The 72089-nt window shown below is 37.7% G+C and overlaps 2 long non-coding RNA genes and 1 pseudogene across 2 annotated transcripts; all 3 read right to left on the bottom strand.

Annotated features, from left to right (window-relative positions):
* Positions 1-6593: 6593 nt before the first annotated feature.
* LOC138819763 (uncharacterized) lies at positions 6594-57383 on the bottom strand. The gene is made up of 3 exons (XR_011369614.1): positions 57119-57383; positions 7306-7576; positions 6594-6657 (listed from the first exon to the last, which is right to left on the bottom strand). It is a non-coding gene; the product is annotated as an uncharacterized lncRNA (long non-coding RNA).
* Positions 8543-16600, bottom strand: LOC138819764 (uncharacterized). Its single transcript, XR_011369615.1, has 2 exons — positions 16371-16600; positions 8543-8685 (listed from the first exon to the last, which is right to left on the bottom strand). It is a non-coding gene; the product is annotated as an uncharacterized lncRNA (long non-coding RNA).
* On the bottom strand, positions 39564-39663 carry LOC138819765 (U6 spliceosomal RNA; annotated as a pseudogene).
* Positions 57384-72089: the final 14706 nt, after the last annotated feature.

Raw genomic sequence — 72089 nt, forward strand, 5'->3', positions numbered from 1 at the left:
CTTCAAATTAACCACCAGAAAACCAGAAGTAGCACTGTAGCTCAAGTGGTAACATGCTAGCCTTGATCTGAAGAGCCAGGGACAGCGCCCAGACCCAGAATTCAAGCCCCTTGACCAAGAAAATTAAAAAGGTAAAAAGGGGGAAAAATAATATTTTAACGCTAATGTGCATATATACACAAAATTTGTCTAGAAATAAAACTATAACAGCCCCTGGACTGGCAAAAAAAGAGATTAAAGTGAAATTGCCTTCAATAATTCATTTAGACAATCTAAACTGAGGGCAGGCTACTGGAACTCACATCACTAATTGAAGAGGTAGAATTTGAGAGGATCACAGATCAGAATCAGTGTGCAAGGAAAGTAATAAGAGTCTCATATCATCCTAAAGGTTCGCATGTTGGAATGCATTTGTGATCTCCGCTACTTGGCAGACAGAGGTGAGGAACTTAGCCTGTGTTCAGCCCTCAGCAAAATGGATAACCTATGAACAAAGTAAATAAATCAAAAAAGGATTATTCTAATGGTAGAATACTTGTTCAGCAAACAAAATATTTAAATTCATACTCATTTCCTAAAAGAGGAAAGAAAAGGGAAGAAAGAAAGAAAGAAAGAAAGAAAGAAAGAAAGAAAGAAAGAAAGAAAGAAAGAAAGAAAGAAAAGAAAAGAAAAGAAAAGAAAGATAGAGAGGAAGAAAGAAAGGGAGGAAGAATGAAAGGGAGGAAGAATGAAAGGGAAAAGGAGAGGTATAAAGAAAAACCTCATCATGCGTTAGATGTTAACAATGACCCTAAATCATTTTAGCTATAAATGCCTTCATTTATTTCTGTGCAGAGACATTTTGTATCAAGCCTGAAAAAAACCATAGCATACCGCATACAAAACTTGGGTTAAATACAGGTCTGCCCTACACTGTTGGACCAATAGGAATGTATGTCTAGTGCTGTTGCAGGTATGTTAAGGTGTGTGGGAGTTTATCATCCTGATGATCTTGCAATGATGAAATTGACTAACTACACAATTACCTTGACAGATCCCTGCTGAGACCTATATTATGTCACAGGTTAAAAAGGAACAATATATACAATGAAATATATTGAACAACCAGGCATTGTGTCCAAAATTATTTTTACCTGATTAAGTGTATTTTTATATTCTATATCACATGTACAAGTTTCTCATTCCCTTCTGTCTCATTATGTTGTCTTTCCTTGGTTTTGTTTTGTTTTCAGAACCGTGGTATAGGAGGGCATTTCTTATATTTTTGTCTTCTAGTCTTCATAATGTCTTCAGTTAAATATGCTTAAGTTCCTTTCATTAGAAAATTTAAACCACATTGGGTAGGGTCTTTTTCATGATTTTGTTATGATCTCAAATACGTTTTTATTTCTGGCATTCTACCTGTATAATCTCACTTCAATCTTTTCCAAAGGGCACTTTAGTGGAAGTAGGAAATTCAAAGGGGATTCTGGTAGAGAATTTCTGTTACTAAAAACTCTGGTACATAGTAAAGTAAATAAGTTCAAAATTATTCATTAGAGAGATGATTTGAAAGTCATCTTTTTACATCTTAATACTATTTCCTCAACCAAACCAGAGGATTTAAAATAACTTATATTTATAAGTTAATGGACACAAATGTGGATGAAAATTCTAGAAATAAAATGATCACTCATGAAACCTTACTGATACTACAAGGAATGCTTTCCAGTTAGAGGAATCATCTTCACACATTTTCACACAATGTGAATCTGCCTGTTAACAGAACCCCAAAATAGACTAAGGCATCTAATAGCTATCTAATTTTTGTTGTCTTTTGTCAATACTGCTTTCTTACCATATTGACTAGTATGAATTCTGTGACCATTATAAAATCACATTTGTAATAAAAGTTCCTAAGTGGGAACTTCAAGGATGAGGTGGTGTGGGGTTTCTGGTGGAGCCCTGTCTGGTTCAAGGGAGGAGTTGGTATTGGCACAGCCTCTGTGGTAAAGCAGGGCGGGGCTTTGAGGGTGAAAGCCAGTCTGTGTAAGGCTTTGAGACAGCAGGGAGGGGACAGGAAAGACTAGACTTGTTAGGAGCAGGGTCTCTTGTGGAGTAGGTGGGACTTTAGGATGGGTTTCCAGTGGAAGAAGGCAAGGTCACTGGGGAAGAGGCTGTTTGGGGCAGAGCTTTGAAAAGGAAGAACAAGGCTACAGAGGAGGAGGTTACTTAGAGGAGGGGTTGTGGTGTAGCACTGTGAGCCCTGGTGGGATATGTAGGGTGAGGTTTCCCGTAAGGCAGGGAAGATAATGAAGGCAAGAGGCTGACAAAAGGTGGGGATTCTGTTGCAGGAATGCAGAGCTATGAGGGAGAGGCTTTTCAAGGTCTGTGAGCGGGCAGAGTGGTGCTAGAAAGAAGTGGACTAGTAAGGGGCGGGCCTTTGGGAAGTGTGTTAGGGTGGAGGTGGGGTTTCTGGCAGAGCAGGATGTAGTAACAATGTATGGAGGAATTTTTCAGGACCAGAGCTTTGTGAGAGCAGAGATAAGATCCAGTGGACTAGACTAGTTAGGACAGGGTTTCTGGTGTAGCCAGTTACCACTTCGAAAAGAGCAGTAAGTTTGGGTGGGGATTTCAGTGTTGCAACGCAGGACATTAGACTTGGACAGGGTTTCCAGTGGGGCAAGGCAACCTTCAAAAAGGGATTATGAAGGGACAGGTATTTACAGTTGAACCTGGCAAGGCTTCCAGAGGGAGGCCAACAGATGCAGTAGTTTGCAGTGGAGCAATGTGGGTGTCGAGAGATGGGATAGTGTGGTGGGGGTTTTCTAGAGCAGGTCAGGGCTTGGAGCCATGGGGTTAATTGGAAGAGGGACTTTGAGAAGGAGTGAAAGGTCTACAAAGGTGTAGAGTAATTATGGGCATGGTTGAGTAGGGTGTGGCTCTGTGGGTGGAGCCAATAAGGGGAGGATTCATCACGGGAACAATTAAGCCATTGAGAGAGTAGATATGGGAGGTAGAGAGGCCAATGGTGGAGCAGGGCTGGCTTTCCAAGCAGGAGATGGGCTGTGTGAGAAGCTTCTGGTCAACTAAGGCGGGGCTACAAGGGCAGTTATAGAGAAGTGGAGGGTTTTTGGTGTAGCATGAAGGGAATTGTGGGAAGAGGTAGGTTCATGGCTGGGCTTGAAAAGTTCGGCTACTTAGACTAGTTATGGATCGAGTTTCTGATGAAACCAGGAGGGTTCGAGGGAGAAGTTTGGTTGGGAGTGGGGTATGAAATGGACGGGAGGATCTTGGAAGTAATAGAATATGGGAGCAATGGGACTCTGAGGGAATAGAGTAGTTAGGGACAGGGTATCTGGTGGATGAAGTTAGGATTAGAGGGAGGAGCCCAATGTAGGCGGAGTTCTTGTTACAGCAAGGTGGATCTTAGGAGGAGATATGGATGTGGCTTGGTTTCTGGTGGTGCAGAGCACGGATTCCAGAAAAGGGTGGAGTGGAAGAAGGATTTCCCTGTAGCAGAGGAGGACTTTCAGGAAGGATTCTGGTTGCAGTCAGGCCTTTGAAAGTTTATAGAAGGACTACCAGGGGGTAGGTTAGTTAAGGTTTGGCTTTTTAAGGACCAGGCTGACTGGAATTAGGTTTCCAGTGGATCCAGTCAAGTTTTATGGGAAGGGGAGATAGGAAAGGGACAAGACTTAGTGAAGAGTGGGGCTACAGAAAAATAAACAATTACTCTAATAGGAACACCATTTTCAGTCAGTGTAGAATTATATTACTTTTATGTATGCGAGAGATATTGGAGAAAGTAAGCAAGTAATAATTCCTTCCTATTGAATTTTTTTTAAATTCCTGTTGAGTGAAAATAAAACCACAGGTCACATCAGGCTCAGAGGCCCACAGTAGACTAAGAATATGAAGCACTGGACTTTATTCCCCAGCACAACCTTTAAGGACTACAAAAAAATTTAAAATATCTCACTTGGTCATAATGGACACTCTATTATCTTAAAATTGTGAATGAATAGAACTTTTACTCTGACCGTTTTAGAAATCCTAAAACTAAGTAAGTGATAATGTTTTAACTTTATATAATATGGGAAGTATATTAAAATAATTAGGAAAATATAAAATTGTACACAGAATATTTGTTGCCCAGCATCAATTTTAATCTAAAAGAATTTAAAACCAGAAAATTGCCATATAGTGAGATTGCAGCATGGTTTCTTTTCATTCATCAAAATGGTGACTTAAGGAATGTGTCTTCATCATTGGATGCATCGATATTAAAACATATTTAAAAATGTGAAGCACTATACAGACCCTGAAGAAACTCAGAGGGATCTGTGCAATGAGGTTGGAATAAAATTAATGAATAGTTACAGTAAGAATTGATCTTCACTAGGCACATAAATATTTTCCAGAAGAAAAGACTACATTGAAAAATAAACAAAACAGTGAAAAGGAAGCAGGCAGGCAGACCTTGAAATACACATTATCCATTGAAGAATATCTATTGAAGCATGATTGCAATAATCTTTTACCTAAGTTACAGTACTGATCTATGTTCTTCCCTAATGCCAAATAACAAAGCCATGAAAATGCAGTAATAATTTTCAAGACATTAGACTTTACAGAAGGAATTCAATGAATGTATTTCTAGAAAGTAAAGATAGATGTCTGAGATAAACAGTAAAGCAAATATCCCCAATTCTTAGCCCTTCGAGGTCAGAGGGGTACAAGCCGAAGCACAAGGAGAATGGACAGAAGTACAGTAATGCATACCAGTAGTTCCCAAGATGCAATGATGAATATAAGAGGGGAGAAAATCAACATGACCATCACAGGACTTAGCACTGGAGAATAGAGAAAAGAACAGTGAAAATCCATGGAGAATCACAAAGAATGACCTTGCATATTTGACAGAAGTGTGCATTGCATGGCATTGAGGTCTAAAATATGTGTAGGTATTATAGGAAACTATTTGTGCTCATATGGTGCCTCAAGTAGTGATAAACTTATGATTTACAGGACACTGAGTAATAATAAAGGTCCTGCTTCAGTAGTGTAGAGTTAAACCTTGATAAATTCTGTTTTTAAATACCTAACACCCTATCAAACCAAGACAAGAAGATTCAAATTATATATAAGTGACTTGACTGCAACAATAGAGTTCAAAAAATCAAATCACATAATATGGATGCAAAAGGATTACATTATTAAGGTAATCTTTAAACAACACACAATTTTATGTGAATAGTCCTGATTATAAATGATTTGTTTTCCATACAGATTTTGGATGCACAAAAACAAAACAAAACAAAACGAAGAAATGACACTTGTCAATAGAGCTAGATGCCAGTATCTCATCTCATGAGGCTGAGATTGTAAGACCATGGTTCACAGATGGATGGGGTAGCAATCCACGAGACATTTATGTTCAATTGTTCAATCAAACACATAGTGAAACCTTGGTTAAAATAGTACAGATTCAGTCAGTCATGAGTGAAAAAAAACAAGCAAGATTTTGAGGCTCTGAGTCAGTTTCATTACTGCACACACGCGTGCACACACACACACACACACACACACACACACACACACACACAGCGAATATTAAGAGTGTAAAAAATGAACCTATCTGCCAGGACTATCCTAAGCATATATTAATTAATAAAAATGAGGGAAACCATAGAGCCTATGTTTCTTTGAGTCTGGCTTCCTTCACACAATGATTTTTTTTTCCAAGTCTTTCCATTTTCTTAAGAAAGGGGCTATGTCATTCTTTCTCACAGAAGCATGAAATTCCATTGTGTATATATTCCACATTTTCCTGATCCATTCATCTACTGAGGGGCATTTGGACTGGTTCCATGTCTTAGATATGGTAATAATGGTGCCAAAAACATACTTGTGCTGGTAGTTTTAGTTTTTTATTTTTTGGAGTCCGGTCGTCTGTCTTGAACTATGGACATGGACGCTGTCCTTCAGCTCTTCAGCTCAAGTTTAGCACTCTACCACTTGAGCCACAGCGCCACTTCCAGGTTTTTTTCTTTTTGCTTATGTGGTATTGAAGAATTAAACCCAGGGACTCTTGCATGCAAACACTAACACTGAGCCACCTTCCCAGCCTGAGAGAAGATATTTTAACTTATTTTCTACATGTAAATTAATATTAAGCAAAGCTAATTAAAATAATTACTTATTTACTCTTCAGAGGATGAGTATATTACACTTGGATATCTTTGAGGAAAAGACTTTAGACTCATTACAACTGATGCCTTGCATTGAAATTACAGGCTAAACTTTCTTCTTCATTAAACAAAAGCTTCAGTTCTTTCGTATTAGAATTATAAAATCATAATACCTGAATGTTGATTTGTTTTCCTTTGCTATTTTCAATTCTATTTTTCATCCATTAGCTATCTAGAGATAATTTCGACAAATGCCCATGAATGGGATTGCTGGCTCTAGAGCTATGTACATTTGACCATACAAAATGATGCTAATTGAAATGGACTCCAAGACATGGAAACAACAATTACTTTTTTTTTCAGATATCAACCTTGATGTCGGTAAAGAAGTGTAACTAGATGTTATTTTATTTCATTTGTTTTTGATTTATCTCTGGACATCTCTGTCTTGATTCTGGTACCTTCCATCTTGTATATACATTATCTGATTTGGAGAAGGAAAGGGAAATAACATAATGATGAAAGAAGTGACCCATTGCAACAATGATATTCACAAGATAATATACCGGCAATGAACTTTACAACTTTGGGGTGGGGGGTATGGTTGAGGGTGGGAAAGGATAGGAGAACAACAATGGAGTGGGTAACAATACTCATCAAGGAATGTACCTTACTCATGTAACTGTAACCACTCTGTACAGTACCTTTAAATAAAATAAAATTTAAAAAAGTGACCCTACCCTAGAAAAAAATATCCCTTTCAAAATAACCCATCTGTAATAGTACTTGTGAGGGATTCTAGAGTCAAACTGTTATACCTGGAAAGGGATATATTGGGAAGCCATCTCAAACAGCAATCAAAAGGCTGAGAGCTGTGCTGTGGAAAGGTCAAACAGTTAAGGGAAGACAGGGGTATGGGTTATTACCTCAAAAGTATTTAAGTTAGAGCTGTTGGACACTAAAAGTTTAAGACTTTGGAAACAAGATGGATGTCTGTGCTATGGTTGTAATGATTATTGCTCCATTCTGCTAATTAAAAATAAGGGATTCAATTATCACTATGTATACAAACAATACCTCAGTTAATAGTTGTAACCACAAACTAGATTGATGCCTCAGTTTGTGGACATACCTGTAGCCACTCATTACCCCACCCCTATAGTAGAATGAATATAAAGCATTTTAAACAGGATTTGGGGATCCAGAAGCTGGCAATGAGGCTTTGGGTCCTCTGGTGTCTTCTTTCCTATTACTTCCTGTGATTTCTCAGTTCTTTGGCCAGGTATCCCATCATCTTTGCTGTTTCATGGTTGTGGTGAATGACAGTACTGATATTCGGAACACCTCAAAACAAACTATGGAAAACACTTCCTCAGAGAAGATTCACAAATGTATAGGAGCACCTGGAAAGAAACCAAACATCAGCAGTCATTCTGTGATCCTCTAACAAGAAAGTGTAATTCAGGTGTATCTTTGCTTCGGATATATATAAGAGATGGACAATTGTCCCTTTTGTACATTTGGTATTTGGTATTGCATAAATTTTCAGAAACACATATACATTGTGAAATAATGTTATTTATTTCATAGGTCACAAACCTTGTCACTGGAGTGATGACCCAAATGTCTTATCTCAGTTGCCTGATTCAGACTTAGATGAGTTTGAATTGCATAATTGTGAACATTTTTCCATGAAACTTTACAACACAGAATGAAGTTTGAAGGTCAGGTCACTCCATACCTCTAAAGATTTTACATATATTACAGTAATACACACCTAAACTGCTCAGCACTCACAGCACATTGGTGTGTTATAATTGTCTTCAGATCAGAAATATTCTAGAGTTTAAAGTAGAATGACGGGCTGTACATTTTCAACGGAAGAGTGATGATCACCCCCTGCAATTATTCTTAGTGGAAAATCCTTCCTATACATTTTACTGACTTATCTTCTACTCTGTGCTTTACCATTATCAGGGAGGGTCACACTGTATAGAGCTACAATACTGCAGCAACCTTAGCTGTCTTTGAATTTTACCTCTAATCTTAATACCAAGGTCAACTTCGCAACTCTAATCACATCATTAGTGGACACCTGAACTTTCCAAGCTTGGTTAAAAATTCAGCTATCATTGCTCATTGCCAGTGTTAAAGATCTCACTCTATTAGATTTATTGTGTTTCTTCTTGTATTTCCAACACTGCCTTAGATGTTGGTTTTTGATATAGAGCTTTTAGTTTGCATTTGATTTATGGAAGTGTTAGTAATGTCAGTTGAACTGCATATATTATAATGTAAGAAATTTGATGTTTTGACATATGAATTTAATTTTCGCAATTGAGGAAGTCAATGCACATCACTAACAAAAGTTTCTTTATATGTACTGGTATTGCTTTATTGTGAACTTCCTAAAAGCCAGTCATAGGAGCACATGTCCTAATCCCATCACTTCTGTCACTGAGACAAGGCTTGAAATGTCCAGACGACTTGGCACTTCATAGTGAGAAAGTTTCTACAATGAAGGGTGAGAGAATAGAAAAAAGAGCAAATGAATCTTCCAACTGTTTTGTTACATGTTCTTTACGCTTAGCCATTAAGACACCATAATAGTATTTTTATAACTTCTTACCTACTTTTTTCCTGTTCTGAGATGTTTTATTTATGGATCTCTAAGAAATCATATAAGAATCATAAAATAAATCTATAAATCATATAAGAAATCTTAAAAAAATAGTTTGTTATGGATTTATAACCTAAAAGGAATAATTGCAGGAAAGTATTAAGCACATAAAATGTAATGCACACCTAAAATTGTCTCTTTATTTAAAACTTCAGCAGTTGTAGTTTATTTATTCTAATAACAAAGATTATAATCTAAGTTACAATAGTATTCCAAATGGAACACAGAATTAGAAAAATGAAGGGGAGCACTAAAGAATGCTACTGCTACTACTAATAGTGTAAGAATATAATTTAGACAAAACTCCTTCAGACTAAAAGCCACAGGACAGCCCCAACATTACTTTGTTTCATATGAAGACAAGACCTTTTTTTGTAAAGATAAGTTTTCACAGATATTAACATCAGTTGGGTATATATTTCTTAAGGCTTTCAGGAAGGATGCTCTGACAATGCTGATGGAAGCTGACTTCTTTTGGACCTACTACACAATGTGCAGACCCCATTCCAAGCACTGCACCTGCATTAGGGTCATTTTCATGCTCAAGATAGTTCTTCCAGTTAGGAAATGAATTAAGTATTTTATTAAAAAAAGAAGTAGACAACAAGGCCAAACAAATTTCCCAAGTACCCAATACGGATAAGCTGTAGAACCATAATTCAAATCCAGGTTTCCACCAGGCATATCTGAGGATATTCTGTAAGTTTCACATTCATTACCTTTCAAGATGTATGGAGCAGATGAACCCACATTATCTTCCTAATTATGGTTAAAATGGCAATAACATTGCTACAGAATGTACATAGTTTTAAATTAAAAGGGTGTGGGTAATGACATTGTAGGTGATCTTTATACCAAATAAAGACTGAACCAAAAAGAAAAGTAAGGGGCTGGGAAGGTGGCTCAGTGATAGAGCGCTTGCCTTGAATGCATGAGGTCCTGGGATCAATTCCTCGGTACCACATAAGCAAAAAGAAAAAAGTTGAAAGTTGTACTGTGGCTCAAGTGGTAGAGCACTATCCTGGAGCTGAAGAGCTGAGGGACAGCACCCATGCCCAGAGTTCAGGCCCCACGACCGGACCCCCCCCCCCGAAAAAAAATTAAAGAACCTAGGCCGCAAATTTTAGTCATAGTACTAGCACTCATATACCATATATACATATATATACATACATATATATATATATATATATATATATACACATATATATGCTTCCTAAAATATACAGTGAGTTAATTTTTTGAAACCTGGTCATAGATTAAATATGAGGTGTGAAAAAGTATGTAAGTCTGAAATGACTCCAAGGTATTTTGAGAAGACAGCTGGAAGAGTTATCACTTAATCAAATAGTAATTGGGGATTGGTTTGTAGATAGAGATCAAAGCTCACTTTGGGATATTTTGAGTTTGTTAAAATCAGTAGTTAGGAGTTGTCAGTAGACAGGATGCTATTAAGGACTTGAATTAAAGTAAACAGAGATGGAGAAAAAATGCAGAAATAATACTGTACTCAGTGGTAAAAAATATGAGAAGGAATATTACAGAGCTAAGCCCCGGGATACACAAATATGTAAAACATGACAAATGAAGAAAAACAGTAATAAGTATGTAATGCAGACTTATATTGGTAGGTATTTTTAATGTTTAAGGGCTATGAAGTGATTGTGTGATGACCTAAAATTTAAGAAATTCGTAAGTTCAACTATCCTTTGGGCCAACCATAGCTAATAGGTTAAGTAAAACGGGGCCACAATAGTGTGTCTTCATTTACCAAAGTGAAAGTAGGCCAATATTTGGAAAGCCACTTTTTGGACATGTGGTTGGAGTGGCAATTACTGCAGTTTGTTCAACTGTCAGTAGAAAGCAACAGGTTTAGCACAATGATAGAAATCTTTCAGGGATCTGGTAGATTTTCCCTCTGTCTTCAATTTCCCTTTTATTCTGAGAGCTAAAATATCACTATTGGAAGCCTGTCCAAATTGTGCCTTTGGCAAGTTAACAGATAGTCAGTCTATCACATGCCCAAATAAAAGAGAATTGGAACAGGTTTACATTGAGCACTCACAGTAGACAGGTCTCTGGACTTTCTCAGGAAAAGCCTTCTGCCATTGTGGGATGGATAGGGCTGGATAATATGCAAAATAGACACCATAGATTGAAAGTATTCTGCTAAGTTAACACTTGAGTTATCGGAAGTTTTAACTACATTGTATTGACTTTAATGAATCAGTTAATCAGATTCTTCATGCCATATGATTTTACTAGACTGTAAAATTCATGCTTATCGCATTTCCTTTGTATAACGTATAGTATGTTTTGAAATTTAGTATAAAACATTTGTCTTTTCATTTATTTATTTTTAATATGTATTACTCTAGTTTTCATGAGTAGGGAAATGCCCTGGAACTTTGTAATTTGATGTCATATGTAATTTATTTTTTTTTAATTCTTATTTATTGTCTATTGCAGCCCCCGGCTATATGTAATTTAAACTGTAGTTTTTTTCAAGTGTATCATCCTACGCTGAAGTATTTTTCTTACAAGCTTTCTAATAAATATGTAGTCTATTCAATTTTGAAAAGTACTGCTGTACCTTCCACTTATTTGTGGCATTTCTGAAATCCAAGTTCCTCTGTGTGTCAGGGTTGATACTTTTGCTTGTAACAGTTTTGTTATTGAATACATAGCATCTGACTACTTAGGGAACAAAGGATGTGAAGTTACAGTATCCCAATAAAGAACTTCCAGGACAATTCAAGGGCAAATCATGTACTCTCTATGTAGGTGAATAGGAGCATAGAAAAGAAAGTCTTATACATAAAAGTGACTGGGAGTGTGTGCACATAGGTATTCACTTATTTATCTGTTGTTATAGTTTTACATATTCAATATTATTCATTATATATATATACATATATGATCACAATTTCCAAAATCCAGAGAACCACATCCATGGTCATTGCTTTCCTATGTTGCTCTTTGGGTAATAAGAATGAAACCTGGTATTGTCCTGTGGTAGAGAAATAACTCAGATTCAAACATTTTTCTTTCAATAGGTTGCCTGTTCCTACATCTAAAATGAGGAAGTCTGTTAATACATAATACATGTTATAATCTATTTAATATATTTATACAATGTATAATATATTCTATATTATAATATATATTATATATAATAACTGAGTTCATAAGGAAAAATACAACAAACATACCTAGGTCCATACTTTCCCAGCCATGATTAGGTTCAGTAGAGTTAGGTGCATTACATCTCAACAGGAAAAGTCTACTAAAGTTTTGATGACCTTGAGTTAGATAAGGAGAATTTCTGTAAAAAGAGCCTCTCTTCAATTATGAGAAAAGATAAGTTTGGAAGGATTTTTGTTTTATTTTTTTTTGTTTTTATTTAGGCCGGACAAGAAGCCTGAACTCTGGGCCTGAGCACTGTCCATCACCTCTTCAATTCAAGGCTAGTTCCCTACCACTCAAGCCATAACAGCACTTCTGGATTTTTTTTGCTTATGTGGCACTGAAGAATCGAACCCTAGGCATTGTCCCTGAGCTCAAGGCTCGTGCTCTACCACTTGAACCACAGCACCACTTCTGGCTTTTTCTGCCTGGGATTGCTTTGAATCATAATACTCAGATCTCAGCCTCCCGGGTAGCTAGGATTACAGGTGTGAGCCACCAGTGTCCAGCACTTTCCTCTCTTTTAGATATTATTCTAAAAGCCTCCTATCCAAGGTCACTCCTAAGATAATAAATGGACCTTTGTCAATAGTTCCTTCATACTCTTATCTCCTGTTATGGCTATGGTGTGTCTTTTCCATTGTATCCTGAACATCCTTCACAGTTCTCTTCCTAATCCATGATTCTAGATATATTACTAATAATTACCTAAATTTTGTGGCTATAAACCCTAAATCACTCAACTATTAATTTAATTTAATTTTTTTTCAATATGATCGAGGTTCTGTACAAATCTGAGCTTATATTCACCTCTTGCATCTACCTCTAGGCATGAGCAGAGCCTGGGCCTAATCTGCTTTAAATGCAAGAGGTTAGCCAAAGAACAGCCTACAGTATTCCTGCCTAGGAGTCAGTACAGGTAGTTGAGTGCCTGAAAGAAGCAATGCATTCCTAACATGAGAAGGGGTGAGAGAGACAACAGCCTACAGAGCAAACTGGCAGTCACAGCATTTAAAAACTTCTCCTTTGGGGAAACTGACTTCCTGCAAAGTGGCAGTGAGATAACTTTAATTTTCTTATATGAAGGAAGTTGTCATGTCTCACTACATAACTCCCTTGTAATCAAAGAGAGGGTCATTCTTTTGTTTCCACCTTAGGCCAAGTCTCAGTTTATGTCAGACTTTGCTCAGACTCTATTCCTACCAGAAGGTTCCTGATGAGGAGGAAAGTGTGATCTCTTGGCTTCTGACTGGCCCTTTGGGACCTGAGGCCAGTTTTAGTTTTCAACCTGTTCTTTCTGACAATGGGAAAGCTCATTCTCTTCATTGTGCCCTAGTATCGAATCTCTTCAGAGTAAGTCAAGGAATGACAGATTCTTTCTGAGTGAGTGAGTTTCTCCATTTCCAAAGAGGTCAATTAATATCTGATTCTGAGACCCAGGTGAAAGTCCTTTACCAGATCCTCCTAGCTGGAGTGGATGTTAGCTCAGACTCCAAGCCATCCTCATATTTCTCTAGCTCTTTCTCATGAACCAAAAAGTTACAGGAGTTTAGTTCAGAAACAAGGAGAAATGAGAGAAGTAGAAGAACCATTGGCAGGGTGAGGAATTTTGAGATTTTGGGTGAAAAAAAAGGGCTCAGAAAATCTAGGATCAGGGGGCTGGGAAGGTTGCTCAGTGGTAGAGCGCTTGCCTTGCATGCCTGAGGCCCTGGGTTCGATTCCTCAGCACCACATAAGCAAAAAGAAAAAAGCTGAAAGTGGCGCTGTGGCTCAAGTGGTAGAGCGCTAGCTTTGAGCTGAAGAGCTGAGGGACAGTGCCCAGGCCAGAGTTCAGGCCCCAGGACCGCACACCACCCCCCCCCAAAAAAAGAAAATCTAGGATCACTCACATCATTAGGGAATCACATCATAAAATTAGGGAATAAATGTAATAAATTACTACCTAAATTATTAACTCCACTACTCTACATTACAAGTGTTCTGTCAAAAGTTAGCTGTCCTAGCTCTATTTTGATCAGGAAAACAAAGTTCTACTGAGTATCTTTATCCATACCCCAGGTTGTTCTTACTCTCTACTTCTCTGTTACTTTCCTTTGCTGCATTCAATCAATGACACTTGAATGTGTTAGCATCTTCTAATCTATTTGTTATAAAGTAAAACAAATTATGGGGAAATGTATATCTATGGTACACTTTCTTCTATGGCATATTTATTTGATGTTATTAAGTATTATTTTAATAGTTTCATTGTTACTACTTGAGAAAAATATTTTACTATTAGCAGTAATTAGTTGCACATTTTTTTGATATTTTTCCACATCTGTGTATTTTTTAAGCTTCTAACATCGTCTTTTCCCCCAACTGTTGCCTTCTTAAAATTGCTTCAAATTATAAACTATATATGATGGTCCTCTATGTGTTCATTGATATATTTAAATTTTGATCTAATATGTACATATTATAGGAAATCTTCAACCTATTGTAATTGTTCTGAAAATCAATATGGATGTTCCTCATTAAAGCAAAAACACAATGCCACAAAACTTAGTGAAAGTAGGATTAGGTATATATTCAAAATATTTAGCAATGATACAGTAGAAACATTCACTTCTCATATACCAGAACATGTTTATAGCTATGAACAGCACATTTTCTTCATTCTCTCTTTCTGGTGCATCTAGGTTTATTACACAGGTTGGTTGCTATAGAATATTGCTGCCATGAACATGTATGTTCATGTTGATTTATATTCTTTCAATATGTATCCAATTGCAGTAAAGGTCATCAACATATCTGTCTTTTTGGTATTGTGTAAACTTCCATTAAGATATCCCTATGGTTTGCACTAGTTTACAATGCCACAAAACCAAATATAGTTCCTTATTTATTTACCTCTCCAGCAGTTTATTTATTTGAGTGGTGGTAGCTATTCTGGTGTGTAAGATAGGATCTCAGTGACTTTCCTCTTTATTTTCCTTCGTATTTGCTATGTGGATATGAATCTCAAAAATTTCATTTATTTATTAAACACTTACATTTGTACTTCATTCCTGATTAGTGTCTTTCTTTTTCTTTGGTATTTGATCAATTTTTAAGATTTATAACTTTTGATTTTTTCCCATTACAAATACTCATTTCAGTTAGTAAAAAGATTTTTTTTTCATTATAGTGGTGCACAATTAACTAAAAACAACAGATTGTACATTTATATCACTGGATGTTTTGTTTGTATTTACAGCCAGGAAATTGTTTCAATAAAGATGCTGAACTTCTTTCATTGATATACTGAAACTATAGTATCTCATATTGGCCTAAATTAATCTCAGAATTAACAGGGAGAGCCTGGGCCACCACAGTCTGGGCTAAGTAAAACCACTAACACAGTATAAACTGCATTTAAAGAGAGCAAAGGGCTTCATAAAAGATCGAAGAAAGGCATCACCTTCATGAAGCAAATGTTGAAGTTCACAAGCAGACCTTAGGAATCTGAATATCAAGAAGATCAAAGGATAAAAGTATTTAGAAGGACAACTTTAGAACTCAAAATTGGGGAGGTGGGACAAACGATAGATACCAAAACTCAGTGCTGAAGGGAAGGAGAATTTTACCTCAAACCTCAGCTGTGTCTGACTCTCTCACACAACACACACAGACACACACACACACACACACACACACAGACACACACACACACACAGACACACACACACACACACACACACACACACACACACACACCCCTAGTGAGAGATCTTTGCCAAAGCACAGGCATTCTGGACTTAGACACCGAATACTCTGAAACTATCCATTGTGAAGGCCTTTACTGAAAGTACCCATTGTAAGTAGACATTTACTGAAAGTTAGAACTCAGGTTCCTGGAAAAACCGTGAAATGTCACAATAAATTTCTGCCCATAACTCCCCTAGCAATAGCCATCAGCGGATGACAGGAAGTACCTAAAGCTACAGATTATTTTTAATTTTTAATGTTTTTTTTTACTTTTTTATTGTGAAAATACTGTACAGAGGAGCTACAGTTACATGGGCAAGATAATGTGTACATTTCTTATCAAGCATTGTAGCCTCCTCCTTTGTTTCCCCCTCCCATCCCTTCCCATTGTCCCCCCGCCCCCCATCGAATCCTCCTCCCCCCTTCCCCTCACCAAAGTTGTAAAGTTCATTTTTCTCCATAAGAACTTGTACATCTCATTGTTGCAATGGGTCCAACTGTATCCTTATTTAAATGATTTGTTTTTTTCCCCTTCTCCTCCACAAATTATTGCTTATTGCTTAGCCTGCACTCGATAGCCAATAAGATTGTTATAAAATTACCCAGTTAACAGAAGGGTCGGGGATCTCAACTCTGATCCACTGCAATGGTGACAGTTGTGAGTCCAGGCTCGACCTTGCAATAAATGACTCTAATTTGGTCACATGAGAACTGGCTCCATGGTGGTCTTTGGGGATCCTTATCTAAGCACAAGGCTAGTGTACACAGAGAACCCCAGGGGCAGCTGTATCTGGAACAATGAAGCTTTTTTCCTCTTCTTTTCAGATAATCAATCATGATGTTGCAGTTGGCTCCACAGTTGCTCCACACCTGAGCAGGAGGAAGGAAAGGATGCCTTAGACTGCAGGACGGCCTTGTGTACCCCTGGATTTGTAAGAATGCAGTTTGTGGTCCTCTAGGCAGGGGTGGCCAAGCTGAAATGGTGGTAAACTTTGCCTGGAGGGTGGCACCCTGTGAGCCCTGCATGCATGGTGAAGCAGCCTGGAAAGCCCTGTGAACATCTCCGGTATGGCTTCTCAGTGGATTGGAGAAATTGACTCCTGTAGTTGCACATGGCATGAGACAGGAGGAGAGCAGGAATCCAGAAGATGGGAGAGGCACAGAAGCAAATGCACCTCTCCATTGAGACTCCTCGGTCATTCTAAAGAGGTTCACAACCCACACGTGGCGGCCACTGCACAGGTCCCCAGAGGCCCTACTTGTCTGGGGAGCAGTTCCTGGTCCTGATCCAGAGCTGGAACTTCCCAAGTCGCCCTGAGCTTGGCTGGGCTGGAGCGGAGTCTACCAGCCATGCTTCCTCTGCCCTGCTGAGTATAGCCTCCTAGCAGCTGCCCAGGCTACAGCACCCACAACAGACCACCTACTTGGGGCAGGCTGAAGCTGTGCTGACAATTCCTGCCTGGTGCCTGCTTCAAGGCAAGAGCCAGGCCTAGCCCACAGCAGAGCTGGCCCTCACTTCCAAGGGCATCGAGAGAGGCATGACAACCACAGGCCCAGCCTTGCTGCCCTCACTGCCCCTAGAGGTTACCTATAAGTCCCTGCCTTTGTTCTTGAAATTCTTTAGCCATTGGTTGTCTGATTTTTCATTATCTGTTTGGGTGGGACTCGAGACTTCTTCTTCTCCTCACCAAGATAACATGCCCTAGCAAAGCCACCCCAACTACCAATCTACCATATATTATGTGATTTTTTTGTTTCTCTTCTATTTTCTTCCTCCATGGTATAACCTGTTTCCACTGTATTTGAGGTCTGTGAGCTCCAACTTGTATATACAAATTTCTAATGTGGGGAGGGGAAGGGAAATTAAATGCTGAAAGAAGTACACAGTATGACCCGTTGTTACAATGAGATGAACAAGACACTATGTTGAAAATGAACTTTACTAGTTGGGAATGAAAGGTGAGAGTTGGGGCGGTGGGGAGAAAAGGGATGGCAGGGAAAAACAAAAGAGGAGGTAACAATGTTCGTTAGATAATGTACTCACTAACTTACTTATGTAACTCTAATCCCTCTGTCTACCATTTTCACAATTAAAAAAACATGAAAAAAATATCCTGGAGTACATTAAGTTCAAATATCCTAAATGCTCTGTAAACTAAGACCAATTTTAAATGGGAAGTAGGTTCTCAGAAACATTTTTTTGTCAGTGTTGGTGTTGTGCATTATTACCCAAGTGTACATATATTAACAGAAGGAGAAACAATAGGAATAGGAGAAAGAGAAGTTCTGTGTTTAAGTATAATGGTTCAATAAACTATAGAAGACTCTGCAAATAAGACAACTTTGAAACAATAAAGCCAAGGCCAGTATTTAGACCTATGGGAGTGACATAGAGAAAGCATTACTCCTAAATGGAACATGAAGGATGAGGCCACTCTCTTTCTTCTACTAGCTATAAATCATGGTAGCTAATCATGCAAATTTGTAATAACTAGAATGCAAGAATAATTCTGGTTCCAAGCAAGTCATATATAAGACCATGGACTTAACTGGGGGAAAAATGCCATGTTGAGAGAGCAGAAATTATTCTAGCAATGAACTGGTGGCTAAGATCATATTTCTTTTTATTTCTTTTTATTTTTCTTTTCTTTTTCTTTTGATGGTAGTGGGGCTTGAACTCCATGCCTGGGCACTGTCCCTCTACTCTTCAGCTCAAAGCTTGTGCTCTACCTCTTGAGCCACAGCACTACTTACAGTTTTGTGGTGGTTAATTAAAGATAAGTGCCTAAGAAACTTTCCTACTCATGCTGGATTTGAACTGCAATCCTCAGATCTCAGCCTCCTGATTAGCTAGGATTACAGGTGTGAGCCACTGGCACCCTGCTTAGGATCACATGTAATTCACTTGCAATATATTATCTCCTTTTATTGAATACATTTTAGTGCTGTGGAAGTGAATTGTACCTTCATAGGTTTTCAAAGCCTAATTTTCACAAACTTGCATTTCTTCAAATAGAAATGCTATAAATTTTAGAACAGACATTAAAATAGATATAAAATTCACTTACAGGAATTTTTCCAGCATACATCCTCTATAGTGTGTCTTTTCAAAATTTGATTTTTGGGGATTTTTTCCAGGGTCTCACACATATTTTCAAGTGCACTGTCAATGAACTACAATTCTCTTTCGAAACACGGTTTTTACTTCTCTTTAATGCATTCATAGAAGTGTAATGAATATACAATTCTTTTTTACCTTTACGACTTGAAATCTTGCTTGCTAAAATGATTGCAGTATTATAAAAATCGATCATTATGAGGAGTTTATCAATTTCTCCACAAATGCATTACTTTATTTTGTGTCATCTTTTTATGTTAGGGTCATACTAGTGAGTTTTCTTTGTCTTTTTTCTTAGATACTAAAGAGTAACTTATTTCATATGCTCCTCCTATTGACTTTTAATTTACACATGTTCTTTAAAGAAATATCCTATTCAGGAAAAATTATATGGAATTGGAAGATATAAAAATACTTAAGATTCAGATTGTAGCATTAACAAATATGTTCCCTCTATCTGTTGGATATGTTTCACTTCGGTTATAGTGTCCTTTGAATTATGAGTATAGTTTCCTTTGAATTATGAAATGCTATCACTTGATATAATCCAGTATATTCTTGCCTTTCTTTAGCCACTAATGATTTCCATTAGAAAACTTTACTGATAAAATGTCATGAATTTTTACGTTAATCTCTTATAGGTTTTTACATCTCACATTTATTTTTTTATTATAAATTTTTTTATTATAAATTTTTGTATAAGGATTGAGGTAGGCCAGGCGCCTGTAAGTCACTCCTGTAATCCTAGCTAGGCAGGAGTCTGAGATCTAAGGACCACGGTTTAAAGCCAGCCTGGGCAGGAAAGTCCATGAGACTCTTACCTCTAATAAACCAATAGAAATCCAGAAGTGGTGCAGTGGCTCAAGTGGTAGGGTGCTCACATTGAGCTGAAGAGCACACGGACAGTGCCTGAGCCCAGAGTTCCAGCCCCATGAGTGACAAAAAAACAAAACAAAAGAAACAAAAAAAAGGATTGAGGTAGTAGTCTAAGATCATTCTGTAAATCCCGAAAGACAATAGTGCCAATACACCCATTTAAGATTCTATTTTTATTTCATAAAGTCATAGGATAGTTTTCAAAATCTATTGACCATACAACTGAGAAATTATTTTTAACAAATCTGTTACATTCTTCTATGTGTCTGCTCTTGTAGTAGAACTATGTTGTCTTCACTACTAAACATGATAAAAAGATTCAAAGCTAGTATGAAGGGTGAAGCTACACCATTTTACAAGATTGTTCTGACTGACCTGTATTCCTTGAATTTACATAGGAGTTTATTGAGCAGGTGGACCAATATTCTACAGAGATATCTAGATGTTTGATAGTCACTCATATTTTGTACCTTCAAAAAACACAAGACCCCAGATATTATATATAGAAAAATGTCTTCAGAGAATACTTGAAACAACTAAAATTAACTGAGGAATTAGTTAAGATTTAGATAACACTGTAGCATAACAAAGCTGAATGATAACAACTTGAGTTGTACAACAGAGGAAAGTGAGAGGAGAAAGAATGATGGACCACATAGGAGCTATATGTGATTGCTATTGTGTTTCAAAAACCAGGAAGACTTCAGAGAAGAAAAGGAGAAAAATAAAGTGTCCTGAGAGAAGTTTCTTTTTAATCCATCTAATAGCTTGTACTAAAATCAGTGGAAATGGGAAAAATTAAAATAGAAATTAAAGCGTTGTATATACATGTTGTAATAGGAATATGATAATTTTCAAAGAAATAAGAGAGAGAATAGTTAAACTCTAAAGGGAAAAGGAATGAAGAGAGAAAAGAAGCAAAGTAAAACCTTTATCAATAACAAACACAAGAGTTTGGAAGTGGAAATATTCTAAATTACAATAAAAATTGCTAGCATGGATAGAATATGGATGACATGTTATCATATATAATTTTGAAAAAGCATACTAGGAATGAAAGTCATGGTTTAAAACACTATTTGGATTATAACTAGACAGTATAGCTCAGTGGTAAACCATTGGCTTTGCATATGTGAAGCAATTGTGTGAACTCCCAAGCATTACAAAGTACACACAAAGCACACACACACAAAAACCACATAAACACACACACACACACACACACACACCACATACACACATTTGCAATATTGATATTTGTGGAGAGCTGTGGGAGCCGCGACCAAAGACGGCTGCAAAAGCAACATTGTAGCTAAAATGGCGGGGCCCGCGTGGCGCAGCTCCGACCTAAGATGGCACGGGCTCCCGCCTTCCGTCTTCCCGGTGACGAGTGCTCTCTATAAAAAACAACTCCTTATATGGCTATGACTTGGCTCCTAGTTTGCTTCTGTGTTTGCAGCCCTATCAGTATATGCCACGTGGTGCTTCAGGATTGGCCATCCAGGACGCTTATAACCGGAGCACGGGGGCAGATGGGAAGAAGAAGCAGGAAGAAGCAGGAAGAAGTGGGCAGGAGAGAAGCAGGAGAGAAGAAGCTGTAAACAAGGTCCTGAATAAACCGCCTGAAAGAAGAACCTGTTGTCGCGTCATCCTTGCGGGTCGAGGCGGTCGAGACAAGTGGCGCCCAAGGTAGGGCTCGACAGGATTCAGAACTTTCAGTGGTCAGGGTGGTGCACCGGTAAATTCCCAGGAAAAGGGGGAATCCGCGACAAGAGCAGGGGTAAGTTCCCAGGTAAGAGGGGATCTGCGATAAAAGCGGGAGGGATTTTTTTCTCGTCTCTGTAGATAAAAGAGAGAGCAGAAACCCGGGAAGAAATAAAATACAGGCCTAAAGTGAAAGTAACAAAAAAAAACAACTAAGATGGGCACCGCCACGTCACATCAAATTTTTCTGGCCCTGGAAGAGCTGCTATGCTCAAAAGGACTAAAGTTAAAAAAGGATACTTTACGGAGGTTCCTTGAGGAATGCAACATTGTAGCTCCTTAGTTCCTAGTCTCCGGGAGCCTCACAGTAGCCTCATGGGAGAAGTTGGGAGAGGAGTTAGATTTTGCTTATGAACAAGGAGCACTTAAGGGTGGGGAAAGACCAATTTGGAGGTTAGTGAGAAGTTGCCTGGAGGATCAGCACTGCAGCAAGGTAGTGGAGATTGGGCAAGCAGCTTTAGAGAGACTGCAGGAAAAAAGATCAGAGAGAGGCAGTGTTGCTAGCGGCACTGCAAAAAGGCCAAGGTCAAAATTATACCCCGATTTCACAGAGCTCGATTCCCTTGAGGAATCTGACTTCGAGGAGATTCAAGCAATCACAGAACAAATTGAAAGGACAAAGATATCAGATAAAGGAAAAGAAGAGGAAAAGGAGTTAAGGAAAGATAGAGGGTGCTGCTGTGGGAGTTCCAGATGCCCCAGAACACCGACAGTTTCTCCCCCTTATAGTGGAGGTTTCAAGGTCTCGGGCTGGTCCTTCAACCCAGGGGCATGGAGAGAGGCACGAAGTGAGTTACCCCTGACTTTTCCAGTATTTGTGGATGCTAATCAGCAGAGATACCATGAGCCTTTAGATTTCAAGGTGATTAAGTCTCTAGCTGAGTCAGTACATATGTATAGAGTAACTGCATCCTTTACTATTGGACAAGTCGAGGCATTAGAAAGGCATTGTATGACACCCGGACACTGGGCTAGTCTCGTGAAATCCTGCTTGAGCCCTGGACAATACTTGGATTGGAAAGCTTATTTAGTTGAATTTGCAAATGAAGAAGCCGCAGCAAACCAAGCTGCTGGCAATCCTGCTTGGGATAGAGACATGCTTCTAGGTATAGGAAGGTTTGCCAACCAACAGATAGGATATCCAGTAGAAGTATATCAACAGATTAACAAGATAGGGATTAAAGTATGGAAAGCCTTGCCTAATAAAGGAGAAGTAAGTGGGAACTTAACAAAAATCATACAGGGGTCTACTGAACCCTTCTCGGACTATGTAGCAAGGATGGTTGAGGCAGCAGGAAGAATCTTTGGGGACCCTGATGCGGCCATGCCCCTAATTAAACAACTAGTATTTGAGCATGCACTAAAGAGTGCAGGTCTGCCATTACCCCTTACAAAAATCAGGGATTGGAGGCTTGGATGAAAATTTGCAGAGAATTTGGAGGGCCTTTAACCAATGCCGGATTAGCCGCTGCAGTCTTGCAGTTAACACACAAAAAGGGAGGAAGGACAGGGGTGTGCTATCACTGTGGGAAAGATGGACATATGAAGCATAATTGTCCCCATAGAGGAGAGGGAGGTAGCAAGCTCCCAGGACCACAAAAGCAGCCTGGCCTCTGTCCGCGCTGCAAAAAGGGGAAGCATTGGGCAAATGAATGCAGATCCGTTAAGGATATCAATGGCCAACCCCTAGAGCAGACAAAAAACGAGAAGCGGGGCCCTCATCCCCAGGGCCCACAAATATATGGGGCAGTGGAGCAGGAACAATCAAAACTGGAACAGTGGCCGACATTACAGCACCCACAGAACCGCGGAGAGCCACTGCAGGCTCCGCAGGACTGGACCTCTGCGCTACCACCAGACTCGTACTAACCCCCCAAATGGGAGTTCAGTTAGTGGATACAGATTTCAAAGGACCCTTGGAACCAGGAACAGTAGGGTTGCTTTTGGGCAGGTCGTCTGTCACTCTACGGGGTCTTAAAATACACCCTGGAGTAATAGACCCTGATTATACTGGAACTATTAAAATCATGGTTGAGTCACCAAAAGAAATTTTTGCCATATCTCCTGGTGACCGCATTGAACAGCTGCTTATTTTACCTAGCCTCCATGAGCATTTTGAAGCGCAGCAACAGACTAGGGCAGAAAAGGGTTTCGGATCCACAGGAGTAGATCTGACATTTATATCACTTGATTTAGACCAAAGACCAGTGCTAGAACTAAAAATAGACAATAAAAAGATATTAGGTCTTCTAGATACTGGGGCAGATAAAAGTATAATTGCAAAAGAGGATTGGCCGTTTTGATGGCCTATACAGACCTCTCCTCAAGTATTACAAGGCCTAGGATATGCAAAAACTCCTCAAATGAGTGCAAGACAACTCTCCTGGAAGGACGATGAAGGCCACTCAGGCACTATTCAGCCTTACGTGCTAGAGCTGCCAGTATCACTGTGAGGAAGAGATCTGTTAAAAGAGATGGGGTTTACTCTGAGCAATGAATATTCAGCTGTTTCCCAAGAGATGATGACTCGCATGGGGTATCATCCTGGCTTTGGCCTAGGGAAATTTCTACAAGGCAATAAAGAGCCCATCCAAGTAAAACAAAAGTTAGACAAACAGGGACTGGATTTTTCATAGCGGCCACTGGGGCGGGCATTCCCATAGTTTGGAAGACGGGGGATCTGGTATGGGTGCCTCAGTGGCCACTGCCCTCGGAAAAGCTTGCTGCTGCTCAAACTCTAGTACAAGAACAGATAGAACTGGGGCACCTTAAGCCTTCTGTTTCTCCTTGGAATACTCCTATTTTTGTAATAAAAAGGAAATCCGGAAAGTGGAGATTGCTACATGACTTGCGTGCAATCAATGGACAAGTGCAAATTATGGGTCCAGTTCAGAGGGGCTTACTGCTTCTTTCTTCCCTACCTGAAAATTGGCCTGTTATAGTCATTGACATAAAGGATTGTTTCTTTTCTATTCCATTATTTGCTAGGGACACTGAACGTTTTGCTTTTACCCTCCCTTCCTGTAATCATGAGGAACCGGACAAAAGGTACGAATGGGTAGTATTTCCCCAGGGCATGGCAAACAGTCCAACCATGTGTCAGTTATTTGTGACCGAGGCTCTTAAGCCACTTAGACAAAAATATCCCAAGGTGCGCTGCATTCATTATATGGATGATATTTTGTTGGCCTCTAAATCAGAGCAATTACTACATAAAGCTTATGAGGAACTTACCAAGCTGTTAAATGCTAAAAGCTTGTTTATTGCCCCTGAGAAAGTACAACAACACTCTGTTGTTGAATATTTAGGGGCTACCATACATAAATCTCATATTGTACCCCAAAAGGTAGAATTGAGGAAGGAGACATTAATTGGATCTGATGTTATTTAAAGCTGCCAAATTATGAACTTAAGCCCTTATATAACATGCTACAAGGAGACTCTGCATTAGATTCTCCAAGACTGCTTACGGATGAGGCACGTGATTCACTACGAAAGGTAGAGCATGAGTTACAAAAGGCATGTTTAAAAAGAGTTAAGGAAGGTGAGCCAATTACTTTGTGTATTCTCCCTACATGTGTTCAACCTTCAGGGCTTTTATGGCAAGATGGCCCAGTGCTTTGGATTTACCCAAAAGTTTCTCCGGCAAAATCCATTGAGTATTACCCTGCCGCGGTAGCCACTCTGGCGTTATCGGGGGTTCAGCAGTGAATCCAACATTTTGGCAATGCTCCATGCTTCATTATTGTTCCATATACTAATCATCAAGTACAAACATTATGTGCTACTGTAGATGATTGGGCAGTCTTACAATGTAGTTTTAAAGGACAGATAGATAACCATTTTCCAAAACATCCCCTGTTAAATTTTCTAAAAGAACATCCCGTAGTTTTTCCTAAAGTTACCTCCTTAAATCCCCTTGCTAGAGCTTGCAATATTTTTACCGATGGCTCTAAAATGGGATGCGGCGTGTACATGGTGGAAGGCCATGACCCAGTCCGCCACCAGTTTCAAGCCGGTGCTCCACAATTAGTGGAACTACAAATTGTTGTAAAAGTGTTTCAAACCTGTCCTTTTCCTTTTAATTTAATTTCAGACTCTGCTTATGTTATAAATGCTTTAAGAGTCTTGGAGGCTGCAGGGCCAATAAAACAGGCCTCTTCTGTTGGATATTTGTTTTGTCGCTTACAACGATTGCTTTGGCAACGACAACACCATTTCTATCCCTTACATAGTCGCGCCCATACTGGTCTGCCTGGCCCTTTAAATGAAGGCAATGATATTGTTGATTGTTATACCCGTCAAGATTGGATTTTTTTTAGTTCAAATTTGGATAGAGCAAAAACTTTTCATAATAACTTTCATGTTAACTCAAAAGCTTTACAAAAACAATTTCGACTTTCCTGTGCGGATGCCCGACAAATAGATTTAGATTTCCCTCATTGTGTAATTTATCACCACTTACCTAGTGTTGGTGTTAATCCTCGAGGCCTTTTGCCTCTTAAAATATGGCAAATGGATGTTACCCATGTACCTGAATTTGGACGCCAGAAATTCGTGCACGTTTCTGTAGACACATGCCCTGGCATTATATATGCCTCCCATATGACTGGATAAAAGGCACATCAGGTTATTACCCACTGCCTAGAGGCGTGGGCAGCTTGGGGCAAAACAAAACAGCTCAAAACTCATAATGGTCCTGCATATGCAGGAAATCAATTTTTCTCCTTTTGCAAAGCAATGTATGTTCAACTTCTTCATGGGTTGCTCTATAACCCTCAAGGCCAAGGCATCGTAGAACGTGCACATCGCACGCTAAAGGAGACTTTACAAAAATAAAAAGGGGGAATTGGCCATGGCCGTAACCCTAAGGAAAGGCTTTCTCTTGCTTTATTCACTATTAATTTTTTAAATTTGGATGCTCAAGGCCTGTCTGTGGCGGACAGGCATAACAAGTCTCAAGGTCTAACAAAAGGAATGGTAAAATGGGAAGATATTTTGACAGGGCTCTGGCGTGGGCCTGATCCGTGCTAACATGGGCACGAGGTTCTGTTTGTGTTTTTCCACAGGACCAACAGGATCCTGAACGACTTGTTAGGAGGGTCCAACAGGGTACCTGAATGACTTGTTAGGAGGGTCCAAGGAGAAGAAGCACAAGATGCAAGGGGTGGTGATGATTCTTCTGATCGCCCTCAAAAGGACAGCCTGTAAGACAAGTGCCGAGATGGAGTATCCTGTCTGTGTTCCCAAGACCGATGCCCTTATCTTTTAGATAATTGGACTGGAGAGTTTGACAGCTGTGGATCATTTGAAGGAGTGGGCGGGAATGGGCTCCCGTATTGGTATCCTGGCATTGGTGATCTTGTTGTGCCTGTGGTGCATATACCGGATTAGGAGCTCGCAGTGCAGAAATATGGCTACGGTGGTCCAGGCCTTCACTGCCATTGAGGCCGGACAGTCCCCCTATGCGTGGCTTGCCACATTAAAGGAATAGCACAGGGTGCAAGGCAAACGCACTGCACTTGGGAATCACTCCCTGGTGTGAGCCCAAGAAGAGCATGTTGGGTTGCAAGTGGGTTGATGCCCAAGATCCCACCTCTGCAAAAAAGGCATCGGACAGGCCTGGTCATCACTGGGGAAGGCGCGCACCTCAGGCGAAGAACAGTGCAAGGTCCTCTCATTAATGTTTTAGACAGAGGCCCAACCTCTACTCTCACATGTTGCTTAATAAAACAAAAAAGGGGGAGCTTTGGAGAGCTGCGGGAGCCGCGACCAAAGACGGCTGCAAAAGCAACATTGTAGCTAAAATGGTGGGGCCGCGTGGCGCGGCTCAGACCTAAGATGGCGCAGGCTCCCGCCTTCCGTCTTCCCGGTGACGAGTGCTCTCTGTTAAAAACAACTCCTTATATGGCTATGACTTGGCTCCTAGTTTGCTTCTGTGTTTGCAGCCCTATCAGTATATGCCACGTGGCGTTTCAGGATTGGCCATCCAGGAGGCTTATAACCGGAGCGCGGGGGCAGATGGGAAGAAGAAGCAGGAAGAAGCAGGAAGAAGCGGGCAGGAGAGAAGCAGGAGAGAAGAAGCTGTAAACAAGGTCCTGAATAAACCGCCTCAAAGAAGAACCTGTTGTCACGTCATCCTTGCGGGTCCTTTTAAACGGAAGAAATTATCACAAACAGTAAAAGTATGTTAATATGTGAAATAATAATATTGCTCGTAGTATTTAAAAGTTTAGTAGAAAGAAAATAGTCACAATATACTTGGATTTTAATAGATTAAGTAAATTGAAAATTAATAGAAGACATGAGAACTTTTGCAAATAAGTTTTAAATAATAAACATTTTGAAACATGTGTTCTTTTATTTTAACAAATGATTGATATTACTGGTGTTTTAACTCAAGATTTAGAATATGATAGCGAGGTGCTGTATATAACGCTAAGGATGGCTATATCCATAATCATTTCACTCTGAATAGTTTTATACTAAGGTCTCATAGTTTCCCAGTCTCTCCCGAATTACAAACTCTATTTACACTTCCCACCATAGCTAGAAAATGGATGTCACAAATCACCATGCCGAGCTGAAAGTTTTTTTTTTTTAATTCAAGTAAAAGTACTTCCAAAAAGTGACCAAGTAATGAAGCCTTTCTTAGTAAAGTATGTGCTTCATGAAAATACTGTAAGTATTTGTTACCTGGACAAATATTTTTATACTAAAAGAAAATAAATGTATTTAGATTCACAAACCATATAAAATTAAGAAATTAATTTTTAAATAGCCACATATTAAATATTATAAAAGCAAAATATATGTGTCTGAATAATTTACATGTGTAAAAATCATGCAAAATTAAATTTACTGATCCTAAACTTTGAAAAAAGAATTACTCTAAAGAAACAAAAAGAAACATTTAAGCTCAAAATTTGAAATTTAGAAAATAAAATGAGGTAGGGGCTGGGAAGGTAGCTCAGTTGTAGAGCACTTGCCTTGCAAGCATGAGGCCCTGGGTTCGATTCCTCAGCACCACAAAAGAAAAAAGAAAAAAGCCGGAAGTGGTGCTGTGGCTCAAGTGGCTCAAGCACTAGCCTTGAGCTGAAGAGCTGAGGGACAGGGCTCAGGTCCAGACTTCAGGCCCCACAACCGGACCACCCCCCCCCCCAAAAAAAAAAGAAAAGAAAATGAAGTATACTCTTTAGTTGACTTAATTAAGTGAAAACGCTCTGTATATCAATTTTATAATAAAAAATGCTTGAACGAAAAAAGCAAAAGTACCCATTGAACAATGGCAACAGCAAAAGCATCAATAGTTCTTATTTTGAGTGTACAAAAATATCGTTGGAATATATAACAATGTTCCTTCCCGAAGAAATGTACTCATTACCTCATTTATGTAACTGTAACCCCTGTGTACATTATCATTACAATAAAATTAATTTGAAATTAAAAATAAACCAAATAATATACCAATTAAAAATTCTTAGAAGCCATTGGTTAAAAACATTGTAAAAAACTCCCCTAAATATCCAAGGAATATACTTTGATGATACTATTTAAATGCTTCAAATTCAGCAGAAAAGCAAAAAGTTTAAAAACTGTTACAAAGTAAAGTAATAAATCAGAATATATTACTATTAATAATAATCATATGACAAATTTATAGTGGTAGTAAAATATGTAAGAAATGAGGCAATTTGCCATTCATTTGCACTTAATAAGTGAGAAAGAATTTTCTAGGTCTTTTTAAATTATCATAAGTTTAATGAAGAAATTATTCTGTCACCTCATATGATAATCAGACAAAGCTGATATTAGAACAAAGAACAGATTTATTAAGGTTTTGGATGTTAATGTATATACTTATTTTGGTTGTGGAAAATGTGGCGATTTCAACTTGGGGTATATTTTTCTTGCAGGCCGGCATCATATCTGTGGTTAATTTTAGGATAGTGGTTCTCTTTCCACAAGAACTTGCACCTGATCTGTCCTTTTAGCCTTCCCATCATCAATGGCATCAGAGTTGCACATCAAATTTTCTAGCTTGCTACCTTGCCTGGCCTGGATCCTCAGTCCTTCCAATCTTAGTTTCGAGATAGTGCAGGATGGTGGAAATGATCCAATTCACCCAGCTATAGATTGAGAAATAAGTCCACTAAATTTTGGCCTGGGTTCTGTCCTCAAGCCTCCTAAGTAGTTAAGAGTAAACATGCGATACCCTGGTGCCAAGCAGTAAGAATATTTTTAAAGCAAGTAGACATATATATATATATATATATATATATATATATATACACATATATGACTTAGGCTTGTGAATACCTCAGGAAAAGAATAAAAGAGCAGTGAAGCGCAGAGGATAGGTAAAATTTTAACTAGCTACTCAGAGGCTGAATAAGCTTAGCTAGCTACTCGGGAGTCTGAGATCTGAAGACCACTATTCAATCATGAAAATGAAGCGATTATCTAAAAAAAAAAAAACACAACAGGATTGTAGCAGTGGCTGAAGTATTAGACCAATATCCTTGGGCACAGAAGGTGAGGAATAGTTCCCAGGGACTATCAAGCCTCAAGAATGATGAATGCATGCATGAGCATATGCACATGTTCGTGTGCGTACTCGTACATGCATGCACACATATACAAACACAAATGAATATTTCAATGTGAAGTTATTTATTTTATTATACCTTGCTGTACTTTATTTCCCTGTATGAGTTCACAAATTAACAAAATCAGCTAAGGACCTATTTACATAAAATTCCTCATATTTCTCTAAAATCTACTCTGTTTTTGGAAGCCTGCTTTTATTTGTCCCAAAAGTAAATTATTCAGGAAGTCAACTCATCACTCTCAAGTCTGTAGTATTAGATGATTGTTTAGGTTCCTCCTAGCAATATGATTTTTTTGAAATCCTGCTTCAAGCAATATATTTCTTTCACTAGAAGAGAAACCTCTGTCAAACAATTAATAATAGCTTATTCTCCTCCTGGCATTCATCTGTAGTTTTATTTTCTTCATATATTTCATGATCTCTCTGTGTATGCCAAAGTCTGCGCTTAGCATGTGTATACCATTCATAGATACTGAAATTGCTTTGGAATAAATAATGTTCACCCTGACTATCTTGAAAAAGAAGAATTGGTTTCTTAGCACTTTAAGTAAGAACTTGAGGGAAAGAAACAAAAGGAAAAGTGAGGAACAACTCAACACATAGATTCAAATGAAACAAAACAACCCAAGACAACAAAAATTAATTCAGTACTCAAGAACCTGTAGGAAATGAAAGATTTTAAAAAAATCAGCTATGACAAGCTTATGAAATTCGTGACTACATGGAAGTGCACTGTTGGGAGGATAGTGGCTAAAGCCCAGACTGAACAGAAAGTTCTGTACACAATGCCATTTACCTGTTATTCTAAATTCCAGGAAGAATAACATCAAGTGCACTGAGACCAAGTTCATACACAAGTAGGAAGCTAGTTTCTAGCTGAAAAATAATCAGGATAACTTAGGGCTGGGGGCATGACAAAGTGGTAAGAACATCCATTTAAGGGGCACAAAACACTCAATCAAACTCTAGTATTAGGGGTAAAAAAAGCTATGATTTAAATAATTAGAACAATTGTAATACTTGAGTATTTGAGTGGAGAAAAATCCATTAGAGAGATAGAATGAACCCACGTTCCAATGCTACTTTAGTGATAATATTTAGTGGTACTTGAGACAAAACCGAGTTATCTTGCAAATGAGCATGGATGTACACTTGGGTGATGGAAATACTCTACTTACAGAGGTGTAAATTAGATTTTTTTGGGTAGATTGTAGTTCTTGAACTAAGAGCCTGGGTGATGCTCTTGAGCTTTTTCTCTCAAGGTTACTACTCTAATACTTTGAGCCACAGTTCCAATTCTGATTTTCTGTTGGTTGTTTGGAGATAAGAGGCTCATGGACTTTCCTGCCCAGGATGGCTTCAAACCATGATCGTCAGATCTTATCCTCCTGAGTAACCAGGATTCCAGGCATGAGCTGTGGACGTTTTTAATAATTCAGTAAATTGTATAGTTACAGAAGTTATAAATTATCACTGTAACCTGTGTAATATATGTGTATGTATAGATCAATGCATACAGTTACAAATATATTGACATATATTTGAATCTACAGTAGATTTATGAAATCATCCTTCATTATAAAATAAAATGGAAGCTTTAGTGTGGTCTTGTTTGTAAACATTTGGGTAAATGCCCAAAAGTGGGATTGCTGGGTCATAGGGGAGTTCTATGTGAAGTCTTTTGAGGAATCTCCATACTGCTTTCCAAAGTGGTTGAACAAGTTTACATTCCCACCAATAATGAAGTAAAGTAACTTTCTGTCCACATTTCCTCCAGCATCTGGTGTTGTTAGAGTTCTTGATTTTTGCCGTTTTAACTGAAGTGAGGTGATATCTCAATGTTGTTTTGATTTGCATTTCTTTTATGGCTAGGGATGTTGACCATTTCTTCATGTGTCTATTGGCCATCCTTCTTTCTTCTTCAGAGAAGTTTCTCTTTAAGTCTTTCGCCAACTTATTTATTGGGCAGTTGTTTCTTTGAGGATTTGTTGTTGGGGGTTTAATTTTTTGAGTTCCAAGAATATTTTAGATATGAGACCCTTGTCCATTGTATGGCTAGTAAAGAACTTCTCCCAATCCGTGGGCTTTCTATTGATCTTGCTAGCTATGTCATTTGCCCTGCAGAAGCTCTGCAACTTCATGCAATTACATTTGTCCAACCTTTCTTTGATTTGTTGTGTTTCCGGGTCTCTATTCAGAAAATTTCGGCCTGAGCCAAGGAGACCTAGGGTTTCTCCTATTCCATCCTGTAATGTTTTCAGAGTGTCTGCTTTGACTTCAAGGTCTTTGATCCATTTTGAGTTGATTCTGGTGCAGGGTGATATATAAGGATCTAGCTTTAGTTTTCTACATGTAGTTAACCAATTTTGCCAGCACCATTTACTGAAGAGGTTGTCTTTCTTCCATTCTATTGTTTTAGCTCCCTTATCGAAGATTAGATGGCTATAGGTCTTTAGGTTCATTTCTGGGTTTTCAATTCTATTCCATTGGTCCTGAGGTAACACTAAAGCTACCAGCACAACAATGTTTATTGCAGCATTATTTACCATAGCTAAGATATTGAACCAACCCAGATGCCCCTCAATAGATGAATGGATCAAGAAAATGTGGTATATATACACAATGGAATTCTATGCCTCCATCAGAAAGAATGACATTGCCCCATTTGTTAGGAAATGGAAAAACTTGGAAAAAATTATATTAAGTGAAGTAATCCAGGCCCAAAGAAACATAGGTCCCATGGTTTCCCTTATTTGTAATATCTAGTATATGTATGAGTCAAGCGGAAAAGGTCAGATAATGTGATGTCAGGAAAACGAACCCTTAGATGTGTATTTTAATGTTTTTTTCTTTCATGCATGTGTTTCTAACGCATTTATAAGATTATCTCTTTGTTGCTTTGTATGACCCTCCCCCCAATATAACCCCTGCTTTCACTATTTTTGATGTCAGTATAACTGGTGGAGGAGATGGGGAAAAACCAGTAGTTTAAGGATACAGGTGGACCTCTTGCAACAATGAGAAGTACAAGTTGTCATGTCCAAAACGAGCTTTCCAACGTCGGTGGGGGGGAGGGGGGGAAGGAGAAGTATTGGGATGGAGGGAGGAGGGAGGCTGGGAAGGGATGTGAAGGGTAAACAAAGGAGGAGTCTGCAATGCTTGGTAAGAAATGTACGCATTATCCTGCCCATGTAATTGTAACTCCTCTGTACAGTATGTTCACAAATAAAATTAAATTAAAAAATTAGAATAAAAAAATAAAATGGAAACAATTTTAATAAGGAGCAAAACAAAGGGAATTGTTACACGTTACTACTTGTTGAATGGAAGATGAATTGTGAGAATCAGTTTGGGAAAACCATCTCTACTTTAACAAAATGGATAATTGCTATTAATTTCAATCAACTTTGGTCGGGGGGAGTATTGGATGAGGGGGCGGGGGGAGGCTGGGAACGGATGTGAAGGGTAAACAAAGGAGGAGGCTGCAATGCTTGATAAAAATGTACTCATTATCTTGCCCATGTAATTGTAACTCCTCTGTACAGTATGTTCACAAAAAAAATATAATAAAAAAGAAAAAAAAGTGTAGGGAAAAGTTATATAAAGATCCATTACACTTAAATCATGATTTATTGAATGGAAATTCCCCTGTACAACTAGTTAAGATAATAAAAATATAATTAAAAACAATGGAGACATCTGATCTTAAACTGTGTTCTCTTAAACCATGAGTCAATAAAATAGTTTCCTCCTCAGAAATTTTCTTTGCAGGTATTTTCCTCATAGTGACAGAAAAATGATCAATGCAATGAATATCAATACATGACATTGCACATCAGAAAGAGACATAATAAAAATCACAGTAAAAATGTTAGAATTCACCACATGATAAAATACCAGGTAGAATGTGCTAAATGCTAATTGATTATTTTTCCAAGTACTTTACCTATTGTATCTAATTTAATTCTCAAAATAATTTCATAAAGTGGACCTACTTACATTTTTAATTCTCAGATGATGATATTGAAGTCTTCAGATTTGTAATTACTAGTACAATATTGCACACATGGTAAGTGTTAGCCTGAGGTCCATCCCCGACTGTATCAATTAACCTCATTCTATTTTATGACTAAAATTCTAGGAAAAATTCCCAGAATTATTGTGTACACTCATAATATTTCAATTTATCGTTGTTAGAAAATAGGGAACTGTAATATGAAAACTCGAAGTTCAGAATCAATGCATACCTCCCTGGTGAAAGGAACTACTAAAGTATAACATTCTTGATTTCTAGGTCAAAATAGCAGAAATCATATTCTATCCCTTCACTCAACACTGCACTGCCTGGGGAGCCTAACTCTGTTTAACACTGTCTTACTGAAAGAATGACCTCCCCAATTCCTGATGGAAACAGACTGCAGATCTTATGGACCAATCATTTCCAAATTGTAGCTCAACTAAATTGTTTACCATTAGAAGTATTTTGATTGCTTTTTATACCCAACATTTTGAGACAAAGGTACTACTTTAAAATGCTATTAAAGCAACACTGATATAAAAATCACCTTTGACCCCATATAAATAATTTACCTTTAATGTACCCAAAAATGCAGTCTGACCTATTATTAATGTTAGGAATGAGAGGATAAAAAATCATAGACAAGAAGGCCTAAGCATGAATTAAAGCCTCTCCAACTTGTGAATACAATTGGTTTAAAAAAGCATGAATTAAAGCCTCTCCAACTTGTGAATACAATTGGTTTAAAAAGACATTAAGTGCTGGGAAGGTGGCTCATTGGTAGAGAGCTTGCCTTGCATGCATGAAGCCCTGGGTTCGATTCCTCAGCACCACATAAGCAAAAAGAAAAAACCCACAAGTGGTGCTGTGGCTCAAGTGGAAGACCACTAGCCTTAAACTGAAGAGCTGAGGGACAGCGCCCAGGCCCAGAGTTCAGGCCCCACTACCAGACTCCCCCACCCCCGAAAAAAAGAAAACAATACTACTATATTTGTTCAAAATTTCTTATGATACTGAAGATTCAATTGTAAACTGTTAACACTTGAAAATAATTCATTTTCTTGGGAGTAGGAAACAAAACACAAGATTAATCCTAATCATTTTCAAAGACATTTATTTATACTACAAATTCACTCTTATAACTACAAAGATTCTAAAAATAACTGAAGCATAGTGTCACGAAGGACATAATTTAACTTCATCATATACATTCAAAGGACTTTGCTAATAGAAAATAAAGTTATACTAATAATTAGCTCACCCAATTCACTTCCATTCTTTTATTCTATATCTTTTATTTTCGTAAAAAACTGGCTTTTCATAAAATGATGCATAAAAAGCCTATATACCCACTTACATTTTCAGATTTTAACAACGTTTATTTTGAAATGTCTTTAGCTGTATAGTCAATGAACCGAAATAACAGTAAAATATTCAAAGGGTTTTCAGAAATTGCAAGACTCGCTCTGGGATGTTATTTATATTGGAAAGGATATTCAAAAAGCCTTATGTGTTAAAGTTGTGATAGTTACTCCCACAAAAGTACTATTAATAAAGAAACCTTTGTATGTATAATACAACTTCAAATGCATCCACAATCTGGAGGTGACACATGCTTTTTTTTTGTTTTTGCAATATATATCTAACAAACATATCCACAATACTGATTTTCAGTAAATATGATGGGATATTCAAACCTAAAAAATACGGGGTTTATTATCTTAGTGTGAATAGATTCAATCTTACAAAGAAAGTTATTTTCAACAGAAATCCGGAAAGAGTTTATCCACCTTGAGTTTCACAGGAATAACTGGAGAATAATACCTGTTTGGTCAAGTTGGTCAAAATTACTCTATGAGTATATCTTAAAAGTATATCCAATTTAAGAGGTCAAATACATATTTTGTACTGACAGTCATCTTACAACAATAACTTACTACCTAATTATATGTGTATCTTCTTTCCTAGCATATACTAAGAGCTGAAAGTGATCTCTTTTATCTAAATTAATGTGTAAATGCTTTGATTATGATGATGTTATTATTTTACAAATAAAATGTACAGAAGGGTGGTTCCACTGAAATGACAGGACGGAACACTGATAAATAACAATATTGCAACATAGCTCTTTTCAGCCTCACTGTCCACATTGGCAAGCAACATTGCAACTGCACACACACACATACACACACACACACATGTGCGCACATGTACACACACATATACATGAATGCCAAATTCAGGCTTTATTGTACATAAAAGTTCAATTAAAATATTAGTGATTAGGAAAAATGATAATTTGACTTATTACAAAATAATACATAATCCAATCACCACGGTTGTTACATTTTACCTGTCCACATGTGACCACTTAATTTCTTTTTAGTTCATTCATTCATTCATCATTCATTAGTTTGGTGTCAATACTGGAGCTTGAACTCAAGGCCTGGCTCTGTCCCAGAATTTGTTATGTTTTTGTTTTTGTTTTCTCAATGCTAGCATTTTACTGCTTATACTACAGCTCCATTTCTAGCTTTTGCTGGTTACTTTCAAACCAGAATCTAATGGACTTTTTTGTCTGGTTTCAAAGCACAGTCATCAGATTTCGTCTTTCTGATTAGGTAGGATTAAAGACCTGAGACACCCGTGTGGCTCTTAATTTTTCCTGTACATATGTAATGCACATACTTAGATAGTAATTTAAAACTGAGAGCATAGAAGCAAGATGTACAGTGATGATATTGTCCTGTCAGAAATTCAAGTTAGTAATGTAAATTTCTTCTTTAGACCATATACAAAAAATACTTAAGAAGAAATCTGATGTTGTGTGTGTATATGCGTGTGTGTGTGTGTGTGTGTGTGTGTGTGTGTGTGTGTGCTGTTGCAATATGTTCCACATATAAGCACTGTGCAGCGGTGTCCAGCCATTCACAGTTATTGCATGAATATCTGCCTTGAGATACCAACTCATGGGCAATGTCTAGGTGTCCACTCTAGGCTTCGCGATGAAGAGGGGTATACTCATCCTCATCCCTAGTATTCATGTAAGTGGCCCTTTTGGAAAGTACTCTCCACACTGTAGTAAGCTGCAAGACAAGCACTCTACCACTGAGCCAACTTCCCAGCCCAAGGATTAAGATTCTTGTCTGTAATTTGGTCAAAGCTATGTCTCTTTACGTAGGTGACTAAAAATGTATTTACTAATTTCAAGTAAGTACATAAATTCTATTTCCATCTCTTTTAAAAAATAAAAAAATTGTTTGCTCTGTAAATTGATTAGAAGCATGGATTTTGTGGCTAGCTAAGTCATTTCACATCTGTATCTGTTTTCCTCTTTCTCTTTCATGGTTCTCATAGACAATATGCTTGCTCCATAATTATCCTAATTTATTTTGCTTTTATATTTTTAGTTGCATCATTTCACTTTCTGCTCTGCCATTTCCCAGAACAGCACCACATAAACAGAAAAATCCAGAAGTGGTTCTGTGGCTCAAGTTGTAGAGCGCTTGCCTTGATTTGAAGAGCTAAAGGACAGTACCCAGGCCCAGAGTTCAGGCCCACAACTAATTTTAAAAAAGAATCTAAATACTTGATAATTCTACTAACAGATCTGACTGAAATCAGTTGAATCACACTTTTCCTGTACGATGAAGGAATAGGTCTCGGCTAGGAAAGCAGCTACAGAAGGCAGGCAGATTGTATCTGTGACAAAACTTTGTGGAAAATGGAATCAAGGATTAATTACTGGTGATTCACTTGCACTTGAAGCATGATTCTGAACTATTGCTTGCTGATTCTGAACTATTGCTTTGATCATTATATTTTCCAAGAAGAAAAAGTGAAATTTAATTGATAGTAAAGGACTACTAATGCATTTTGACTTCTCATTAAGCATCTTCAATCATCAAAATCACTTGAAGGCAATAGACAGGACTATTTTTAGATGAAAACAAGTGTCTTTAAAAAAACAAGAATTTAGGTAGTCATACAAAGGACTTCTATTTTACTATTGCATTATACATTTTTTCTAATGTTGGATACCAACATTAGAAAGCTACTAGAGAGCTCTTAAAGCCCTTATCTTGAGTAGTGAGTTCTCTTACACTATAACATGATACTTCCCAAATCATTTACAAAGAAGGCATTGTTTCCTATTTTCTCATTCCTAGAATAAGCTGCACATGAAGACACCAAAGGTCCTCATGTTCAGACAAGGAACAAGATGAAAAAGTGAGGAATGGTATCAATTTCAAGAAAAAAAATGTAGTAGGATCCAAGCAAATTTCTTCTTTGGGATGCCGAAATTAATCTGCTTACTGTGGTGTGAAGACTACTTTCCAAAAAGGCCACCCAGATGAATACTAGGGATGAGGATGAGTATACCCCTCTTCATATGGAAGCCTACGGTGGACATTTAGACATTGTCCATGAGTTGGTAGCTCAAGGCAGATATTCATGCAATAATTCTGAATGGCTGACACCCCTGCACAGTGCTTATATGTGGAATAATACCAGAGTGGCAGATACCAATCCCCAAACTAAAGGCCTCTTGTTCACCTTGCATGTTGCTGCTGGGAATAGAAATCGAAAAGATACTCTGTTGAACCATTATATCAAACAAGGTTTGAAGAACAGGTTGGAAGAAACTGCATTCAATATTGCCAAAAGGATAAGTATGTATCACTACCTCTTTGAAGTTGTGGAAGGCTGTACAAATGGTTCTCATAAGTCGTAATGGTTTGGTTAGGTTTCTTAAATTTCAAAAATGCCAGTCCATCCTCTGTGGCCCTACAATTTTTTTCACAATACAAAGCAACAGCAATATCTTACTTTAGAAATTCATGGATTCCATGGTATTCTTCCAAGTGCATTGCCTGACTCTGATGTCAAAATGTATTCAAGAGATTTTTGTATACATCTATAATGATTTCTGCAGAGTTTGTGATTTTTTTAATCAGAAATAATTTTAACTTATCTGTTGAAATGAATAGTATAGAAACTAAAGATGTTCCTGGTGCTTTTGGGAAAAAAGTATATCTATGTTTGTACAATATCCATAATCTATTTCATTCGCTCCTAGATATAATACTTTGAATTCTACATTTTTATATAATGTATAGTTTCATTAATAAATATGTCCTTTCAGATTGCATTACATATAGAAGAAGTTTAAGATTCCTTTTTTCCTAGGTCCTTATATTATTTTATTTCTTTGGGATAACATGACAATGTTATCTAATTTCAAGTTTTGTAAAGGTTATGCTATGTAAAGGCCTTTCTAAGGTGAAGACTTAATACACTGATGTCAAACTAACATTTAATTCTATGAATTACATATATTGTTACACTTGTATTTTTGTAATCAACTTTTTAATAACTGTTTTTATATTTCTTGCATCAGAAGAATGAAAAATATGGAATACTTCACAAATTTTCATATCATCCTTGTGCAAGTGCCATGTTAATCTCTGTATTATTGTAATTTGGGTAGACCTGCTGCTGAAGCATGTAGTACCCTCTAAATTTAAGTACTTAATGATGCAATCTTTATACAGGCATATATCCACAGTTGCCTATTTGTAACAAGGAGCTGTTATTGTTCCTTAAAATGAGAATGATCTTATGTCTCTAAAATTCTGTGTACAGTGGAAATGCTTATATCATTTGGTCGATTGCTCATATTTACAATTTTTTTGTCAATGACTATTTTGTCGTTTTCATTTTAAATTTGATCATACTTTGAAGCCTTTAAAGCTAAGTCGAAAGGTGATGGCTTTTCAAGTACTTATTTATCAACTGAGTTAGCTTTGTAGAGCTAATGGATTCAAAGTAAGACTTGCTTGAGAGCTACTTCTAAACTTCTGCAGCTTAAAATTTCCCAAATAAGGTCTTGCTGGCACAAATGTCTACCTGAACCTTTACCCTTCTTCCTTGTAGGAACAGACCAACTAGAATATCTTACCCTGACAGCATAGATTGTCTTACTGGAAAAAAACTAATCTTAGTTACAAGGGATCATAGAGAGATGAACAGTTCAGAAAGAATTGTTCAGAATGGAAGGTATTTTATCAAAATATATTTGTTTATTATACTTATCATTTCAAAAGTAGCTAAAGCCAAGAAGGTAAAAAAAATTTCATATGCATGATTACCTACTGTCCTGGCCTGTCTATCATCCAACCAGGCAGGAACTTACACTACTGACGCTCTATCACCAAATATTTCCATAGCTCCTGGAAAAGTCCAAATGTTTCTCCTCGATATTAGGCCTTAAATTGGTAATGTTTTAATCACAGTGTTTCCTCTTGCCTCTAGGCTGTAAATCTACAAATAGTAAAGATTTAAGTCTAACTCTACCAAACACTGAGGTAGAGATAATGGAATAATACTTTAAAACAGAGTTGCCTTTGATTCCCTAACCACAACACAACAATGCAAAACAATTTTTATATTATATATACTTATATATTTTATATTTATAAATATAAAATATGTGCTGATTTTAAATTTCACACAGTGAATCTTACTAGAATTGATAATTTGACAAATATATTGACATTTATTCTGATAAATAGAATGGAATATAAATAATTAGATTTAGGATATATATTAGAATATAAAAAGTATCAATGCAATATCTTCGGTATAAACTTGTGATACGTTCTAAGTGTTCGTGATCTTCTGAATTCACATGGTAAAATAACAGTATTGTTTTCTGCTAATCTATAACGGATTTTACTCTGATGCTCTGGTTTATTGTTTTAAATCGCTGGTCCCAAAGTGTTTTTCTCCATATTTCTGAAGCATTCTTACTGATTATACCCAAATTTTGCTGATATGATGTCTAAAAGCTATTATTCTTCTGAAGGACCAACGGATCCGAAGATACCAGTTCCCAGTTATCTGTATCATCAGATAACAAGTGCAAGACTTTTCACATAGGCCCATGCAATATGCCAACAGAAAATAATTGAAGTTCAATTTCTCATTTCCTATAATATTTCAGGACCCCAATTCCTTACAAGAATTAGCAGAATTCAATTGTGACATGCAAGGCAAATTAAAATGAAAGATGAGATCACAAAATCTGAGAGAAAGTACTGTAATTCAAACTTTCAATTTACAGATGACCAGGCCATATGAGTGAACAAAATTACAAATGAACAAGATTATTTTTAATACCCCTCTCCTAATGATTAATGAAAGATTTCAGTGCAGCCAAAAAATAGTTTCTGTAATGATAGATCCATAAGTGGCCTAGCAAGGCTAGGAATACTTGATTTAGAGGTGAAATATAATTTAGAAAAACATTAATTGAGAAGATACTTAGTGCTTCAAAACACTGGTACTTCAGTAAAACTAGGTTCTGTAGTATAAAAAAATGTTGTCATTCTCAAACCAAAGATAACATATATTTAATCTCCTGAAAGTATATTCATTTTCAAATAAACTATTTAAAATCACATTTGCCAAAATAACACTTGACAAGTAGATGATAGTGACATTACAAGGTTTTCAAGTGTAAGGAGCTAGTTACAATAGAGTTGATTTACGTACCCAGCACCAATAGCAAACAAGTTCAACCATTCATCCAAGTGTAGAAATAGTACTCCCCACCATTTGTGTTGTTCAGTAGGTGCCTTCCAGAAATGTGTTAAATAGATCAGCCTCCCATATTTCAAACCCAAATATTAGCTAATAAAGTAAATTTTAAAATTTTATCACATAAGAAGGTACATTTTAAAAAGTCACTAATAGTTGCCTTATCATGTGTTGTTTTATATTTTCCCTATCTGTCTAACATAGTAAGAAATATGACTTTAAGTTTTGAATATGGGTACTGATGAGAGATGTGACGAAAATAAAATCTGTCTTTTATTTCTGTCATATTCCTCTAAGTAGTAAATTTTAGTTTTCTTCTTTTTCCAAAACTTATAGGTAGTAAAAACATTATCCTATGTAAAATAAAATAATCATACACCATTGTACAAAGCCATTTATGAAAACTGGTAGTTAGAAATAAATTCTAAGCCATTTTTAAATTTTCTTGTTGACTAAAGATTAATCTTCAAATGAACGAGAATAAAATCATGTCTAAGTGCTTCACATCTCCAGTCTTGCAAATTGTTATTGCAGATGAATGAATTATGGAAATATAAGCTGACATCAGTTCAAGTATATGTGGGAGTAAAACTCCATGGAATGTATATAAACGTTTCAAAGTATTAACAGGCAGTTTAACAGAATGACTATCATGAAATTGAAACCAGAGAGGAACAATAGTAAAGAAATCGAATGAATGAAAAATGGAACAAGGGGCAAGTACAGCTAGAATACTCAATGTTCATATGTAATGAAGGAAGTGCTAAATCTGAACTCAATCTTGGAGAAAGAGTTGGTTGACACTGATAGAAGGAGTGACTCTGATCCAGGAGCATTAGACAATTAGATGGACATATTTAAATGTAAAACACTTGCAAAACCTTTTGAAATTCAGTTAAAAAAAACAACAAACAAAAACACACAAAAATGACAACCAAACAGCAATCTCTAGAGTATGAATATGACCTCTCAAAATTTTAAGCAGTTAATGAAGGGCAGTCTTTGGAAAAGCAAACAAACTGTTCACAGAAGGCAGTTTAGGGTAGGGGAGAATTTTGACCAGATTTAAAAACATTGTCTAAGGTTAAAAATCACCTATATCTTCGGCAAATATTTTCTTCTGCGAGTGCTCTTTGTCTGAAATGGATACTCCAGTCCTGAGTCACACTTAATAGCTTGTGAAGACAGAATGGAAGAAACAAGATCAAGTACGTATTACTCCACTGGAGAGAAAACAGTCCTCTCTGTTTTCTCTCAATCTCCTCACTACTCCATTTTCATACTTTTAATAACGTCAAGTGATTTTGAATTATATCTTTCCTTCTTTGTTCTCACAAAGTAATTGTTCAAAATAATTCATTAAATATTATTTGCCATTATTTTCTATCATGCTGTTTACTTGTTCAAGCGAGTCCATTAAACTTCCCCTTTTCATTTGGTTGCCACGAAAAACCAACAACTATGTTAATGAGGACCAACGCTAATGCAAAACTTTGTCTCCAAAAATCCATTCCAAGAACCTATAATCACAAATATTTAGCTATACTTTTTTCTTTTTTCTTTTACCTTGTAATCTTCTTGTGTCTAAAGTGCCCACAAAAATAAGTATTCCACCACTATTTGGTTCAATCACTTCTAACCTCAAAGATATTTTGCTAACAAGATGCTTAGAGGAAACCTAAGAATACTCCACTTTTATCTTCTCTCTTAAAACTTTTATCTTCTCTCTTAAGAATCTCCTTAGATACCATATCAGGAACAGTGAAGTTATTCTTTGCAAAATTATTCCAATAGGTTATTTTCCTCTTGGTATTGTATTTGCTCAACAAGATGTATGGAGAAGAATAGAGTTAAATCAAAAATTCCTTGGATGATATTGTCTTTTACAAAGGACAGTACTTCTATGTCCTCCTTCTATGTCCTCTTCTTAGCTCTTGCCTGATTTCCAATTAATCACAGGTTCTTGGCTTCAATTCTAGTGAAGCTGAAGGACTATAAGGCGTCCCCAATGCTACATCTTCATGGTTTCTCTTTGAAAACTCTTTTATTTGGAGGTGGAATTTATTTTCATGTCTTCATTCAATTTGTTCTGCATTATACTGAGCCAAATAAGCTCTGTAAAATCACTTTAGGTAGCAAAAACATTAATACAATCTATATCACTATATAAAAAGTTTTGGCCCCCACCACTGCTGGAACCAAAACGCTTAGCTAGGGCTTCTAATAACGTGTTTTCTTAACTTTTCTATTTGCTCAATTCTTTTCTGATCCCCAAACTTTTTGGCTTATGTAATAAAAGGAGTTTTCACTATCTCATGTTAATAAAGATATTATATTTTTGAGCTACTTAGAAATGTGAAATCATTGAAGTATCCAATCAGATATTTTTCTGTGTTTCAGTGCTTCACGTGCAAAGACATTGTGGAAAGTATTAAAACAGAGAAGTGTAAACTCAATACGTTCTTTCATTGTGGAGGACATTTTCTCCCTAAATATTTTGACCCAAGTAATCTTTTCAAGAGAATTACTGTGTAGTAATTAAAGGTCAATTCACAAATTTTGATGTCTTATTAAAAAAAAAAACTTTGAATTTAAATTCCACTACAATCTTGTTTCACACAGTAAGAGTATATTTCTTGGGTAAGGACAATTCTCATGGGAACCTACTGGATTTACAGCAAGGTTTGTGAGGTTTGTTTGTTTACTGTGAAAATGAGCCACCTTACCCACATTGCTCCCTCTCAGTTAAGTCTCCATGGATTTCTTTGCATGAAAGCCTATTTTCCCAGGCAATTTTAAATTTTCTTAATAGGCCAAATTAAAAGTTAGAACAATTAAAATTTACCTGTCATAATTTTAAAACACTTTTGAAACTCCTTTATTAGAATCGCAAATTTACCAATCCTAATTCCACGTTTACCATCAAAAACAGTCAAAAACAGTTAACATGTTGTTTTCATGATATAGTATCCATGAAACTATTATTTTCCAGTGGCTTTGTTATGCATATATATGAACATATAAGCTGATGCTGAGCAAAATGAACTCCAAGATATGGAAAGAGATATTTATTTGCAGTTGTTGTTTTTAATGTACTATGTGATTTCTATTTTCCTTGGGTTTTTCCCCTATGGTATAACTCCTACTGTGTTTGATTTTGGTACCCTGTGTATTGTGTATACATTTACCTTAATTAGGGAAGGGAAGAGAAACAACAAAATGGCGAGATAAAGGACAAAATGCAAACCAATGCAATAGTAATACTCCGAAGACAATATGTTGGAAATGTACATTACAACGTGTGAGGGGTTTGGGTGTGAAGGAAAAATGTGAGAAAAAATGAGAGAGGGCATAACAAGTTTGAAAAGTTATGTATTCACTGCCTTACAATTGCTAACTCACTGTACATCACTTTCACATTAAAATTAAATTTAAAAAATAAGCTGTATGAAATAAAATTTCACTGTATTGGTATAGTAAATATTATTCTTTATGTAGTAACTTTTTAAAAATTCAGTACTATTTGGCATATAATTTGAATTAATTACCCCTTCTTTATCAGAGGGCCATCAACTTGAATGTTATCAAACTAGATAATTTTTTCACAATATACTTGCCAATATTTTCAAAAAGAATAAATTAGTACTTTCTCATACTAAAACCGAAAACCATTTAATTCTATGGAAACCCATAACTTTTAAAAGTAAATAAGTTGTTAAGAGCACAGAATATGTGTGTTCTTCAAAATTCCTATGACTAATAACTACTCACTTTCAAATTCTCAACATTCCATACCTGGGAGATTCAAAATAGTACCTGTTTGCATGTTATGTAATTCTGCAATAGATGCATTTTGCAGTGGGTGTTACAGATTGAGAAGTGAAGAGAAAAATAGCCACATTCTGGTATAGGATAAAACTAGAAAGCATCGGTTATAATTAATTCTTCAAGAGTAAGCAATTGTTTATCAGATTAAGCTATTATTTCTATGATCATCAATCCCAAAATTCATGCCATAAAGTCATCCTAGACCAACAGTTTCCAACTTGTAGGGTGCGCCTCAAAATTCCCTTAATTCACATCACAAATAGCTTATTTCTATTGGGAAAAATATTACACCTTGCTAATGTGATGCCCTCCATGTTCTGGAAAGAACACCACAATATACTGGGTTGCATCATTTTTCCTCCACTGGTATTCTTGAAAATATTATTTATATTTATACTTTTTTACTATCATAGATATTCAGGATGCTAAGATTGGAAGATTACAGTTCAAAGCCCACCCAGGCAGGAAGGTTCCCTAGATTGTTATCTCCAATAAACTTCTCAGCAAAAGCCAGACACAAGTGGTACTGAGGTTGAAGTGGTACGGCACAAGCCTTGAGCTTAACAGGCTCAGGGACAGTGTCCAGGTCCAGAGTTCAAGCCCTATGACAAAGCAATAAAACAAAAACAAAAATAAAAACAAACCCAAATCCTAGCATTTTTCTCACTGTATACAGAGGCATATAATTAAGGAAATTGCTTCCTGTGTTACATACAGGTAGAAGAAAGAAGATGTCACACAATTATTCTCTTCATACCATGTTATATTAAAGCCTCAAAAATTGCTTTTTCTAAATTTATAAATTAATATCATCAATTTCTTGGCAACTCAGTCTAAATTATTCACATTATCATTTTCTACATGAACAGTTAGAATTATCTATTAACTGAGTTCTAATTATAACTCGCTTGAAACAATATGCTAGGTAAATAGAATGCAAGAAACATCTGTAAATTTGTCAATTAAACCCTCTACCTAAAAAGAATTTTGTAGTATCCTATAGAATATGAAATTACAAATGAAACCAAAATATTTTTTGAAGTCTAAACTCCTATTTAGCAAGATCTATAAAGACCTACATTAGGTGATCTTTGCTATTCCTACAGGCTTAAGCTTTTGTAATCCTTAAGCCTTTCCTTGTAATCTAACAGAATGATGATTACTTACTTTTTCAAATTTTGGATGGGAATCATGAACCACTTTGCATCTCTGAATGTTCTGTAATGAAGAGCGCATTTAAAACACAACTGAGGAGGGGATGGGAAGGTGGCTTAGTGGTAGAGCACTTGCCTCGAATGCATGAGGCCCTGGGTTCAATTCCTCAGCACAACATAAGCAAAAAGGAAAAAAAGCTGGAAGTGGTGCTGTGGCTCAAGTGGTAGAGGGCTAGCCTTGAGCTGAAGAGATAAGGGACAGTGCCCAGGCCCAGAGTTCAGGCCCCACAACCGGAACCAAAAAAAAAATTTAAAAAAAGAGTTAAAAAAAGAAAAAAATAAAATAAAACACAAGAGGATTATATACCAGTTGTATTTCAATAGAAAACTTGGCTTCTCAAAGCATAATGAAAAAATTAGCCCAAATTTCCAATTGTGTATTCATTTCTTGTTTGGTTTGTTTTATTAAGACAAAATTATACTACCTGGTCCAGGGAAGGTACCAGTAGTAATTCCAGTCTCTAATCTCCTGTCAGTTTGAGTGCTAGAATTCAAGGCTTGTATCACATTGCCCCACCATAGTTTCTTGGTTTATTTATTTATTTATCTGTTTGTTTGTTTGTTTATTTATTTTTGGGTCCGGTAATGGGGCCTGAACTTTGGGCCTGGATGCTGTCCCTCAGCTCTTCAGCTCAAGGCTAGTGCTCTACCACTTGAGCCACAGAGCCACTTCCGGCGTTTTTTTTTGCTTATGTGGTGCTGAGGAATCAAACCCAGGGCTTCATGCATGCAAGGCAAGCACTCTACCACGGAGCCACCTTCCCAGTCCCTTCTTGGTTTATTTAATCTAGATACAGACTATCAATTCTGAACTTCTCCAGTGATATTATCCACTAGACTTCTCAGACTGTTCATGCACTATTTTCAAAGATGTTCTAACATTTGACATAGGGTATGAACATTTTCAAATGCACCTGCCGGGTCTCTGATTCATTCCTCCATGGAACCTATCCCTTTAATATGGATTACTTGACTCTCTTACTATCTCTGGTCCCTACTTACGTAATATTCTCAAACTTTTTTGAAGAAAGTTCACTTTAGGATTTTCTAATTTTAAAAATTATCACTTGATTCTAGTCTCACTCAGGACATACTTTCTATTGTTTTCTAACTTTTCTACATATTCTGATAGTTGATTCATTTGTGTATATGTGTGTGTACATACAAGTGCCTCTGTGTGTATGTGTATGTTTATATGTACGTATGCAAAAGCCTCAAGCTCTTATTCATCATTCTTGCTCATGACTGTTATTCCATCACCTGAGCCAATCTTCCAATCTAGCTTTTGGCTGGTTAATTATAGATAGTGTCTCAAACACTGTTCTGCCCAGGCTGGATGCAATCTGAACTTCCCAGACTCCTTTACATACTTAGGTTTCATTTATCCAGTAGAAACAACTTTTAAACTACAAACATTTTTTTGAGTGTAAAGTCTAAATTGTAGCCCAGATTTTTTAACTCAAGAATTCATATAAAGATAGATTAACATACACATTACATATGTTGAATGTACACTGTTAGAAATGTGATCCTAAGCTGGATGATGGTGAGATCTGAGGATTTGGGGTTCAAAGCCAGCCCAGGTAGAAAAGACCAGGAGACTCTTTTCTCCAATTTACTGCAAGAAAACTGGAAGCCGCACTGTGGCTAAAGTGGTAGAGCATTAGCCTTGAGCGGAATAGGAGAGGGACAGTGCCCAGGCCCACAATTCAAGTGCCAAGACCACCAACAACAAAAAATATATAAGTAAAGGAAAGAAAAAAATGTGATCTTATCCACCAGTTGATGGCTAGTATAATCCCTGCTCTCTCAAGATGGAATTTTTTTCCTTATTAAATCCATGCTCTTATATCTGACTTGCATTGGAAACAGAATTATTCTTCCATTTTAATTTCTACAAAGTTGTGTCATTAGCAATCGTGATTAAGAAGGGAGTGGCCTCATACTTCGTGTTCCACGTAGGAGTAATGCTTTCTCTATATCAGTCTCATAAATCTACATACTGAACTTGGCTTTATTGTTTCAATGTGGTCTTATTTGTAGAGTCTTCTATAGTGTATTGAACCCTTATACTTAAACACAGAATTTCCCTTTCTCTTATTATTGCTATAGTTAACACGAGTTAACAAATTCATGTACACTTGGGAAATAATGTGCAGCACATATACTCACAAAAAAATGATCTGGGAACCTTCTTCCTCTTTAAAATTTGCCTCAATTTACAGAGAATTTACAAATTTTGAATTCAATATACTCATGAATAATGTATTTATAAGTAATATAAATTTCATGTTTTCTCTTTACTAAATTGTCTCTGAAACACGTGTTACATCAGGTCCAAATGTGTTCTTGTGTTATTTAGGTGAAGCCAGAAATCATTCATTATACCTCAAGCAGCACCATAGATTGTTTCTGGAAGTAACTGTTACTGGATATGGAAAATGATCCCAGTAGAGGAATGGAACATAGAGGATTGACAAAGTTCAAGTTAACTTGTGCTTTCCTTTTTACTGTAAAAGAAGAGAATCCGAAGGCTTGAAGGAAACTCTGTCCCTAACTTTTTCTAGTGTGTTTTTACTTATATATAATTTTTCTGTAAACTTCTAGTTGAGAGTATTACAAAAAGATATAAGGTGCCATTTGATGGCCAGCATAGAACAAAAAGAAATAACGTTGTTTTAAATATGTTCTTCTGCAGGGGCTGGGAAGTTGGCTCTGTGGTAGAGCATTTGCCTTGCATGCCTGAGGCCCTGGGTTAGGTTCCTAAGCACCACATAAGCAAAAATAAGCCAGAAGTGGTGCTGTGGCTCAAGTGCTAGAGCGCTAGCCTTGAGTTGAAGAGCTGAGGTAAAGTGTCCAGGCCCAGAGTTCAGGCCCAAGACTGGACCCAAAAAAATTCTACTGCAAAGAAACAAAGACATGGATGTTTTATAGTGTTTTGTGGATGGATATTTCACCCCTGAGATGATTCTTTTGTTGCAGAAGTCAGTTATCAATTACTTTAGTTTGGTCCTGAGTTCTCCAGAGCAATAAGGATTCCAAAAAAGCATCCAGTGCGTATGATCAGCAAAAGGAGCCACTTCTCAGACCAATACTCCTTTAAGGAGGGTCCCAATGAAATATCTGTTTTTTTGTTTGCTTTTGTGTTTAGCTTTTGTTGGTTCTGGGGCTTGAACCCAGAGGCTGAACCCTGTCCCTGAACAGTTTTCTTTCCTGCTCACCTACCCCCAAAGCTAGTACTCTATTGCTTGAACCAAAACTCCACTTCTGGCTTTTTTGCTGTGTAATTACAAATAAGAGTTTGACAGACTCTCCTGCTTGGTTTGGCTTTAAACTAAGATAGTAATTAAGCAAAGTGACATCAACTGTATAGACTTCTCTTTTCAAACGAGAAATATTAGATGAAGTTTATTGTAAAGCTAATATTTTACAAATTTTCTCTTTCTTTATTATTGTGAGCATACCGTACAGAGGAGTTACAATTACATGGGCAAGATAATGAGTACATTTCTTATCAATCGTTGTTGCCTCCTCTTTGTTTCCCCTTCCCATCCCTTCCCATATTCCCCCCTCCCCATACCCGATCCTCCCCCCCACCAACTTTGTAAAGTTCGGTTTTCGACATAACGACTTGTACATCTCATTGTTGAAATGGGTCCACCTGTATCCCTAGTTAAATGATTTGTTTTTAGAGCATATGTCCAGAAAAGAATCCATAACATAACTCAGCAAAAGTGCACTGAATCATTTTGGAATTTTTTTGTTTGGGAAGGTTATTGAACTTGTCATTCCTTTTGGGGAAACTTAAAGTCATATTTCACCTTTTTTGTTGGTTGTGGGGCTTGAACTCTGATCCTGGGTGCTAAGCTAGAGCACCACCTCCGGGTTTCTGGTGGTTAATTGAAGGTTAGGGTCTCGTGGACTTTCCTGACCAGGCTGGCTTTGAACCACAATCATTTGGTCTCAACCTCCTGAGTAGCTAGGATTACAGGAGTAAACCACCAACACCTGGCTCATATTTGCATTTATGTGCACTGAATGACACTGTGTAGACAAAGAATGGAAATTTTAACCAAATGATATTGCAGCATTTCAGAAAAATTGAAGTAGCAATAAATATGTCCTCCTTTCCATTTTGTTACATTAATGACTGATGAGCTATGGGACCCTTACATTAGCATCCTCTGCCATCTGTATAGGTGTATTTAGTATCAGAAAATGTTCATAGAGAAATATAGAAAGAATAAGATTTTTAGAAAGCAAAGGAGATAAGGTGTGAAAGAATAGCATAGAAGGAGATACATTTATCACACAGAGATTAAGAGCTAGCCTAAGAGATTTAGAATGCTAAAGGCAATGAGGAACAGCCTAGCTGACAACTAGTTCTACAATAACCAAAAATGGTTCTCAAGAACAGTTTCTGGTATACCTTAATTACTATCATTTATTCCTTCTATCTGGAGTTATTCCTTATTTTCTTTCACAACTATTAATTAGCCTCTGCATTTTTGGTGCCATAACTGACCAAAAAGATTTCAAAATCACACATAGCCTACCATCCTCTTTGTGATTAGCAGTGATGACACAAATCCAGGAATGGTTGAATTTCCAGAATTAAACGTTACCTGACATCTAAGCACATCCCTGGCATTAATTGCTGTGACTTTTTTCAACACTGTATCCTCATATAAGTAAAGTACATGAATTAGGAACTTTTGTCAGGTGTCAGTATGGAAGGAGCAATTATATATTCCAAGTTTGGGTTATTTATTTTGCATTTACTAACTGAATGTTTTTGTTTTGTTTTGATTTGATTTGTTTTTGTTCTTTTTGCCAGTCGAGGGGCATAAACTCAGGGGTAGGGAATTTTCCTGAGCTTTTTTTTTCTTGCTCAATGCTAGCTCTCTATCATTTTTACAGCACCACTTCCAGTGGTTTTGTGTGTGTGTGTGTATGTGTGTGTGTGTGTGTGTGTGTGTGTGTGTGTGTGTGTGTTACTAAGGAATTGAACCCAGGGTTTCATGGATGCTAGGCAATCACCGTACTAGGAAGCCACATTACCAGAGCCCTAAATAACTTTCTTAAGATGGCATTACTTTCATTCTGTAACTACGTATCATAATTTTGGCCAACTGCTAGAAAATGATGTAGAAAGCAATACAATACAATAAGTCTAGTAAGGCTGGATGGACAATGAATAACTGTTATGGTCTAGCCAGGTAACAGAAGGGCTTATCTCATGGAGCTGTTTCAACAAGCTGAGGAGACAGCTCCTGACCCACAGCCAACCTCCAGAATGAGAGGGCCAACCTTGGGTTCCAGCCACATGGGGATGCTGGGCCCCCTCCTCCAGCACCCATTTGACCAGTTCTTGTGAAAGAGAGAGAGAGAAAAAAGTCAGAATTACAATTAAGTCTGGTGCCAGTGGCTCAGAATTCTAATCCTAACTACACAGGAAGCTGAGATACGAGGATCATGGTTCATAACCAGCCCAGGCAGGAACATCTGTGAGACTCTTATCTCCAAAGAACCACCAGAAAATCAGAAGTAGTGTTGTGGGTTCAAGTGGTAGAACACTAGCCTTTTGCTGAGGCTTTTGGGAACATCGCCCATGCCTAGAATTCTAGCCCCACGACTGACAAGAAGTGGACTTCCTACCACAAGAAGCGGAGTGAATAGCACCCATTGTCCTAGGGAGCATGGTAGCAAAGTCAGGCAGAGCTTCCTCTGAAGTTGAAGTCATAAGTAGGTCACCTGGCTTCTCTCTGCCTTGGTATCTCCAGCTGCAAAACTCAACACAGTGAAGGATCATCTTCCTCATGGGGATAGGGTAATGATGAGAGAGAGCCATGTTTTGTTTCATAATCCCACATCTGTTGCACAATTAATAACAGGCCTTGCCTGAGCCCTTTCTGGCTATCTTCCTGTCATTTCTTCAAAGAATTGCCGAGAACCTTATCTGAAGACTACTTCCTCTGTTCCTAGCCATGCTCCAGAGATCCCTCTGTATAAATCCCTTGTTTCCTCACAACTGTCCTGTGAGGAGAATGAGGTCTGATTGTTACGAACCTACCCAGAGCTTCACCTGTGGTCAAGAATCGTCTGCTGTGATTTTTCTGCCTGCTCAAACTGACTTAAGAAACCATTCAAGCCAGGGAAAATCAAACACAAGTAGACCAGTCTCTCCAAAAAGAGACAGGTTAAGAACACAAGGGACATACAGGACCTTCTCATACCCCACAAAAAAATCAAAGAACTCTTTTTTTGAACCTTTTATAATTTTTTTCTAAAAGTTTTTTTAATTTTTAATTTTTTACTTTAACTTTTTTCTATTAATTTTTTTCTTCCTCTCATAATTTTTATTTTAGGGGTATATGTGTGTGTACTTTTTTATCTCTTTTCAGAAACATTGAAGTAATACCTTGCATTCTCTCAGGCCACAAGGGTAAAAAATTAAAACTCAATAGGAAAAGCCAACAGAGAAAATCCTGTAACACACTGGGACAACACACTGCTGAATCACGAGTGGGTCATGGAAGAGATTAGAAAAGAAATTCAAATGTTGATGAACACATAAATTACCAGCTCCTTTGGGACACAGCAAAGGCAGTACTCACAGGCAAGTTTATAGCTCTGAGTTCATACATCAACAAATTGGAGAGATCTGAAACCAACCATTTAATGAAACATCTGAGTCTCCTTGAAAAAGAGCAGCAAGATGATCCCCAATCCAGTAGATGGTAAGAAATAATTAAAATTAAATCATAATTAAATGAATTAGAATCCAAAAAAATCATAGAAAGAATCAACAAAACAAAGATTTGTTACTTCCAAAATATTAACAAAATTGACAGACTCTTAGCAAATCTTATAAGAAAAAGAAGAGAACACACCCAAATAAATAAACTCAGAGATGAGAATGGAAACATCACCACAGAAACAACCAAGATTCAGAACATTATAAGGGAATACTTCTCAAAACTTTATGCTAATAAGTTTGAGAACTTGGCAGAAATGGACCTTTTCCTAGCAAATATTGACATGCCAAAACTAAACCAAGATGAGTTATACCATCTTAACAGGCTCATATCAAGCATTGAGATAGAAACATCAATAACACACCTCCCATCTAAGAAAAGCCCAGGACCAGATGGCTTTACAGGATAATTCTATAAGCCCTTGAAAACACAGCTCACACCAACACTCCTCCAAATCATCAATGAAATTGAAAGAGAAAGTTCACTACCGAACTCATTCTATGAAGCCATAATAACCCTCATGCCCAAACCAGGCAGGGACACATCACAGAAAGATGACTATAGACCCATTTATTTGATGAACATTGATGCAAAACATCTCAACAAAATGTTGGCCAATCAAATTCAACAATTCATTGAAAAAATTCTACACCATGATCAAACAGAATTCATTTCAGGGATGCAAAGCTGGGTCAATATACACAAATCAATTAATATAATTCATCACATCAAGAGGAGCAAAGATAAGAACCACCTGGTTATCTCAATAGATGCAGAAAAAGCATTTGACAAGATCCAACACCCCTTTATGATGATGGTTCTGGAAAAATTAGGAATCAATGGAACTTTCCTCAATACAATAAAGACTATATATGACAAACCTACAGTCAGCATTATACTTAATGGTGAAAAACTAAAGCCATTTCCTCTTAACTCAGGAACGAGACAAGAAGGTCCACTTTCTCCACTTCTCTTCAATCTAGTATTAGAATGCCTAGCTACAGGAATACGACAAGATGCAAACGTAAAGTGGATCCAAATAGGGAAAGAAGAAGTAAAACTCTCCGTGTTTGCAGATGTCATGATCTTGTATTTAAAGAATCCAATAGACTCCACTCCCAAATTACTCAAGCTGATTCAAAACTTTGGCAAAGAAGCAGGGTATAAATTTAACCCCTCAAAATCAATGGCTTTTACAGAAAAGCCAACAATGAGAAAAGTGTGGCTGAAATTAGGAAAGCATCTCCATTCATAATAGCCCCACAAAAAATAAAATACCTAGGAATTAACTTAACGAAAGAAGTGAAGGATCTCTATGATGAAAATTTTAAAAACCTGAAAAAGGAAATCAAAAGAGATCTTAGAAAGTGGCAAAAACTCCCATGCTCATGGATTGGAAAGATCAACATCGTGAAAACTGCAATCCTTCCCAAGGCTCTCTACAAATTCAGTGCGATACCTATCAATATTCCAACCTCATTCTTCAAGGAAATAGAAGAGGCAATCAAATAATTCATAGAGGACAATAAAAGACCCCGAATAGCTAACGACCCTCAACAGAAAAAACTGTGCTGGAGGAATATCATACCAAATTTCAAACTCTACTACAAAGCAATTGTAATCAAAACAGCTTGGTACTGGCATAAGAACAGACCTCAGGACCAATGGAATAAAATTGAAAACGCAGAAATGAACCTACAGACATATAGCCAACTACTATTCGATAAGGGAGCTAAAATAATAGAATGGAAGAAGACAGCCTCTTCAGTAAAGGGTGCTGGCAAAATTGGTTAACTACTTGTAGAAAACTAAAGCTAGATCCTTATATATCACCCTGCACCAGAATCAACTCCAAATGGATCAAAGACCTCGGAGTCAAAGCAGACATTCTGAAAACATTGCAGGATGGAATAGGAGAAATCCTAGGTCTCCTTGGCACAGATTGAATTTTTTTTAATAGAGACACAGAAACATAAGAAATCAAAGAAAGGTTGGACAAATGGGATTGCACGAAGTTGCAGAGCTTATGCATGGCAAAGGACATAGCTAGAAAGATCAATAGAAAGCCCACGGATTGGGAGAAAATCTTCACTAGCCATACTAGAGACAAGGGTCTCATATCTAAAATATACTTGGAATTCAAAAAATTAAATCCCCCAACAACAAATCCTCAAAGAAACAACTACCCAATAAATAAGGCTAAAGCCTTAAAGAGAAACTTCTCTGAAGAGAAAAGAAGGATGGCCAATAGACTAATGAAGAAATGCTCAACCTCTCTAGCCATAAAAGAAATGCAAATCAAAACAACATCGAGATACCACCTCACCCCAGTTAGAATGGCTATAATGAAGAACTCTGATAACAGATTCTGGAGGGGATGGGGACAGAAGGGAACCTTACTTCATTGTTGGTGGGAGTGTAAATTTGTTCAACCACTCTTGAAAGCTGTATGGGGGTTCCTCAAAGCACTCAACATAGAGCTCCCCTATGATCCAGCAATCCCACTTTTGGGCACTTACCCAAATGTTTACAAAGAAGACCACACTAAAGCTACCAGCACAACTATGTTTATTGCAGCCTTTTTTTTACCATAGCTAAGATATGGAAGCAACCCAGATGCCCTTCGGTAGATGAATGGATCAAAAAAATGGGTTATATATACACAATGGAATTCTATGTCTCCATCAGAATGAATGATATTGCTCTATTTGTTAGGAAATGGAAAGACTTGGAAAAGATTATATTAAGTGAAGTAAGCCAGAACCAAAGAAACATAGGTCCCATGTTTTCCCTTATTTGCAATAACTAGTATATATCTGAGTCAAGCATAAAAGTTCAGATAAATTCATGTTAGTGAAAAGAACCCTAAGATATCTATTCATTTTTTTTCTTTCATACGATTGTTTCTAGTACATTCATAAGATTATTTATTTGTTGCTTTTTATATCCCTCCCCCACGGTATAATCCCTGCTTTCACTGTATTTGATGTTGTTATAATTTATAGAGGGGAAGGGAAAAAACAAATCATTGAAATAGGGACTAAAGTTGGACCCATTGCAACAATGAGATGTAGAAGTGGTATGTCGAAACTGAACTTGACAACTCTGGTTGGGGGAGGGGGATGGTCCGGTGGGGGGGGGGGAAGGATGGGATGGGAAGGGAAAACAAAGGAGGCTACAATGCTTGATAAGATATGTACTCATATCTTGCCCATGTAATTTTAACCCCTCTGGACAGTATCTTCACAATTAAAAAAAAAAAAAAAAAGAATCGGCTGCTGTGGACTAAATGTTTGAGATAATCCATCTAAATCGATGACTGTGCATGTTGCTACATGTCTACCAATGCAACTACAGATGACCAGGCCCCGTGGAACATACCTGTCACAGATAGGAGGACATCAATCCAGCCCAGCCAGAGCATATAGAGGCTCTGTTTCAGAAGTGCCCAAAACAGAAAGGTGGCTCCTCAGAGCCAGGGAAAGGAAACATGTAGCGGGTCTTGGTGCCCTCAGTGGGGTGTCTGACCCAGGGTAGGGGTGGTTTTGGGCAGCCACTCACATGTGCTCCTGGGAGAAGTTGCTTGAGGCTGCTCCAGGTGGGGCGAGCAGGAATGGCAGTGGCATTGCAGACACATGGCCTCAAAGAACCAAGGCCATTGACCAAGTTGGGGCTTTACACAGCCTGGCAGGGTGCCATTGCCTGGTCTGAAATTCTGAACGTTGGGAAGGCGGTGAGGGGACTGGGGACTAAGGAGGCATCTCAATTGCCTTCTATATTCCAGTCGCCTTGAGTCTCTTCTCACCACTCAGCCATCTATACCTTCCTCAACTGCTGGTAGTGGTGTAAACTAACAGAGGGAATCCTGGTGCTACCAGGCAGCATGGAATGTGGGCGTGGCCACCATTCTTCTATCTCATTGGTCAGAAAGAACAATGAAAGAATAGGGGTTTGGCCAGAATCCTGTGATGCAAACAGCATGGGCGGAGTCAAGAAGATAGCAGCTCCCCCAGCCCTTTTCCCAGGGAACAATGTCCAATTCAGTTGGAGACAAGAGGGTGACCTGCTTTAGCTGCATGGCTGCACAGATCATTGTGTATGGCTGTTTGTTCCCAGTCCCAGACCATGAACTGAGGATATGGGCACAGTCTGTGAGCTGCTTTTGCTCAAGGCTGGCCTTCCACACTGGAGCCACAGGGATTCTAGCTTTGTTGGCACTGAAGCTGGACTTTTCAGCCTAGGGTGACTTCGACCATGATCCTCCCATCACAGCCTTGTAAGTATTAAGGAAGACTGTTGAGGGCCACTGGTGCCTGCCTAATCATTGGTCTTACTGGTGTTCTTGGACAGACTGATGAGTTCCCTATCCTCGGGTTTAAGTGGTGGGAGCTATAGCCCACAGTTGGAATCCTGGTCCAGCCACCTCAAAATGGAAGGAGATCCTAAGAAACTTATTCCTGTCCATATGATTACCAATGGAATATGATGTATGTCATGATTGAAAGAGCAGTTCTTGAATGATTCTAGGATAAAATTATATAGCATTATTTTATAGGACACTGATCGATCTTAGTTAATGCTTTATGAAGCATTTAAACAATCACATTCATAAAATGGAGGCATAATGAAATACCTGAGAATTACTATACTATTACATATTATAAAGGTGCCATATTTCTGCCAGGACAGGGATTGGAACCTATGGTCTTGGTAACTGTTGCACTGTGTGGGAAGGGGAAGCTGGCCTCCTTGAAGTCAAGAAATTCAAGTCGGTTCTTTAGGCCTGAAATAGATCCCCACCACTAGAAAACATCCTATTCATATACAATTTACATATATGATTCATATTTACATACATATGTTGACTCCATATTGCATTCAGTGCAGTTATTTTATTTGTTTGTTTTATTCATGTATTGACCGTTTATTTTGCCTATTATGGCACATAAAACATTGATTACATAAGATAGAGGTCTGCAAATGTATTCCACTTCATACCTGACACTCAGGACTTTCACAGAAAAGGAAAACATGTGTCGCCATCAACTTCTTACGCCACAATTCATTTTTGGGGAGTGCTGGCAACTGAACTCATAGCCTACAAGCTTACAAGGCCCAATTCATGAATGGGTGAGTGTCAGCACGCCATCTTCGGGCAAATTGAGCTGAAAGGCTATTCCCAGGACCTGAGATCAAGCCCCAGGTGTTAGCAAAATAAGAACAGATTGACGTGCAGATGGAAGTACGCTAATAAATATGTATTTATATAGAGTGTTAAAGATGTCTATATATTATTCAGTTATATAGACTACATTAATACCAATTCCTGGGCATTAATCATGCGTTCGTGTAATTAATGTTATTGTTTTCATCCTTATACTATTAATGAAATCAATCAGTGTCCTGAAATTATTGCATTCCTGTAAGTAATAATATTCTTTTTATGCTTCTTAAATATTAAATGAAAATCAATTAGCCTCCTGAAATGATGCTTGCTAAATTTATAGTAGCATCATTCATGATCAAGTCATTGAACATTGACATTGATAACATTCTATTGTTCTTCCTATGGTTGGGAACAATTTTCTTAGTATCTCCTGCCATTGGTTTGTGTTAGGAGGGGGATTCGAAATCAGGGCGTACGTTGCCACGTGGGCAGCCTTTAGCAATGCAAGGTGAAGTACCCTTTGCAACAGTGTCATTCAGACCCATGAGGGTCACCATGTAAAGGAAGTAAACATAAAAAGGCCACATTTTTTCTGTGTATTGCTTTCCCTACAAGACCTGAGGGTCTAGGATCCCAGAAGCATCTGTAGGTCTAGTGGCTGCACCCCAGCCTAGGGTGATCCAAGTTGAGGCAGAGTTGCCACAATCTGACTTCAAGCCCATACTGAGAAAAGTAAAATAAAAAAATTTAGCTCCCTGGCTTGCAATTCGTGATGTTTAATCTTCCAGGCTTTAAATTTGAACTTAGGATCTGGGTAAATCTGCAGCAATGTGGATGAAGGAGAAGATCACTGTACTTGAAGATAAGAAAGTCAGACCTGGGAAGATGGCGGAGAAGCTGGAGTCTAAACAAGCTCTCACATAGAAAGCAGTTTTAGAGTTCCAGTGAACAGTCCTAAGCCAGAGAATCACACCAAGTGTGCCATCACAAGCCAGAGAGTCAGGCCAGAGAGGGAAAATCCAAGCAAGGAGACAGATCTGAGCTCTTGCCAGCAGCCGCCGCAGTGGTGGCAGTGGTGGCAGCTGTGACCGCAGACGCCATACCTGAGGCACAGAGAGTCTGGGACAAAGGAGCTAGATGCAACAGGTGAGCAGATTCTACTCAAAACCAGCAAGAACCGACTAGGAGCAGACATCTTCACAGACCAGAGACGAACCAGGAACCAAGACTTGGCGGGAGTAGAAGCCTGAGGTCCTCACTCCTTCTCAGGGAGCAGAGGAGGGAATGCCACCCCTCCCCTCCCGTACTGGAGATCTCCATCTTGGATACTGACAAAGAGCTCCAACTCAAACATTGGAATAAAATGAATCATTTAGCAGGTCACAAGAACTTAACGGCGGCGTGACCTGCCAGACTCAGCTCCACCCAGGGAAAAGTCACGCAGCTTGGGCACCAGCCCTAGTAATGGCATTCTTCACTGGGTAATCAGAGCCAGAGGCTGCTCCTCCCTTTAGCAGCATCGACAATCAATTGAAATTCAGTAAACAGAAACCCTGAGAATGGCTCCAGGCTGGGCTCTGTGAGTCTTTCACAAACTAGCCACCAGGAAAAGCTACTGTTTGTTGAAAGGTCTCAACTCTACCCAGAACCTAGCCTCATCACTGCATCTCCCTCTTTTGTGATACTCAAAGCAAATCTGACTCCCATTGAACTAGCCTAGGAGGAGGATCACAAAATCCTGGGTAAAGCAGAGCATTTTGCTGCCTGTTTGAATAAACTGACTTAAGAAACCAACCAAGCCAAAGGACCAAAAGCAGACAAGAGACTCCAACAAGAGGCTGGTTACGGACACAAGGGAGATACAGGATTTTTCCCACCCCTCCCCAAAAAATCAAAGCACTTTTTTTTTTCTTCTTCTTCTTCTTTTTTTTTTTTTTTTTGGTACGTTATATAAAAACATTTTCATTTCTAAAACTTTTTTAATCATTAATTTTTGCCTTGATTGAAAAAAAAATGTTTTCCAGTAACGTTTCTTTCCCTCTTACAATTTTTATTTTAGGGATATGTGTGTGCATTTTTCGTTCTTTTTTGATTTCTTTCTCTTTTTTTTCTTTTTTAATTATCTTTTTGTTTTTTGTTTAGCTCTACTGAATTTCTGATCTTTTTTTCTTCCTTTCTTATCCTTTCACCTTTTCCTCTCTTTCGTTCTTCTTTATGTGACTTAATTCTTGTCCTGCACATCCTCAGATAAACCTGTAGTTGACTATTAGACCCTATCCTCCATTGGGTACACACTTAATCAACAAATTTATTACTCAATTCAATACCTCTGAGACGTAAATTCCTTAATAGCAGTAATACTTCTTTATACCTATATAATATTTTAAGCATTTTATTTTTAAGTTTTCACATCTCCTTTATATCCCTCCCCTTCTCTCATTATATTCACATTCTCTAAATAGATTCTTGTCGAATTCCTGCATAATATTATTAATTTTTATTTTTCTATTTTTTCTGGTCTCTTTTCTTTTCCATTTCCCTTTCTTCATTTTTTCTCTCTCTTTCTAATTTCATCCTACCCAACCTATTTCCTGCTTTGAGATTAGTACTTAGTTAACACTCCCTGTGACTTCCCATATCAATCTATTCCTATTTTTTACCCACATCGCTCCCTAACCCTAATAATTTCTGGTTTTCCAAATTCTTCTTTGCGGTTCGTAGCCCATTAACATATAGTTGTTTGATATTGAATAGATGTATCTGTTAAACTAGATTGTATCTGTAGACTATTGACTGTGCAAATTCAGACTTTGGTTGATGCTTGCCTTAAGACAGTGTTCTAGCACAAAACTGTTGCTATTTTCATCTCAAATGGTCAGATAAAGCCGGAAAAACACAAGAAAAATGGCAAGTCCGGGTATCTCAATTGCCAATCTTGATAATCAGGGGACAGAACAGATAATGAATAATCGAGAGGAGAGTTCCCAAATAGCTCTACAAACACTGTTGGCAAACATGATAAATGAAAAGATTGAAAACTTACAAAGGACTCTGTATGAGCATGATAAGGAAAGAGAGGAGGCAATCCAAAAGTTTATACAGGAATATCATAAGTATGAGGAAGCTACTCAAAAACTGATACAGGATTTGCGTGAGCAGCTTGAGAATACTCAAAGAGAAAGGGAGGAATGGTGTGAGCAGGCTGAGAACACTCAAAGAGAACTACAGGAATCCCATGAACGGGAGGAAGCTAATCAAAGAGACATACAGGAATTGAGAGAGCAGGAAAAGAATACAAAAAGATCACTAAAGGCATTCATGGAATCCATTAACAAAGAGCTGAAGGAAGACAGGGAGACCACAAAGGGAATGCTGAATGGAAACCAACAGCAGGAATAGGAGTCCAAGGAAACCATAACCAATCAACTAAGTGATTTGAGAATAAACACTGAACACCAAATTAAGGAAGTAAAGAAGTTCATACGAGATCTAAAACAAAGCTATAACAAAGAATTTGAAGCCATCAAAACTGACCAATTAGAAGGAAAAGAGATAAAAAACAAAGTAGAAAGACTTGATAGCAGGTTACACCATGCAGAAGACCGAATCTCAGGGATTGAAGACAGCCTAGATATTATAGAGAAAGAACATACAACCATCCAAGACAAGTGCAAGAAATATGATAAATCTATCCAACACTTGGAAGACAGCATCAGAAGACCTAATCTAAGGATAATGGGTGTAGAAGAGCACCTAGAAACAGAAGTTAATGGTCTAGGAAATTTGTTTAACAGGATCCTAGCAGAAAACTTCCCAACCATGCAAAAAGATAGGCCTATTCATATACAAGAAGCTTTTAGAACCCCAAATAGACCAGACCAGTATAGGACAACCCATGGTCACATTATAATCTTCACAGAATCAACTCAGACCAAGGCAAGGATCCTTAAAGCTGTCAAGGAGAAAAGATTAATCACCAATAAAGGGAAATCAATTAGAATCACCTCAGATTTCTCAGCAGAGACAATCAAAGGAAGAAGAGCCTGGAATGATGTATGCCATGCCCTAAAAACAAACAACTATCAACCAAGAATACTGTACCCAGGTAAACTCTCCTTCATAACTGAAGGTCAAATAAAAACCTTCCATAGCAAAGAAAAATTGAAACAATACATCTCCAGCAAACCAGCCCTACGAAAGATTCTTAATGATGTCCTACACATAGAAAACCAACAACACCACAATAAAGGCCAAGAAACTGCACCCAAACTGAGAATCCAAGAACCATAGGAAGAACCTAGTTTTCGCAACCCCCAAGAAGGTGGATACCAGGGAAATAACTCCCACATACCTCTCAGTCTTATCTATTAATGTTAACAGACTGAATTCTCCAATTAAGCGACATAGACTGTCTAGTTGGTTTAAAAAACAAGATCCTTCAATCTGCTGCTATCAGGAGTCACATCTTGCCCATAAAAACAAACACATTTTCAATGTTAAAGGCTGGAGCAAAATCTACCAAACAAACGGCCCCCATGAACAGGTGGGAGTTGCAATCCTAATATCAGATAAAATAGACTTCAAATTAAAATTCGTGAGAAGAGATAAAGAAGGTCGCTACATACTAATTAACGATCTCTCCTTCAGGACGATATTACAATTCTAAATATCTATTCGCCAAAAAATGGAGAACCCAAATTTATCCAAGAAACACAACTTTCTCTCAAATACCACATAGATCCAAAGACATTAATTGTTGGGGATTTTGACACACCACTCTCCCCACTAGATACATGAACTCGGAAAAACTCAACAGAGAAACCGCAGATCTAAACAGCTGCATAGATCAACTAGATTTAACAGACATCTACCGAACATTTCACCCAGCAGCATCAGAATACACGTTTTTCTCAGCAGCACATGGAACATTTTCTAAAAATAGACCACATTTTAGGCCACAAAGCAAACTTGTCTAAACTCAGAAACATTGAAGTTATACCTTGCATTCTCCCAATCCAATAGACGGAAAGAAATAATTAAAATTAAATCAGAATTAAATGAATTAGAATCCAAAAAATTATACAAAGAATCAACAAAACAAAGAGTTGGTTCATCGAGAAAATTAACAAAATTGACAGACCCCTAGCAAATCTTATCAGAAAAAGAAGAAAACACATCCAAATAAATAAACTCAGAGATGAGAATGGAAACATCACCATGGAAACAACCAGGATTCAGAACACTATAAGGGAATACTTCTCAAAACTTTATGCTCATAAGTTTGAGAACTTGAGAAAAATGGACCTTTTCCTAGAAAATATTGACATGCCAAAACTAAACCAAGATGAGTTAAACCAGCTTAACAGGCCCATATCAAGCATTGAAATAGAAAAGTCCAGGACCAGATGGTTTTACAGCGGAATTTTACAAGGCCTTCAAATCAGAGCTCACACAAATACTCCTCAAACTCTTCAATGAAATTGAAAGAGAAAGTTCACTGCCGAACACATTCTATGAAGCCATCATAACCCTCATCCCAAAACCAGGCAGGGACTCATCAAAGAAAGAGAACTATAGACCCATTTCATTGATGAACACTGATGCAAATCTTCTTAACAAAATTTTGGCCAATCGACTTCAACAATTTATCCAAAAACTCATACACCATGATCAAACAGGATTCGTTTCTGTGATGCAAAGCTGGTCCAATATATGCGAATCAATTAATATGATTCATCACATCAAGGCGAGCAAGAATAAGAACCACATGGTTATCTCAATAGATGCAGAAAAAGCATTCGACAAGATCCAACACCCCTTTATGATGAAGGTTTTGGAAAAATTAGGAATACATGGAATATTTCTCAATACAATAAAGGCTGTATATGACAAACATACAGCCAGTATTATGGTAATGGTGAAAAACTAAAGCCATTTCCTCTTAACTCAGGAACAAGACAAGGATGTCCACTCTCTCCACTTCTCTTGAATCTAGTATTAGAATGCCTTGCTACAGCAATAAGACAAGCTGAAAACATAAACTGGATCCAAATAAAGAAAGAAGAAATAAAACTCTCCCTCTTTGCAGATGACATGATCTTGTATTTAAAGAATCCCATGGACTCCATTCCCAAATTACTCAAGCTGATTGAAAACTTTTTCAAAGTAGTAGGGTACAAAATTAACCCTCAAAAATCAATGGCATTTCTGTATGCCAACAATGAGGAAAGTGTGGTTGAAATTAGGAAAGTAACTCCATTTGTAATAGTCCCTCAAAAAATAAAATACCTAGGAATTAACTTAACCAAAAAGTGAAGGACCTCTGTGATGAAAACTTTAAAATCTTGAAAAAGGAAATCAAAACAGAACTTAGAAAATGGCAAAACCTCCCATGCTCCTGGATTGGAAAGATTAACATCGTGAAAATGGCAAAACTTCCCAAAGCTATCTACAAATTCAACGTGAAACCTATCAAAATTCCACCCTCATTGTTCAAGGAAATAGAAGAGGCAATCCACAAATTCATATGGAACAATAAAAGACCCCGAATATCAAAAAGGCTACTCAACGGAAAGAACACCGCTGGAGGAATATCAATACCAAATTTCAAACTCTACTATAAAGCCATAATAATCAAAACAGCTTTGTACTTTCATAAGAACAGACCGCAGGACCAATGGAATAGATTGAAAACCCAGAAATGAACCTACAGACCTATAGCCAACTAATCTTAGATAAGGGAGCTAAAACAATAGAATGGAAGAAAGACAGCCTCTTCAGTAAATGGTGTTGGCAAAATTGCTTAACTACTTGTAGAATACTAAAACTAGATCCTTATATATCACCCTGCACCAGAATTAACTCCAAAAGGATCAAAGACCTCGGAGTCAAAGCAGACACTCTGAAAACTTTACAGGATGGAATAGCAGAAACCCTAAGCCTCGTTGGCTGAAGACGAAATTTTCTAAATAGAGACCTAGAAACACAACAAATCAAAGAAAGGTTGCACAAATGGGATTGCATGAAGATGCAGAGCTTCTGCATGGCAAAGGACATAGCTAGCAATATCAATAAAAAGCCCACGGATTGGGAGAAGATCTTCACTAGTCATACAACAGACAAGGGTCTCATATTTAAAATATACTTGGAGCTCAAAAAATTAAATTCACCACCAACAAATCCTCAAAGAAACAAGTGCCCAATAAATAAGTGGGCTAAAGACTTGAAGAGAAACTTCTGTGAAGAAGAAAGAAGGATATCCAACAGACGCATGAAGAATTGCTCAACATCGCTAGCCATAAAAGAAATGCAAATCCAAACAACATTGAGGTACCACCTCACCCTAGCTAGAATGTCTATAATCAAGAACTCTAACAACAACAGATGCTGGAGGTGATGTGGACAGAAGGGAACCTTCCTTCATTGTTGGTGGGAGTGTAAACTTGTTCAACCACTTTGGAAAGCAGTATGGAGTTTCCTCAAAAGATTTCACATAGAGCTCCCATATGACCCAGCAATCCCACTTTTGGGCACTTACCCAAATGTTTTCAAACAAGACCACATTAAGCTACCAGCACAACTATATTTATTGCAGCATTATTTACCATAGCTAAGATCTGGAACCAACCCTGATGCCCCTCAGCATATAAATGGATCAAGAAAATGTGGTATATATACACAATGGAATTCTATGCCTCCATCAGAAAAAATGACATTTCACCATTTGTTAGGAAATGGAAAGGCTTGGAAAAAATTATATTAAATGAAGTAAGCCAAGCCTAAATAAACAAGGGTCCATGGTTTCCCTTATTGGCAATATCTAGTATATGTATGAGTCAAGAAGAAAGGTCAGATAATGTGATGTTAGGAAAATGAACCCTTAGATAAGTATTTCAATGTTTTTTTTTCTTTCATGCATTTGTTTCTAACTCATTTATAAGAATATTTCCTGGTAGCTTTGTATGTCCCTCCCCCACAGTACAACCCCTGCTTTCATTATTTTTGATGTCGGTATAATTTGTGGAGGAGATGGGGAAAAACACGTCGGTTCAGGATACAGGTGGACCCGATGCAACTATGAGAAGTACAAGTTGTCATGTCAAAAACGAACTTTACAACTTTTGTGCGGGGGAGGGGGGGCGGATTGGGTGGGGTGTGGGGAGAGGCTGGGAAGGGATGTGAGGGTAAACTAAGGAGGAGGCTGCAATGCTTGATACGAAATGTACTCAATATCTTGCCCATGTATTTGTAACCCCTCTGTACAATATGTTCACAAAAAATAAAAATTAAAATTAATTTTTAAAAATGTCATATGTGAAATTTAATGAGGTCAACAAGAGATTATGTGGACAAAAAGGCCTGAGAATTATAATTGCAGCATATCACAAAAGTTATGACAGGATATGTTTGTGATGTCACGGGGTGTTATGTGATATTGTGATATGTGGTTATTATGATATTACAGTGGCAATGTGATGTAAAAAGGGATTGTAATGTCACAATGGTTATGAGTTCATAATTTCTTTATGATATCAACCTACAGGCCGCATTTTAAATAGAATGAAATCACAGAAAAGGCATTCATAATGTGTCTATGGTGTCACAAGGACAATGTGAAGATCTAAATCTATCATATCATTTTAGTTTTGTGATTTCTCAATAAGCAGATGTTGTCAAAATGACAAAGTGATGTCACAATTGTGATGAACTCACAAACTGTTTTTGATGTTAAAGTGTCTTGTCTGATTCTCAATTGTCAATATTTCACAGTGGGGATTTGAGTACACAAAGGGAATGTGATGTCACAAAGCTATGTACTTTATCAAAGGATATAAGAGGTCATAATAGATTTGAGATGACACAATGTGATCCTGGTGTCAAACCAGGAATGTGATGTCACAATGGGTTTGTGATGTCAATCTGGTGATGAGATCATAATGGATTATTTATGCCACGACTTTTAATATTACAATTATTTGTCCAATTTCAATTGCTACTAGACCACCATGAGGACACGGTAAAAACCAGCAGTGCCCTTATAATCCACGGGAACAGACAGTCATCATGGCCTCTTGGTCTCGACCACTGGAGAGGGTGGCTGCATGCCACTGGAGGGGGCAGGACATGCTGCTAAAGGAGATAGGATGTCAAGCCCCACATGGTGAGCTACCAAGAAGTCATGGGCATGAACATTTGGGAAGTGATGATTGAAAACTGTTATGCAGAAAACATCGCAGTGGGGGAAGGGCCCAGCCTATATATAGGCTGCAGGTTCAGAGCAAAAGAAGGGGAGAGAAAAAGGGGAAAGGCATGGAAGGAAAGAAGTGATGAGCCTGTAGGAAGGTAAAGACCTGGGAGGAGAGGAAATTGAGGGAGAGCAGGAGGTGAAGGATGGCAGCTGGCCACATGGATATGGCAGGGCAGGACTGTCAAGAGTAGAGCAGCCTGAAGAGAAGAAGGGCATGGTGGATGGAAAAAATTTAAAGACCTGAAATGTAGGACAAGTCTGGAGAGAAGGAGGATGAAAAGCACGGAAAAAGCCTTGTCCTTTGAAGTGTGGAGTTTTGGAGATCATTATTTTGGGGGATGGTTGTTTGCAGACCAGTTAACAAATAGCTGGGCTTCTGTTTGGAGTTCTGAGGGTTCATGGTTGAGGCTGAATTTAGCTCTGGGCATCCAGCCCAGGTCAAGGTAGTCGCTTGTTACAAAATTTATGAGGACAAGGCAGGTTTGTGATATTACATTGCATTAATGATATCACAATGTCAATATGAGGTCACAAAGGGATTGTATTGTCACAATGGTGATGTGGTCGCAATGGGTTTCTGAAATCAAACTATATGCCACATTTGAGATGAAATGAAATCACAGAATAGGCAAGCACATTGTCTCTATGACCTCACAATGAAAATGTGATGTCATAAGGCTATGATGTCATTGTCATTTTGGCATGTCACAATGGGCTGATGTTATCCTAACAACATTGTGATCTCACTCTGGAGATGATGTCACAAAGCATTTGTAATGGTAAAACGGCCTGTCTGATATCAGTTGTCCTTTGCTCACAATGAGGATATAATTACCCAAGGGACTGTGATGTCACAAACCCTATGTGCTTTTTCATAGGTGCTAAGAGGTCACAACAGGTTTGGTATATCACAAGGTGATTGTGATATCACTGTGGAAATATGATGTCACAATGGGTTTGTGATGTCACAGTGGAGATAAGGTCACACTTTGATAGTGACGTCACTATGAATTTGTAATATCACCATTACATGGTGATATAACTAGATCACAGTGAAGATAGTTGTTCACATAAGGAGCTAGAAGTCAGAAAGGCCATGAATTTTGTAAAATATTATGAGTACATAATAGATTGGTGGAAATGTGATGGGACAGAGATATCCCATTGGCAATATAAAGTTACAATTACATGAGATAGTATTGTTTTGAAGTCACAAATAGTTGGTAATGCCATATAGGTGATGAGGTCATATAGATTTGTGATTTCACAATGGGATGGTGATGTCACAATCTCATGCTAGGTCTCTAATTGACAATGAATATATAAGTTCACAAGGGATAATGATGTATCTGAAGGCATATGTTGGCACAAGTGTAATGAGTCTTGACAGGTTTGTGATGTAACAATGTGACTCAATGTTCATGACATCTGGCAATGTGTTGTTGCAGTAGTTGTGATGTCACACTGGATTTCTAATATCACATGTCATACCTGATGTATTATGAATTAAACAATTATTAGCTCAGGGAGGCCAGAGATCACACTGGCAGCATGTCAAAACATTTATGAGGATAGGACAGTTTTGTGGTGTCACAGTGGGTTAGTGATATCATAATGGCAATGTAGTGTCATCAAGGTATTGTGATGTCATAATGGTTAGGTTGTCACAATCTCTTTCTGATATCAACCCACCTGCCACATTTGAAATAGAATGAAATCACAGAATAGGCATTCCAATGTATCTGTGACATCACAATGAGTATGTGATGTCATAATGATATGAAGTCATTGTTGTTTTATGATGTCACAATGGTCTGATGGTGTCATAATGACAATGTAATGTTACACTGGTGATGATGTCACAAAAGTTTTGCGATGTTAAAATGGCATGTCTGATCTCAGCTCAAAATGAGGATATGGGTACACAAAGGGCCTGTGATGGCACAAAGGCCATGCTTTCAAAGCTTCTGAGGTCATAATAGGTTTGGAATGTCACAATATGATCATGGTGGCACAATGGCAATGTGATATCACAATGAGTTTGTGATGTCTCCGTTGTGATGAGGTCACAATGCATTAGTGATATCTCATCAGGTTTTAATATAATAATGACATATACAACTTCAATTTCTTCTAATTCATTATTAGGATACTGTAATAACCAGTGTTGCCAGAATTATCTGTGGGAGCCTATAATCATTGTAAATTCTTGTCCTGGCCCACAGGAGAATGTGGGGAATGCCGCCAAAGGTGGAGTTGTTAGACCTCACATGCTGAGCTGTCAAGAAGTGATTGAGCATTGGGAAGATTGGGAAGAAACGATTAAAAATTGTTAAGCAGGAGACTCGTTAGAGTGAGGAGGGGTACAACCTATATATAGTTTGCATTTTCAGAGCATTGGAAGTAGGGATAAAAATGGGAGCTACCTGTATGTAAGAAAGTGATGAGACAACAGGAAGGAAAAACCTGAGAAGAGAGGAAGATGAAGGAGAGCAGAAGTTTGGCAAGTGGTCACTGGGTCAGAGTAGAGCAGGCCTGTGGAGATTGGAGAGACCTGAAGAGAATAAGGAAATGGTGGAAGGGAAAAAGGGAACGACCAGGAAGGAAGGACAGGTCTGTAGTGAAGGAGGGAGGAATGAAAAAGTAAAAAGCCTTGCCCATTGAGGTTTGGAGATTCGGAGATCATAATTTTTTGGCCAGTGGTTTGCAGACCAATTAAGAAAGGGTGGGGCTGCCCATTGGAGGTCTCAGGTTTGGTGGTCAAGGCTGCTTTTGGACCTAGCTATCCAGGCCAGCATAAGGTAATCTCAGTCCTCTTGCTATTGTAAATTGTTTTATTATATTAAATGTGACTACATTGTTTGTCTCCTTGTCTTAGAGGTCATAAGTACATGAGTTCACAGAAAGAGCTTGAAGTCTCAAAGGCCACGAATTTTCTAAGATGTGATGTGGCCATATAGGTTTGTAAAAACACAATGGGACAGTGATATCACAACGGCAATACCACAATATCATGTCAAAATAATGCTTTGATACTAGAATTATTTCTTGATGCCATTCTTGTGATGAGGTCACAATAAGTTTGTGATGTCACAATGGGTTCATGATGTCAGATGGCATATAATGGTCCTTAATTGGAAATGAATATATGAGTTCAAAAAGGGACTGTAATGTCTCCAAAGGCATGTGTTGTCACAAATGTGATGCCATTCTCACAGGTTTGTAATGTCACAATGTGACACAATGGTCATGATGTCTGGCAGTATGATGTCATAGGGGATTTTTGATATCACATGTCATATCAGAAATATGATATTGAAAACAGATTATGAGCTCACAAAGGTTCTAACATATGACAATGTCACAAAACTTATAAGGACAGGACTGGTTTGTGATGGCACAGCAGGTTAATGATGTCACAATGGCAATGTGATGTCACAAAGGATTGTGATATCACAATGGTTATATGGTCAAATGGGTTTCTGAAATAGAATGAATCCACAGAGTAAGCCTTCATACTGTTATGTCTATGACATAACGATGTCACTGTGATTTATCATGCTATGATGCCATTGTCATTTGGTGATGTCACAATGAGCTGATGGTGTCATAATGACAATTTGATGTCACTGCTGATTTATGATGTTACAATGGTTATGAGGTCACATTATGTTTCTGATATCAACACACATGTAAAATTTTAAATAGAATGACAAAGCCTGGCACGGGTGGCTCATGCCTGTAATCCCAGCTACTCAGGAGGCTGAGATCTGAGGATTGCAGTTCAAAGTCACCTCAGGCTGGAAAGTCCATGAGCCTCTTATCTCCAATAAAAACCACTAGAAAACCAGAAGTGGTGCTGTGGCTCTAGTGATAGTGTGCTCTCCTAGAGCTGTAGAGTAGGGACAGCACCCAAGCCCAGAGTTCAAGTCCCATGAACAACTACAACAAAAAGAATAAAAACAGGCATTCACAATCTGTTTATAACATCACAATGACAATGTGATCTGATAATACTATCTTGTCATTGTTTTCTGATGTCAAAAGTAGTTGATGCTATTATAATGAGAATGTTATGTCACACTGGTGCTGTCACAAAGTGTTCATGATGTTAAAAT

The sequence above is a fragment of the Dipodomys merriami genome, unplaced genomic scaffold, assembly GCF_024711535.1.
Source record: "Dipodomys merriami isolate MVZ:Mamm:240054 unplaced genomic scaffold, mDipMer1.0.p SCAF_817, whole genome shotgun sequence".
Classification (NCBI taxonomy): Eukaryota; Metazoa; Chordata; class Mammalia; order Rodentia; family Heteromyidae; genus Dipodomys; species Dipodomys merriami.